The sequence below is a fragment of the Zalophus californianus genome, chromosome 3 (genome assembly GCF_009762305.2).
Source record: "Zalophus californianus isolate mZalCal1 chromosome 3, mZalCal1.pri.v2, whole genome shotgun sequence".
NCBI lineage: Eukaryota > Metazoa > Chordata > Mammalia > Carnivora > Otariidae > Zalophus > Zalophus californianus.
Window position 1 is genome coordinate 45,806,982 of NC_045597.1, and position 72,089 is coordinate 45,879,070.

Below are 72,089 nucleotides of genomic sequence, written 5' to 3' on the forward strand. Positions count from 1 at the left end.
TAGAGTCTTTATTTAAGAAATATATTACATAAGTTTATAGCTGCTGCAGATTCCTCTGATGGATCTGGGCAAAGTAAATTGAAAACCTTCTGGAAAGGACTCATCACTCTAGGTGCCATTAAGAGCATTTATGATTCATGGGAAGAGGTGAAAATATCAACATTCACAGGAGTTTGGAAGAAGTTGAATCCAACCCTCATGGATGACTGTGAGGGGGTTAAGATTTTAGTAGGGGAAATAACAGCAGATGTGGTACAAATAGCAAGAAAACTAGAATTAGAAAGAGAGCCTGAAGATGTGACTAAATTGTTATGATCTCATGATAAAACTTTGATAAGAAGTTTCTTCTTATGGAAGAGCAAAGATGGAATCTACTCCTGGTGAAGATGCTGTGAAGATTGTTGAAATGACAGCAGAGGGTTTTGAATATTACATAAAATTAGTTGATAAATCAGTGGCAGTGTTTGAGAGGATATACTCCAATTTTAAAGGGATTTCTATTGTGGGTAAAATGCTATCAAACAGCATTGTATGCTACAGAGAAATCATTTGTGAAAGGAAAAGTCAACTGATGAGGTAAACTTAGTTGTCTCATTTTGAAAAATTGCCACAGTCACCCTACCCTTCAGCAACCACCCTTTGACCATTCAGCAGCCATCAACATCAAGGCAAGACCTTTAGCCAGCAAAAACATTACAACTGCTGAAAGCTCAGATGATGGTTAGCATTTTTTAGCAATAAAGTATTTTTAAATTAAAGTATGTACATTGTTTTTTTAGACATACTGCTACTGCACACTTAATAGCATAAACATAACTTTAATATGCCTAGGAAACCAAAAAAGTAATTTGATTCACTTTATTGTGATATTTGCTTTATTGCAGCTGTCTAGAACTGAATCTGCAACATCTTCAAGGTGTGCCTGCATAAAGGAGCCTTTTAAGTCACCTGGGAAAGTAGGGAATAAACAGTTAAAGGCATAACTTAATTCTTTTAAAGAGGGAGAGACTTATTTGCTAAAGTACGTAGCAAGAAAAAAGTTGAAGATAGAGAAAAGGAAGGGAAAACCTTTGATGGAGCAAATTCTGAGGATTTGGAGAGAATGTGATCCTGCATGCATGTGGGGGGCTTAGCTTTAAGCAGCAGCAGAACTGCCTCTTCTAAAGTAGAAAAAAGAAAGCAAGGATCTAGGCACCTCTTCAGGTCAAATTGTAGGGGCAAGAGTTTGAGGTATTTCTTGCTCTATGGCTTTTATTTTCTCCATAAAATAGATGGTGCAGTTAGCTGAGAGTCAGGGTTGGAATGGGGCCTGATGGGAGCAGAGACAGTTTAAAAGAGTCTACCTGGATGTGAACATTTTTGAGTGGGATCTTGAGAAAGATGACTGCATACACTGGGAGCTTGGATGAGGGGGAGGTCATTAACTAGTAATTGTGCCATCTTGCATAGTGAGGAGAATTCTCTCTTGAGGTACATAATCACCAGGCCAGCTATATGAATGGAAAGGTAGGTGGTTGAAATGCTCTAATGTTGAGAGTTTTCCCAGCAGGTTCATCAGAGTGTCAAAGAACAGAAAATGACCCATTAAGATGCCTGTAATCTTATAGAATCTCATAAGATTCAAGGACAAGTGACTGTGTTAGGGAGGGGGAGTGTCTGCCCAGTTAACATTCTATCCTCTGTCTCTCATTCTTCCCTTCCCACCATTCACAAACCATTTGCTTGGCCATAGACTTTGCTTCCATTTGCTTAGTTCCTACAATCCTTTGTTTTAATATTGAATTCTGCTTCTAGCACCTTTCATAGTCCATGCCTCAGGACCCACCTGATACACAGAACTTCTGCCACCTGGAAATCCCTTGTGATGCTCAGCCAGCTCCATGGGAACAAATTCCTGCATATTGACTCCATTCCAGAGCAGGCAAGCATTCACTACACAACTTGTGCCCAGCGTTTGACCTATTGGATCCTTCCCGGAGGTGGTGTGTCTCCTCTACAGGTGGGTCATTCTCCTGCCCTCCATAGTCCACATGGTCAGGACATAATATTTTCATGGGAACTAGAAAAGAGAGGACCAGAAAGCATTATTCTCATTTTTATCTCACTAAATATGTCACCTGGGAATGGCAGAAAGAAGAAAAAACACTGTTGAAACATGTAGTCTCCTGCTCTTTGAGATTGAAAAAGATGATAGCAAATTATCAGGTAATAGTGAGTGGCTGACAAATGGTCATATATTCAAATGTTGGTCATGTATTCAAATTTTCTGGAATAATTCCAGGAAATGAGCCCATCCCTTCTCTACATCTTTACCATGTTTTACTGGACCTGAGAGGGTCAAAGCCAGAGCTAGCCTTGTACTTTATGGATGTCAACAGGCTGGTGGCTCTCTGCCTGGAGTGGTCTGCTCTCTGCTTTGTATGCAGGTCAAATCTGAGAGCCATTCTGTGAGGATGCTGCAGGGTTTCCATCTGTCTTGAGCTCAGCAGAACTTCAGGGATTGCAATAGGAGATTCACGTGCACTGACAGGATTTTTATTCCACCTGCTGTTGATGGTTGATAGAGAAGACAAAAGTGAAAATTCCATATAAAGTATTCTTCTTTTATTCAGTATTTGTCCAATAAATATTTATTGATCACCTACTAAGTGCCAGGTACTTACTCACTTTGGTGCTAAGAATACTTTAGAGAACCCAAATAGACATAATTCTTTATAGTCCAGGAGAAGTAGAAAGACAGAAATTAAACATTTTTTCCAAATAAATGCAGAATTTCAACTATAATGAATGCTATGAAGTCCATTTTGTTTTGAGAACATGTGAGAGGTAACCTGACTTATTATGTGGGGGTTAGTGAGGATTTCTTAGAGAAGGTGACAGTAGGGCTGAGATATGAATGATCAGTAGGAGCTAACCAGGTGCAGCAGAGTGGGAGGGATGGGCAAAGGACCTGAGCAGAAGGAAGCATTCCAGGAACTGAAGGATTGTTGTGGGCTTGAGTTCAGAGAGTGAGGTGGAGTGTGGGGTAAGAGGAGTTCCTCTGGTGACTCATGTGGTCTCTCACCCACAAGGAATAGGAAGGCATTGAACATTCTTTAAAAAGAAAAGGAATAATGTGATCAGCTTATATTTGTGAAATATCAGTCACTTTGGCCTTAGTACAAAGGATGGATTCAAAGTGGGAAAAATGAATATTGGGGAAAACAGTCAAGGGGCAACTGCAGTGGTCCAGCTAATTAATGATAGTAGGCTGGATTAGGGTTGTGTAAGTAAAGATGAACTCATGCTACATTTTGGAGATAGAACTAATAGAACTTATTGATTGATTAAGGTGAACTAGGGCAGAGAGAAAGTAAAGAGTAATGGATGATTTCTAAGCTCTTGCTTGGGTGACTACGTGGATGGTAGTGGCAGTTAGTGTTCAATCAGAAGACAGGGGAGAAGCAACTTTGGTTAGTTAGATCCTGAAATTAATATAATACAATAATATGAACCCCCCCATTTCATGTAAAATTTGGAACTCATAAATTATTACTATTAATTTTTAGAGATTGGAAACAAGCTATTTGTGAAAAGTGTACTTGTGGGTCATTTGACATCATCTTTGGAAATGCTTATAGTCAGAGACAAAATAACTCCATTTGATGCAAGAGACATAACATTTATAGAGAAATGTGTAGAACAAAAACAAAAAAAGGAAGTGGGAATTTAAGGCCTCCCACTAAGGAAGGGTGTGTGTGTGCATTTTTTTTTTTTCTGTGTGTAGGGGTATATGTGGGCAGATCATAGTAAATAGATGAGCTTATTTCTTTAGCTACTACATCCACAAATTTGCTATAGTCTTCCCCCACATTAGTGTGTCATAAATATAGTAGACCTTATCCTCCTGTGTAATGATAAATTGAGACCGATTTTCTCCTTATTGGTTTTATGGATATTTCTTCTCCCTAAAATCTGGAATAATGTTTTTTCTTTAAGATACTGTAAATAACCATTCAACTTCAATGCTGAGTATTTCAGCTCTTCTTTTCCCCCCCTAGTTCATTGCTATTGCTATTTCATGTTAGATGGGGCACTGGGTCCAATTATAGCTTTTCATTTAATTACAAACTTTGCCTATGTGTGCATTAATTAGAAGATTTTATTGCTTTATATTTTATGGCTGGAGGTTGTGAACTATAGCAATCCAATATACCACTTAAGGGGATCATATAAATTTAGAATAATAAAAAGAAATTTATAGTGATCATCTCAGGCATCCAAACTATTGTACAGAAAAATACTAAAGCATAAATACAATATACACAGGAGTCAAGCCCATTCTCCTTCTTTAATTAAGAGGTTTTATCTTGTAAAGAAGACGTTTATAAAAATCTGGCACAATATATATTTGACACTTATTTAGGCTAAGGATCTTAGTCTAAAAGTGGGACCTTAAAAGTATGTTTAAATGCGCCTGCCTTTTAGGAAGAAAGGGATCATGATGTTAAAACCCAAAGCTCTACATGCATTTGCATATGGATAAAATGGTCACAGGACTATGAGGAGGACTACGGGTTGCTTGAAAAAGACTTCAGAGTCAAGAATCCCACTGCTAGCAAAGAATAAACCTAAGTAACTTTGGAAAACAGTATTTTGATTGACTACTGTAAGACTAAATACAAAAATAGCTGTATACAAATGCTATACAAATGCTGTAATCTAGTTAATAAATGTGTTTCTCACAGGGGCATGGGGTAGAAATTCTGAAGTACTTTATGTCTACTAGAGTTGAACAAATGAGATCATAAATTTACTGATATAATAAATAATAAGGTAGATAATAACCCAAGTTTCTCACTATCGGAGAAAGACATTTCAGATAAGGAAAGGGGGAAGGCTAAAATAAAACCTGTGGTGTTGGGCTGGAATTAGAGCTATTAGTATAAATCATGGACTTTGATACATATATCAAACTATCATGTCAATTGCATTGCTTTAGGGTTTGGGACTTTTATTTACCTAAAACAATGCCTGGCACAAAATAAGTTTCTCCTGCTTCTCCCTCTCCCACTCCCCCTGCTTGTGTTCCCTCTCTTGCTGTGTCCCTCTCTGTCAAATAAATAAATAAAATCTTAAAACAACAACAACAAAAGAAATGATTAATTCCTGGGGTGGGGCAGGAAAATACAAGATTAAGCTGGATTATCTTATGATAGAGAAAAGTGCTCAAAAAAGGAAGGGCACTTATCGTAAGGACACGGGAGTCAACCTGAAGGAAATCTTTCTTATTGACCAAAGCTCGAACAATTTGAGCAAAAAAAAAAAAAGTACTGAAAACACTGGATTATAACTAGGTATCCTCAGAGAGTACCTAATAAGGGTCAGGCTTCATTGAGAGGAACTGATTCTAGAGACCATAAGGAATTCCAAAAAAGAGCTTGGGATTCAGGGAAGGGGCTTGGGCAGAAGTCGTCTCTGGTTGCCTGGGGAAAAGGGGACACAGGCAGCCCCTGAAGAAGCAGAATCTGAAAGGGGCAATGATGACAATGGCTAAGTGGGGTAAGAGACTCTTGAGCTCTGAGGAAAAGCCCAGCATTATGTAGGCAGAATGGGTTCAAATGGGAAGACTCTGGGTTATGTTGGGTCATAGTGGTTGTAGCAAGACTGTCCCGGTCTCAGGATTTGGGTTGGATAGGTCAAACGGTCCCCCTGCGTCTTCCCAAGGATAAAGAAAGGTTCTTTGGAAAGAGGTGGGAAGGGGTTTTGGCACTGGCATAAACTGAGTGCCTGATCTATACCTCTCCACAGTGAATATATTGGCTCTTCTCGGAGGGCAGGGCCTCCGGAAGGAGGCCTGAGAGACCTGATGTTCCCCTACCTTGGGGGTCTCAAGAACTCTGAGGGCAGAACATGAACAGGAATATTATGAATTATGCTGCAGAAGTCTGATGTTAATCAGAGGAATATGGTCACCTGCTGTCTTTCTTCAAGCTCTACGCAGGCTTCCCCGGGTGGGATAGTTTGAATAGCCAAACATCAGCCTAATGGCTTTCCTTAGTTCCTTTTATTGCTTCAACTAATTGCTTTAGATCATCCTGATTATTTCCAGGAAAAAAACCCTTCTTATTACTATGTCAACTTTAGGTAAATTGCTTCTTCAGAATTATAAGGGTAAATTATATAAAAATACAAATATCGGAAGAACAAGTATTAAATAAGCCATTGGGCTTATAGCATTGGTAACCTCCCTTAGATGCCAAATGATGATAGGATGGTTGGATGAGTGGATCTGTGATGACAAACTTCTAGAAGCCTGGTCCTTGGATCAACATTCTTAGCAAGAAGTCCTGAAACCAGTAATCACCTCTAAGATTCAGTATAACCAAGTCTCTGTCTTTTCAAAGTTACCCCAGGTCGGTATTAGTGACAGTGGTGGTGGGGAAGTGGGGTTGAGTGATGATGTTGGTTGCCTATTTAGCATTCACTTCCAAGCCCCCCATCTACTCTTAACATAAACTCAGTTTTTGCCCACCTTTCCCGCTGTAGCCATATGGGGAAGTGGATCTTACCTCTAGCTCCAAGGGCCTCATTGGTTCAAGGAGTATCACTTATTCAATTACTTAAAAATACTGAGAGAAACTTATTATGTGCCAGGCATTGTTTTAGGTAAATAAAAAAGTTCCAAATCCCTAATATAATGCAGATTACATTATAGTCTGTATGTAAAGAAAATGTACAAATAAAGCAAAACATATGGCAATTAAAGCTAAGGAGGAAAACAAGGCCTTGGTGAATTCAGAAGGGAATGCTGGAAGACAAGTGTCGGGAGCGGTTGTGATTTTAAAAGAGTGATCAAGGAAGGGCTTGATGAAGTGACATGTTCTGCTTCCTTGTCTTGCTTTAAAATTGGGTCAAGTCTGCTGATGAAACCAGAAGGGGAAGTCTACCAGGGAAATTGTAGGAAAACATTTCCTCAAACAAAGATAGAGGTACAGGAAGAGACAATCTCTCTTCTTCCTCCAGATGTAGTTATAATTGGATGTGATGCCAGGAAGAGCTGCAGACACCTTGCTACCAGCTTGATGATACCATAAAAGGCGGGGTGGAGGCGGGGGGGAGAGAGAGAGAGAGAATGAAATTGGGACATTGATTATTTTTCTGAGCCACAGAATTAATTAATCCTGAAGTTTGATCTCTGTCTATGCTCCTTATGATGTGAAATAGTAATTTTTCATACTGTGTGTGCCTGTTTAAATCAGAATTTCTTTTACTTGCAGCTGAAGGCATTCTAACTGATATAGAATGGGTCCCGGTAGCTTCAATCAACTACAATATACCAGTTTGCAAAATTCTAAGTGGATAGGTGTACACACTTGTGACATTGGCTATAACATAATCTTTTTCCTCTACTAAGTCCAGCCATCTCAGGCTTGAAGCAGTTGGGCTAGAAAAATGATGACTTGTTAGAACTCATTTGCCCAAGATAATGACATAAGGGATTCCCAACATCATTCTTGAAAACCTCATAGGCCCACAAACCCTAATTTACAACTGAGTAGGGAGAAGAGCTGTGAGATAGAAGGGTCCATAAATGTAGGTGGAGCCCACTCTGCCATAAGTAAGCATGGCAATTCCGGAGGATGCAGAAGCCCCAGACTGGCTATCATGGTGGTTGTGATGGGGAGCAGCCACCCTGAGAGCTGGCATTTGGCTTTTTAAAAAAAATTCTGTGTAACTGAGAGACACTAAGAACTCTGATTTTACTGCTGCAAGTTGCCACCTGTGGTAGGCAGAATAACCGGCCCCCTCCCCACAAGATGTCCACACCCTAAGCCCTGGAGCCTATAAATAGGCAATGCTATATGGCAAAATGGACTTTGCAGACATAGTAAAGGTTATGGACCTTGAGATGGGGAGATTATCCTAGATTATCAGAGCAGTCCCAATCTAATCACATGAACCCTTGAAGGCAGGAAACTTTTCCTAACTGGAGTCAGAGAAATGTGATAAATGAAGATGCAGGAGAGATTCTAAGTGTGGAAGGGACTTGGCCCACCTTTGCTGGCCTTGAAGACGGAAGAAGGGAACCACGAGCTGAGACATGTGGGTGGCTCTAGAAGTCGGCAATGGCCCTTAGCTGCCAGCCAGCAAGGAAACAGGGATATCAGTCCTCTAGCAACAACAAGGAACTGAATTCCACTAATCACATGAATGATCAAGGAAACAGATTATCCCCTAGAGGCACTAATAAAGGAACACCGCCCTGCTAGCATCCTGATTTTCCCTGGAGACGTGTGTCAAACTTCTGACCTACACACTTTGATATAATTAGTGTGTGTTGTTGTAAGCCACTAAGTTTGCGGTGATTTGTTATCCCAGTGACAGAAAATGAATACACCCGCCTAGTAGAGAATGGTGACCATAGTGGATGAAGGGCCTGATTGAGTTACTGGATGGTGTGGAGGGAGGAGAGCCTTGAAAAATGGAGTGCAGCGTTGAAGCAGGAGACAGGAGACAAAAGAGGTGGGTCTGAGCGTTGAGGTGGAGAAGACATGGCAGGTGGTTAGGAGGCATGTCTGTTGTATATAACAAACCACCCCCAAACTCAGTGGCTTACAACAACAGTTTTCTTGACTCAACAACTTAGACTGTTTCAGCTCATTGGTTCTGCTGAGCTCAATCGGGCTCTTGTGCAATTGTGGTCAGCTGCCAGTCAATGAGGCAGTCAGTTCTGGGGTTCACCTCACCCGTTGCTGTGATGAACTGACTGGTCATGTTTCTTACCATCCAGCAGATGAGTCCAGATTTGTCCACCAGGGGGCTCAAGAGCAGCAAGCGATACTTTTCAAGTTGCTGCTCGTGTCATAATTGCTATTGCCCCATTGGCCAAAGCAAATCACATGTTTGGCCCAGAGACACTGTAACTGTTTGGTAGGGCCACCCTAACAAGATACCACAGTCTGGGTGGCTTAAAGAATAGAAACTTATTTTCTCACAGTTCTGGAGGCTGGAAGTTCAAGATTAAGGAGATGGCAGGCCTGGTTTCTTCCGAGGCCTCTCCCCAGGGCTTGTAGAGGGCCTCCCTCTTGCCTCTTCAAATGGCTTTTTCTGTATGTGCATCCTTGGTGTCTCTTCCTCTTCTTACAAAGACAGCAGTCATATAAGATCAGGGCTCCACCCTAAAGGCCTTTTTTTTTTTTTTTTGTAGTCACCTCTTTAAAGGCCTTATCTCCAAATATGGAGATACATTCTGAGGTTAATTGGGACATTAACATATGAATTTTAGAGGGACACAATTCAGCCCATAACAATCATTATGACAGGAGACTACCCAAAGCTATGGACTGTGAAACACATGAACAAATGCGAGGGGGGGAGCATTACTAAGGATCTACCACAGAATGTTACCAAATGTGGGAAAGGAACTGAAAATTCACAGTATTTCCCAGGGTTAATTTTGCTTAAGACACAATGCCTTACAGAAGGAGTCTGCAACTATGGCTGTGGGCTAAATCTGGCCCCCAACCTATTTTTGTAAATAAAGTTTTATTAGAACCCAGACTCCCCATTTATTTGTGCACTGTTTGTAGCTGGCTTCCTACTCTAAGCGCAGAGTTAAATAGTTGTGGCAGAGACTATACGGTCTGCAAACTTTTAGCCTCTTCACTATTCACAGAAAAAAATGTACTGACCCAGGGTTAGAGAATTGTAAGAAGGGCGTGCATCGGGTAGAGAAAGGGAAAACAATCAGATAACCAACGACAGAAAACATATGATTCAGGGGAGGGAGGGAAGGTGGCAGGTGCAATTTTCCTTGCTTACTTGAGGTAAACAAATTACCAGATAAACAACAGCTCTGGAATTGTTACAAGGATGGGTCCTAAAGTGCTGCTTATGAAGTGCGCTGAAACTCTTAGAGCCTTGTTTTACACGCGCCTCGGCCACCCACCCGTCTGCTGCCCACACACCCTCACCCTTTCAAGTATTATCTAGAGATAGCCAGTTGTCTACGCGGAGGACAAAGCAAGAGTCTCAGCTTTGATAGGGATTCCCCCTCCTCTGATATTTCCTACTAAGCCTCATTCACACCCAATACGAAGGCAGTGCTGCTTTTAAAAAACCCATTTCACATTTTAAAACCAATTCTGTTAAGCATGACTTCAGCTGTCACTTCTTGTTATTTTTGGAGAAGCTTGATGCTCATAGGTTTGAAACATCCCATCCATTTGTTCAATGGGCTTCTGATAACTATCCCTGCCCATTGGGTATGAAGTCGACACCAATTATGCAGCTGACTGCCTTAACGATAGAGTATTTTAGAACAGGCCACAATGTCTTGTAGTTCTTACCATGTCTGGAAAAGCCTCTGGAACCAGTGCAATTTTACTCCTGCTGCAAGTGCAGGGTGCAGGGGACCTGGAGGAGTGGATGAAAGTTGATAGCAGGCTCACACCTGTCTGCATGGCAGATGTGTGTTCCAACCCCACTGGAAGCAAGAGAAGCAGGCATTTCAAACCCTTGTGTTATAAGCCTCGTTATCACCGAAACAGACCGCTAGAGATGGAAGTACTGAAGGAGGGCTGCTGATGACAGCTAACCAGGACCCAGCTCTCCAGTCAGGTACACTGATATGCATATTCACCCTCCTGGGGAAAAAAAAAAAAATCATCTCCTCTTCTACCCTGGGACACTACTTCTGCAGGCTCTGAATCTGCTATTTTATACCCACCCGCTGGTATACACTATAAGCAGCCGCAACAGGCATCAAGCGCTGGAAAGCTCTGAGGAGCACCATTAGAGTGTGAATTGCTTCCTTGCTCTGTACTGTTTGGTGATTGTAAGATGGATTGCCAGATTCGCACAGGCACACAGTGTTTGTGTAAGGAACAGGGAGGGTGATTTTTTTCCCTGCTTCTCCTACCAGCTATTTCTTACCAGTCCCACGGCTTCCTATAAAAAGCAAGGTATTTGTTAATGTCGTCTCTTAGCGGAAATCCAAAGGACCAGGATCACTGACTCAATCCCACAGTGAAACCACTCTGTTTCTTTTTGCCATCATACTGCCCAATAAGAGCTTCAGATGCTCCTGGGCCCAACAGGCCACTGGCCTGTACAACTGCTGGCTCATGAAAGCTTCCAGAATAGCAGTTTGCAGTCCTCCGATGTTTTATATCAGGAACTAAATAAACACAGCCACCTTTCCCGAATGCAGAAAGTTGTTTCCAAACACAAAAACAAGCTGATGAAGAAGGTAGAACTCCAGGCAGCCTGGAGGCTGCCTCCTCCTTTGGAAGACTTCTACAGTCCGTGTGGGTAATCTATGTTAACATCTCGTCTTTAAGACATTGACGTCACTTTGATTCAGATAGTCTAGAAAAGGATTCATTTCTTCTCCATTTCAGAGTTGTTTATCTGGCTCAGAAAATAGCTGCTTTAAACAGAAGCCTTTACACTTGTCTGGGTAAATTCTGTTCCAATTTTTGTTTTGGCCACAAGTCAAAGATAACAGCTGTGCGCTTGTGGGTTCACTGAACTCTACGTGCTTGTTGGCTGCATCACCAACCAGAGGGAATAACCAATAATTAGAACATTTCGGGTCATCTTGGGAAGAACAGAGTTTTCTCATGTTTGGAAAGGTGATGCGACCTCCCTCTGATTTTCCCAAATGCGGATCTGTCAGCGAGTATGTGTGGCGCCGAATAGACGAGCTTGGACTCATGGCCACCGTGTCCTCCCTCTCCCAAAATATCACCTGATACATGGAGGCTTAAAACTATATTTAATGTTTTCCCCTTCTCTCTGGCTCTGCAACAGGCCTGAACCATGATAACAAGCCAAAGTACTTGTGTATTCCTAGCACTTCAGCATTTCTGATCATAATGATTTGTGACTCAGACCTTGAAAGCTGTGGGGTTTCTTCCTAGTTGAATCAATACAAGTTTACATAAATATATGTTTCTGTTTTCCTTTTGTTCTTGCTTCAGCATTTATGTTTACTTGCTGGCAACAACAGACTATGGGAGGGTGGGGGAAAAGAGAAATGGAGCAGATAGAGAGATGATTCAGAAGAAATTAGTTGGGTGGATTCTAATTTTTTTTTCCTGATTATGACTTTTTTGTTTGTTGCCTTTATGAAAGGTAATGAGTTGGATTTTCATTTGGAAAGTATAAAATTTATTCTATGTATTTAAAGAATATAACCCTTCATATATTAAATTTGGTTATAAACTAAAGCCATTCCTATAAAGTATAACGAATATTACCACCCGTACATTACATTCGATTATAAACTATAGTCCTTCCTACACGAACTGCTCATGTATCAGGGTATTTGGTGTGCTAGAGCTTTTCATATCGGTGACCGGTATTCTAAAACATTATTAATCCGACAGTGAGGTGGAGGCTAGTTTGCTGCTGATGGAACGAGCCAAGTGAGCATTCCTTCTGCATTTAAAATCTCTCCCAGTCAAGGAGACAAGATTGGCAGGAGATATGGTGATTACTTTTTGCTTGATTTTATGCCATGGATGGGAAAACCTTTCACTTCTGCTTGAATAACCACAAGGATGAGGCAGAGGCCACATTTTTAAAGATTCACCTATAGGATAGTCCCTATTACGAAGCAATAGCCCACTACTGATTTCCTCACTCATTCTGCTGTGGGATGTGCCCTGAGCACATGAAGGGCTTTCCACAGCTGTGCTGTTCCCGGCTGAGGTCACAGGTAGGGTCTGAAAGTCAGAGCCCGCTTCTTCTTCTCAACCAACTGGGTCCACAGGGCTGTCTCTGCACATAGTCAGGGTGGGGATGTGTCCACATTTTCCTTTGACTCGTGGCATCTCTGAGCACGTTCATCATACATTCTGGTATTGGTTTGAACCCAAGACCCAGTCCTGATTTCCCTAGCTTTATTTTTATTTTATTTTATTTTTTTATTTCGCTAGCTTTAAATCCTATTCCAATAAGAAAGCAAATGAATGACTGTTATTATTATCTAATAGAGATAAATTTTCTATGTCTGGGTTCATTTAAGTCAAGTCCAGCTACATATAGATATTTGTGTAGACTATCCACATATTTCCCATCTATTTAAAAATACTTTCAATGGCATTTTATACTCCAGGGAAAAATTAGGACTAATTTGAAGGCTATGTGCAAATATTATACTCACTCTATGAACCAGCATGTGATTGTTGAGATAGATTCTTCAAGTGTAACCTAATCTAGGACTGATAGTCCTGGTTGGTAACAAGAAATCGTGCCTACAATACCATGATAGGAAAACATCAATAGCATATCCTGATCCTTGAAGATATATATTCAGGGCACAGAGCATCCCACCGAGCAGTTTATTGTCTTTGTGTCTCTAAGGGCTGTTTCCTAAAGTGGTCTTGAGAACAAAGGGCCAGGACTATTCAAAACTTTCCTCAGAGATGGAATGTGTGAGTTCAACTGCACGAGGCTGAGAAACACTTATCTTCCTGAAACAAGACACAAATGTGCTGCCACACTTCTGGGTCACATTTCCTGTCTGCTTGGAGCATCCCTCTAGGATTGAAGGAACAAAGGGAGGTGGTAGGGAAAATTTATTGAATCCCGGAGATGCCTGTGCTTGCAAATTATTTCTGTACAAAGATTTAGAATCTGGGGAAAGACAGGAAAGTGTGCAGCAGGGACTTTTTCCCCTCCTCAGCATTTCTAGCCATGGACTGATTGGTGTGAGAAATTATCTGTCCTGCGGAGGGTTAGGTGTAGCATCACAAACAGTACTTCAAGTCAGCCTTTGTTTCTGGTATTTTGGTCTTAAAATGGTGGGTCCTCTCTAGTGGTTTTCCTCAGTACCTTTGTCAAGTTGTCGCACAGGGGATGTAGTAAACAGACTGTGGGTCTCTCTCTACTAATATGCTTCAACTGATTAATTTTTATGCTAGTGCCTTTTCTCTTTCATTCCTCAAAGTGACTATTTCTTTCACTTCTGGCAACGCCACATAGGTGCTCATTTAATGATGACAAAGGCCCTCCAGAGCGACTCCTTCTGTTGTGTGAGCTTAAATGAATTTAATGACTACAGCAGAGCACATCTCTTCCTAACACGTAGGAATAAATGATGATTTAGTTTTCTAGGGACCAAAGGAGAAAAATATAGACATTTCCACTAAAGAAACAGAGGCCAATTTTCTTACATATCTGAAGTTAGATTTTATTAATGATCATTACTATTATTATCCTCATTTGAAGGCATTCTTTCTGACCTATCTACATTATGAAAAACAAGCATTTGGGGAAGGAATAAGTCCGTAGATATGGTATAGGCAGCAGTGTCTTAATGATAGAACCAATTCCCTGCTTCTCATGAGGCCTTTCACCTTAAATCATTGGTCCCTTAACAGGGTTTAATAAGTGCTGTCTTTAGCTTAAGGAAAGAAAAAAGGAAATAAATATTTTTTTTAATGACCTACTATGTCAGGCACTTTGCTGGATGATTATTTGTTACCTCATTTAATACTCAATGATTCTGTGAAATGGGTGGTGTTTTTATTTTATGCATGTGGGAACTGAGCAAAATTGAAGTGTGGATAGAAGAAAGGGGAACTGGAGTCTTAGTTGTTAATCATTTCGGCTCTGACTTTAACAAGCTTTCTGATCTTGGATAGGCAGTGGTCCTCATGTGGCATTTGGAAGTGGCAGAGAAGGGTTTTGTAGCAAAGTCAAGATCTGCTCCCACTGGGAAATCACAAGTACATCATTGGATCCTTCCAGAATGAATTATTTCTGAGCCCTAACAGGAGGATCTGCTGGTGTAGGCACAGATGTGGGTGCAGGCCATGGCCCAGACTTCCACTTTGGGCATATGATGACACAGCTCCACCCAACTCAAGGGCTCTCAAATACTGTATAAATAATAACTGAGCACATCCTCTGGGCCGGATGCTATCCTCATGGCTTAACAGGTATCAGTTCATTTAACCCTCAGAGCCCTATAATGTAGATGCTAACATTATTCCCATTTTACAGAAGAGAAATCTGAGGTAGCAGTTGAGTAGCATAGAGGTTAAGCCACTTGTCAAAGGCCACAAAAACCAGTGAGTAGTAGAATTGGGTTTGGTCGGTCCAAGGCAGGCTGGCTTCAGAGTCACGGCTGTTTACCACTTTGGTTGATTATCTTTCACCCAGGCCCTTTAGAGTTGTCCTTTGGGAAGCTGACTTGTAGGGGTGCAGTTCCTGTCCCCATGACGCTTTTCTTTTTCACCTCCTCTTCCAAGTCACTTCCTTCTACTGACTTTCATTCTGAGGGAATCCTTCCTCCTCCCTTAGAGGGACTTAACTGTCATGAAACCCTGTTTTCCTTTTTTTTCTTACAGAGTGTATGGCCTATTATTAGGCTCAGCACCCTTAGAACCCAAATTGTTAGCCACTGATAAGCTAGTTTCCCTTTCTTAGAGGGCGGGGAGGTCTCAACCTTGAAATTATCTAGGAGGTGAGTTAAAATGTTTGCATTCCATCCTTTGAATGTACAGAGAAAGAAAGGGATAACAAAACAGTTGAATTTAGACAAGTCACTTCAGATCCTGCTATAGAGATAATCAAAGAGTAGCCCACACAACTATAGGAAAAGCTTAGGTTCTGGTATCTGCCTGGATTCACATCTCTACTCCTCTGCATAACTAGCTGGTTGAATATATAACCACTCTTAATCCTGGACTCACCAACTATAAAACAGGTTTAATTTCTAGCTCATTGCGTGGTTGTGAGAATCAATGAATACGTGTGTAAAGTGCCCGTCACAGCACCTGGCAGTGGTAAGCTTTTAACAAAAGACATTTTCATTAATTATGATTGTTAAGGTCCTGGATGACTAAAAAGTTGGTTAAGGCTTTTGAGTTTTAACTCTACAGATGCCTTGAACACACACACTGTGATCTGGAATATTTGAAATTGATACTTCCTATGCTCTGACAGCCGCTCTCATATTCAACACTTGGCTGCATGGGAAGCACCAGGCGGAGTGCTTATCACACACTTTCTAATCTTTGTGAGCTTCCCATGGGACATGCATCTCTCTAGCTTCATTTCACTCAGTGGTTAAATACTTTTTCCAAAGTGCCAAAGCTGGGATGGAGCAGAGGTGGAATTTGAATCCAGCCTTCAGATCTTGACCATTATATTTCACTTACGGCCAGAAAGAGAACCAAGATGGCTCCGTCACTGGGATCCAGGTTTTGGATGCAGACAGTTTAGATTCCAATTCCTGATAGCTAAGTGAGCTTAACTCCTCTGAACCCTTCCGAGTCTCAGTTTCTTCAGGTATAAGATGGTGATAAGATGACCAATCCTATAGGGCTTTTTTCAAGAAACAAATGAAGTAACAAACAGAGTCTGGCATGGATGTTCAATGGGTCTAGGGTAGAACAAGACTCATTTCCCAGAGTATAAAGCACTTGAAGTCAGAATCGGTTGGGGTATTTGCTGTCATCCTGCATCAGGGGAAATGAGCAATGGGTTTACTTGGTATAATGAAGCTACTTTAGGAAAAAGTGATCTGCTTGAAAAATAGTAGGGCAGGCAGTATATTTCCACAAAACCCACCTTTTAAATTATGGAAGATGACTAAGAGAATATTCTAAATATGGCAGACAATGATCAATGACCAATTACCTTCTTCAAGGGGGTAAACCTGCTTCTTCTACGATGTGAAACCATTAGTTACTTCTAGCTCAGCAGTTAGAATAATGTGGCCATGAAACTAAGCACGGGCTAGATCCTGAAGGCATGAGACGAGGCTTAAAAGAAGTCAGTTTATGGGGCGCCTGGGTGGCTCAGTCGTTAAGTGTCTGCCTTCAGCTCAGGTCATGATCCCAGATCCTGGGATCAAGCCCCGCATTGGGCTCCCTCGCGGGAAGCCTGTTTCTCCCTCTCCCTCTCCCACTCCCCCGGCTTGTGTTCCCTCTCTGGCTGTGTCTCTCTCTGTCAAGTAAATAAATAAAAAAAATAAATAAAATCTTAAAAAAAAAAGTCAGTTTAGGGCAAGTGAAAACTTGGATAAATTTGTAAAATGTTGCCCAAAGACCCTGCATTTTCTACTTGTTCAGCCTTTTGATGCCATTAAATGTATCATTTTGACAACAGACATAAAAGGGTGCGTTGAGTAGGTGAAAATTTTGCTTCCTTGCAAGGAATTTTACTGGTTTGATTTCAAATATGTAGGGAAGGCTTATTCATGTAATATTTAAAATTTTAAATGTGACTAAGGTAGTAAACGAAAAGAAAAAAAATCACAATTCTTTAAATGTCACTTCATTCAGCAGCACACACTGTCTGTGTTTCTCCTCAGCAAGTGGGGAAATGAAAAATGTCATGTACAAGCAAGGTTGACAAATTGATTTTTCTTTGTGAGTACACATCTTTGCGTTAAGAATCAGAAAAAAAAATTTGTACTTTGTAGGTTTAAATGCTGAGTTTATACCATTTGGCCCACATAAAAATTGCTAAGAAGAGCATAGAAGTAAAACATCAATATTTCTGTGATGTTTTGATATTTACCGGTGATGCTTTCTTAAGTATCACCTGCTCCACTGAAGCTGAATTCAGAAGGTACATCATAATTTTCAGGTATTATTTATTTTCAGCATTTCTAGGTAGAAAACATAAAATGTTAAAAAATACCTCAAAAATGACTTGATATGTAATTTTTTGCTCTTTCAAAAATGGCTTGTTATGTAATTTTTGTTCTTCACTCAGACTTCCTAGGTCCACATATGATTTCTGCTCTAAACTCTGCTCCTGTGAAAGCCCAACAGCCCTCAGACTAAATATAAAATATGTAATTTTTCCCTGAGGCCATCCGTACGATGATTTCCCGAAAGAACAAAAAAATTGCTTTTAAACAAAGGATAAACATGGGGTTTGGGAAAGTCTGATTAAACTTCTTTGAAAGTTTTAAGCCAAGGCAAAAGGGGACAAAATTCTGTAATAGAATTCATCTTGCCAGAAGCATCATATAGCATTTGCTCTCCCGAACACTAACTTCAGCTGTGATTTATTAGGGGACCAAGTTCATGTCATTGCGCCTGATCTTCAGAGACCTGGCTTCAAATCCTGATTTTACTCACAACTGAAAATGAGGCTGGTGGTCAGGTCCTAGCCCTGCTTGACATGATTGTCAGCCTGCACTCCAGAGAACGGCTGTCTGGAAAAACAGAGAGTGTTAACTTGCAGGTCAGGGACTCAAGTGCCTATCAGTGGAGTTTTTATCTACAATGAGACTTGGGGGGGGGGGCTGTGGCTGCTGACCTTCTCAGTGGGACACTTATTAAGCTGCCTGACAAAGGAGCCTAATATGATCCTAACGTCCTCCTAGGAAGCTTTTGCTTTTTTTTTTTTCCCTTGGTCACAGCTGAAGAAAGTGACTAATTATTAAAATTTTGAACAAGAAATAGCTCTGGGACTTGGAATGTCTGTGTAAAATCTTAAAGGCAGCCAGTTTTGCTTCCTGGCATTTACTTGGCCTGTGCAGCTTATAAATAGTTTCCATGCCGCTGCTGCCTTCATACAGACCCCTGATAAGAGGATGGGGAAATTAGTTTTGTAGAAGTCTGTCAGTCCAGGGGTAATGTGTATGCCTAAATGTAACTTTCATTTTTATTTTTTAATAAATAGCCTAGAGAGGGAGGTTGTTTGCTAACTTTTGTGGAGAACAATAGGAAAAACAAGAGATTTATAAAATACTGGTTTTATAATTGGAGATAAGACAAAGCCAATCAATGTAATTAAATTCAATGCTGAATTTAAGAGAAAGACATATAAAAGAATATGACTAGACAATCAGAGAAAGACAATTATCATATGGTTTCACTCATATGTGGAATTTAAGAAACAAAACAGGATCATAGGGGAAGGGAGGGAAAAATAAAATAAGATGAAATCAGAGAGGGAGACAAACCATAAGAGACTCTTAACTCTAGGAAACAAACTGAGGGTTGCTGGAGGAGGGGTAGGGTGGGGAAATGGGGTAACTGTGTGATGGGCATTAAGGAGGGCACATGATGTAATGAGCGCTGGGTGTTATACGCAATGGATGAATCACTGAACTCTACATCTGAAACTAATGATACACTATATGTTAAATAATTAAATTTAAATAAGTTTTTTAAAAAAGGATATGACTAGAGTTTAATGCTAATTTGTTATCAGATCTTGGGATCTCTATTCCCTTAATATGGGACTGCCTCTAACTTCTGGTTGAATTTTAAAGAAGAGGGGAGATGATGAACCCCACCATAGCAAGAGTCTCTTGGGAAAATGTATCCCATTCATTATGCCAGAACTAGGGGAGAGGGGGCCATGGAGCTATTTTATTTGAATATAATCTGAGTGGAACTTTTTTGATAGAGTGGGAGGCTGCTTGGGACAGATGGTCCATTTCCCTCATGGAAAGGTCATCTCATCCATTGAAAAAGCAGATGTGATCTGGAAAAAATTATGGTTCAGCTACCTACACTTGATCTTAGCCAAAAGGCCGAGAAGAGATATGGTTCAGCTACCTTATCCTGATAGACATTAAATGAGGGTCATGATACTGACTTTTATTTAACATAACCCTTTCAAAGCACTTTCTAAGGGCCAAGCGCTATCCTTAAGACTATACACAATTCAACTCATTGACTTCTCATAAAAATCCTATGAAGTAGGTAGTGTTTTTTATTATCCCCATTTCCCAGATGAGGAAACTCAAACAGAGAGATTGAGCCTAAGGTCAAATATCTAGTAAACAGGAGAGCCAGGATTTAAACCCAGGCAGTCCAGCTCTAGAGTCTTGCTCATTCTAAGCTGCTTGGTGGTGATGCACCCCCTAACTAGCTTTTCCCAGTAAACCAACCACAGACTGCCTACCACATACTGGCTACATGAGAACTTTCTCCAGTGCTGCAGGGGTCACCCTTGCTGAATTTGGCATGTGGTACTGGGATAACTCATTTTGTACACGACCATGACTTTAAACTTGTTAGTCGAGCTCTCAGAGCTGGTTAACCCTGCCTGAGCATCTACACTACCCAAAACCTCCATCAGAATGGACTTCTAAGAACAACTAACTTTTGGAGGGATTTCCCCTCCAATTGGTCAGGAAAAGCTGCCCCTGTTATATTAATAAACATGTATTACAAGTACCCTTTCCTTGATTGTCTTTCTCGTAATATGTAAGTTGTGTGAGTCAGGGTTCATGCCTTATTTATCTTCTTCTAGCCTCTGCCCAGCAAACCCCCTGATCTGTAGTAGGTACCAGAGCAGTTTGTTGACCACATCAGACCAGTTGCACTTCACTGCCTGGTCTCTGTGCACTTGGCTGTGCCAATGAACAAAGACCGTCTCCTCTCTACCTCAGGGGATAGAGCTTGTGTCTGATTCTACAAAGTTAGGAAATAGCTTTAACTTGAGGCATTCCTTGTCAAACAGAATTTATTGATTATTAGAGATCTCGAAACAGAAATGGGGCAAATGGAATTTTTATTTGGAGAAACACCCCAAAAGCTATTAAACACCGATTTCACAGAAGTTAACTAATAGGACTTCTAATTGCCTCTGGACACATTTTGCCAAGTCTAAGGAGCCTTAAAAAAAATTAAAATAGTACCAAATAAGAGGTTATTGTGAAAGTAGAAGTCATTTAAGAGGAGAAAAGCTTCCCTCATATCTGAACTATTTGTGATTTATGATATCTAAATTATAGGACATGGCATAGTAACAAACCTCCCTTGACCTAAAGTCCAACATTTCCCAAATAATCTAAGTATTCTAACCTCTTAGCCCTCACCCGACGTGCCTACTCACTCTAATCATCTCTGCTCCCTGCAGTCTTCCAAGTCCTGTCTCCTTTACTGTCATCTGAGGTAATTTTCAATTTTTATGTGGTTGCCTGTCTCCCTCCTACATAACTGCCCATGGGTGCTTGCGCAGAGAGAGAGAGAGAGGGAGGGAGATTTTATCTTCTTTTAGCTCTTTCTCTCCTCTCTGCAGTTTCATAGTAAAGATCAGAAGATAGCAGGGCTGTTTTGTGGATGTGTGGAAGGAGGAGATAATTGAGGATTAAAATTGTCTTCTCCTCACCTTCTAGATGTGTGGCATTTTCTTATCTGCTCGTAGGAGATGGTTAAGGTTCACTCAGCTAGTAAGGAGTTATTTTCAGGAGTCCAGAGGATTTTCCAACAGGAGTGGGTTGGACTGTTTCCCGAAGCAGTGGAGATTACAAGCAACCCAGGGAAGGCCTTTTAGTGCTGACCTCCAAGCCGGGATGCGCATGTTAGCTATGGCCTTGCGCTAAAGGTTTCTAAAGCTAAGCCATTTCTACATCTGGTGGGTACATCACTGTTTAAAAAATAAGCTAAAAATTTGAGAATAACCGCATCCTTGACAAGATGGATCCTTTTCTAAGGAGAAATGCTGCAGCTGTCTAACAAAGAATTGCAACACTCCACAGCTGTCTGGGCAGGAAATGAAGAAAATGATCCTGGGTATCTCAAAATGAGTGTTTGGGGGATGGAGGAGGGTATAAGAGTTGCCATAGACTATTCTGGAATTAGGGCTCTGAGCCTGCCTGATTAATTTTATCTCATATTACAGGGTCCTTGGCTATCAGATTTCAAGTAGCATTAAAAATTTTGAACCATCTAAAATCAGGCAGCATGGTTACATAGATTTCAGATCAAGAATTCAAGTGAAAAATACATCTATTTTTTTTTGCAGCAACAACCAGGTTTCCCTTCTTCATCTCCTCATTCAATGAATAAGTTATATTAAAAAAATTAATATCTGAGTTACCTCTAAGTCAAATGTGATAAAATTCTGGCTGCTGGAATATCATTTAATAATCATCATTCCAGAAGACAACTGTTCATCTTTTTGCAAAGAATGTGGTCATTGAAAAGCTGTTTATTGAATGGCCATTTTGTGGGCTCCCCATGCTGCTTTACAAAGGTGCATTTCCCAAGCACAGCTAAGGTCAGATTACTCCCCTCTCCTAGAAACCTTCAGTGGCTCCTCATTGTCTTCAGCGGTCTTTCTCAAAACTTAATGCATCTACAAATCACCCAGCGATCAGATAAAAATGCAGATTGTGATGCTGTTGGCCTAGGGCGGGGTCTGGGCTTCTGCATGTCCAACAAGTTTCCAGGTGTTCCTGAGGCCGCTTTACTTTGACCACAGTCTGAGTACCATCGGTCTACAGGATGGGCCTAACAACGGCTGCAGTGCGCCCTTAGCTTCCAACCATCTTCCCGGGCCAACTGCCCTGTGTTCTCTTGACTCTCCAGAGTCACTCTACTCTCTGGCCTCCTTGGGCTATTATTATTTTTCCAGATACATACACACCTTCTTCTATGCTTTTGAGATGTTAGTCCCTATCTATGTCTTACTTGCCTTTACTAATCCAAAGAGTCCACATTTTCCACAAGCCCTTTTCAGACTTTCCCTGTCTGCTCTTTCCCTGTCCTGCTCTCCTCTTGATTTTGGTTGAAAATTGATTTTGCAACATACTACTATCTGCCAGACTACATGTATGGGGTGTATACCTGTCTCTCCCAAAGAACTCTGAACCCGCGGTGGACAGCAATCTCCTCCTGTACATCTCTGTCCCTTCGGCAGCATTTTGCACAATTCCTGCATAGAACAGGTGTCAATAAAAGTTTGCTGGCATGGGATAAAATTCATAAATTGTGTAAAATCACTTACCTAGATGGCTTTCTCTTGAACAGCTGAACCTTACCGGCATTCAGATAAACCTCTTCAGGGTTCTTTCCTGAGAAGATATGTCTTACTCCTTGGTAGTTAGGGATCACTCCTGGGTGTTTTTTGAAAAGGTTTTGATTTAGAGGATCTATGAATGTGACTATGTGGGCTAAGCTTCTTAAAGGGGCAACCCAGCTGAGACTCACAAAAGAAAGCCGAGGCTGCTTCCTTTGCTGACCATAAAGCTGTTTTTTTTATTGCTGCTAATGAGAGGCACTTGTGTTGACTGTCTAACAGGAAGTATCTTAATCCTTTCTCATTAGACTTCTAAAATTAGCCTTATTTTGCCCTGCCTGAAGAATCATGAGATGTGCCACCTTTCCCGTTTTAGTTGGGATGACTGGAGATTTGAAGATCCAAGCCTACAGTCTGGAAGGACATTCCTAGCTGGGCATATTAATGTAGAAGCTTTCAGAGGGACCTGGGCTCTAATTTTTGTACTGCAATATGTCAGTCAGCTTTGTTATCTTGAACACATTAGCCAATATGAGCCTCAGTTTTCTCATCTTATACTGGGGTAAATCATACTCACCTGAAGAACTGATATCAAATGGAAGAACATGGATCAATTGCTATGTACGTAGACGTGCAATAAATCGTGGTGGGTGTTATAATTAGCTTTCTGACATACATCAGCGCTTAAAGTCCTTCATCCATGTTTACCAAACATATCTCAACTATTAAAAGTTGGGGATAAGACAGGGGCTCCTGTCTTAAGCATTCAAGTTCTTCTTTTTATAGATCTGTGGCCACTGTGTTGTGCACTATCACTGGCCCTTTCTCATTGCAGAAGTAATATGTCATAGGTGACTTGATTACATTCCAAGTCCATTGAAATTGGGACTTTTTAATCTCCTCTGGATCATGGATTCATTTCAAAATCTCATGAAAGCTATTAACCTTCTCCTAAGAAAAAAATGCATGTATTCATGCAATTTTGCTTTTATCTTCTTGGGGTTGATGAGTTCCAGGATGAAAACCACTGGTTCCTAGATCTGCTTATAAACTTCTGGTTCCTCATGAGGCATAAAGCCAAGAATAACAAAACAAAGTTGAATTGGCACAAGAGAAGACCCAGGAAGTTTGGGGGAAAATCACCCAATCATCCCCCAATTCATTTTCCCTGCTCAGGAAAACCTAGAACAAATATGGCTACTTGAAGTGGGGAAGAGGGTGGTCTGATAAACATTTTTTACTATCTCTTATGTTGAGAATTATTGTCAAACATATCTGGGTTTCTGATATAAAAAGGTTTATGATAGGGGACCTGGGTGGCTCAGTTAAGCATCTGCCTTTGGCTCAGGTCCTGATTCCAGGGTCCTGGGACTGAGGCCCCTGTCGGGATTCCTGATCAGTGGAGAGCCTGCTTCTCCCTCTCCCTCTGCCACCCCCCCCAACTCATGCGTACATGTTCTCTCTCTCTCTAGCTATCTCAAATAAATAAAATCTTTTTTAAAAAAGGTTTATGATATAAAATGATGATCTCAATAAGGTTTGCCACGAAAGTGAATAATAACCCAAGTTAGAAGATGTCTTCTGTTTTAGATGTGGAAGGGAAGTTGCCCAAGCAGCAAGGTATACTGTTCACCATTTATCTTGGTCCAGGTGGTAGATCTGTGTGCAGGCTAACTTGCATTAATAAACATTAACACAGTGGATGTGGAAACATGTCCAGGCTTTGCTCATCAGTTCCCATTTTCATACTTCCTGAGTAGGTTGGGAAACGTGGAAGGACAGCATGAATTCAATTTAACAGTCCAGTAAGTGCCAAAGAAATGATCACATCTCTGAAACTAAGTGTTTCAAACAAGATTTTTCAGATGGTAAAGAAAAGACAAATCCCTTGTTTAGTAAACAGCAAACATTTTATACATTAATCATCCACCAGACATTAAGTATAATCAAAGGTTCCATTTTAGTTCAAATACAACTTATGTTCCCTAATTAATTACTTACAGGACTATGTGGTTTGCATTTTTAAGTGAATTTTCTGCTTCCCAGATGTCTTTTAACAGGGTTGCTGTGACCCTTCATAGAGAGGCTTGTTCTCTTATCACAGTGTTTTCAAGGCCTCTTGGGGTGTAAAAAAATACAGTTTAAGTACCACCTGCCATGTTGGATCCAATAAGGAATTTGTGAAGTTGGAATGCAGTTCCTACACTTAAGTAGGTTATATTCTTGGCAAAGAAGCTGTGAGTTGAGATGATGTAATTCAAATTTGATTTTTTCCAGAGAAACATTATTATAATGGAGTTATCTTCCTGACCAAGTGTCAAGTCTTAGTGGAGTCACAGAAATGAGGATATCATACTAGTAGGGAACCTCAAAGATAATCTGGGTCAGTTCTCTTTCTTGAGTCAGAAAAGTGTTATTCTCACACTTCAGATGAGACAAGTGAAATTTATTTAGAAGCTCAGAGTTCTGCTAATATGCCAACTAGGGGTGGGGCTTTGGAGGGTGATGGGAGGATCTGGAATAGTCCTGTCCAATAGAACTTTCTGCAATCATCAAAAATGATCTGTATCTGTGCTGCTCAATTCAGTAGCCACTAGCCACATGTGGCTATTGAGTTCTTGAAACATAGCTAGTGTGCCTGGGAAAGTGAATTTTCAATTTTATATAATTTTAATTAACTTAAGTATAAATATAAGTAGCATGTGTGGATAACACAGGTAAATTAACCTGGATTTTAGGTCTTGTGAGAGGCAAGGGCTAGGTAACAAACTGAAAGGTATAGCCAAGGGAATAAAACCTGAGAAGATAACTACCTCTCTGACTGAATTCGTTATTTTATAATGAAGTTTAAGGATCATCAATCTGCTGGTCAATACCAAGGAATTTTAATAGTTTATAGCATGATAAAGTCTCAGAGCTATTTAACACATTTTATAGTACAGGGAAGAAAAGATACACGACGAATCCTCAGGGCATGGTCAAGTACCAAATCAAACATTTAGACTTAGGACAAGAAACAAATCCTATATCTCATGATAGAGTTAGGAGCACCTTAAAGAAAAATTTCCTAAGGATAATGGAGGAAGTTACCGTGAAAAATTGTGGAATATATTTTGAAAAACAAAACCAAAAATGGTTTTGACTGTGGATAGCCATAGGTCTAGAAGCAAAAACTATGCTTCTTGTAATTCTTTTTACTAATTTGATTTCACTTTCAATTTAATATATCTACTTTAAAAAAAATCATAGTAAGAAACATGAGACCAGTCTGACGAATTTGTAAGTGTACATTACAATATTGGTAACTGTAAGCACAAAGGTCACTAGAATACTTTCATCTTACATGATAAACTTTATACCCATTCAACAGCAACTCTCCATTTTCCTCTCCTTCCAGCCCCTGGCAATCACCATTCTACTTTCTGCTTTGATGAGTCTGACTACTTAGATACCTCATATAAATGGAATCACGATGCAGTATTTATCCTTCTGGAACTTGCTTATTTTAATCTGCATAATGTCCTCAAGGTTCATCCATGTTGTAGCATATGACAGTATTTCCTTCCTTTTTAAAGCCTGAATAATGTTCCATTGTATGTATAAATCACATTACTCATTCATCAGTCAATGAATACTGAGGTTGCTTCCATGTCTCAGGTATTGCAGACAGTGTTGTAATAAATATGAGAGTACATATATCTCTTGGAGATCCTGATTTCAATTTTTTTGATAAATACTCAGAAGTGGGATCGTTGGATCATACAGTAGGTCTATTTTTAATTTTTTAAAGAACCTCCATACTGTTCTCCATAGTGGCTATGCCGTTTTGCACTCCTACTCATAATGTTAGAGTTCCAATCTTTCCACATCCTCACCAACACTTGTTATTTTGTTTATTTATTTTTATATGGCCATTCTAATAGGTATAAGGTGATAGCTCATTGTGGGTTTGATTTGCATTTCTCTTATGATTAGTGATGTTGAACTTCTTTTCATGTACCTGTTGGCCATCTGTAGGTCTTCTTTGGGGAAATGTCTATTTCAGGCTTTTGCCCATTTTTAAGTTAGATTATTTGTTTTCTACCATTAAATTGTGGGAGTTCTTTGAATATTTTGGATATTAAACCCTTATGATATATACACTTTGCAATTATTTTCTCCCATTCCATAAGTTGCCTTTTTACTCTGTCAATTGTTTTCCTCACTGTGTACAGAGATTTTTCATTTGAGATAGTCCCACTTATTTATTTTTGCTTATGTTGCCTATGCTTTTGGTGTCATATCCAATAAATCTTTGCCAAGATCAATGTCACAAAGTTTTTCCCCTAAGCTTTCTTCTAGGAGTTTTACAGTTTCAGGCCTTGCAGTTAAGTCTTTAATTCATTTTTAGTTGATTTTTGTGTATGGTAAAAGGGTTCAATTTCATTCTTTTGCATGTGGATATACAATTTTCTCAACACACTTGTTGACAAGATTATGCATTCCCTTTTTTTAAATTACTTTTAATTTAAATTCAATTTATGCATTCTCTATTGTATATTCTTGGCACTCTTATTGAAGATCAGTTAACCATATGGGTAGGGGTTTGTTTCTGGGCTTTTTATTCTGTTCCATTGGTCTATATATCTGTCTTTATGCTATTGCCATAGTGTTTTAATTAATTTTACTGTAGCTTTACAATATGTTTAGAAATGAGAAAGTGTGAGCCTTTAGCTCTGTTCTTTCTCAAGATTGTTTTGGCTATTTGGAGGCCTTTGTGGTTCCATGTGAATTTTAGGATTGTTTTTATTTTTTCTATTTCTGCAAAAAAAAATACCATTGGGATTTTGATAGAGACTGCATTGAATCTGTAGATCACACTGGGTAGTATGGACATTTTAATAATATTAAGTTTTTCAATCTACAACTATGGAATATCTTCACATTTATTTGTGTCTTATTTAATTTCTTTCAACAATGTTTTATAGATTTTAGTGAACAGGTCTTTCACCTGCTTGGTTAAGTTTAATCCTAAGAATTTCTTCCTTTGATGCTATTGTAAATGGAATTGCCTTCTTAATTTTTCTTTTGGATTGTTCACTGTTACTGTATAAAACACAACTGATTTTTATTTGTTAATTTTGTAGCTTACAACTTTGCTGTTCATTTATCGGTTCTACCTTTCTGTGCGTGCAATCTTTAGGTTTTTGTTGTTGTTTTTGTTTTGTTTTGTTTTTTACATATAGGATCATGTCATCTGCAAACAGAGATAATTTTACTTCTTTCTTTCTGATTTGGATGACAGTTGTTTTCTTGACTCACTGCTCTGGCTAGAACTTTCAGTACTTTAAAATTGAATAAAAGCAGTGAGAGTGGGCATCCTTGTCTTATTCCTGATCTCAGAGGAAAAACTTTCAGTTTTTCACTGTTGGGTAGGATGTTAGCTGTGCACTTTTCATATATGGCCTTTATTATGTTGAGGTACATTCCCTCTATTCCTAGTTTATTGAATGCTTTTATGGTGAAAAGGTGCTCAATTTTACCAGATGTTTTTCTGCATCTATTAACATGTGAATTTTTATTCTTTGATTTTATGTGATTTTTATTCTTTGTTCTCTAAATATGATGTATCTCATTAATTGATTTTCTTCTGTTGAACCATATTTGCATCCCAGGGATAAATCCTATTTAGTCATGGTGTATGATTTTTTTAAAGGTGTGTTGAATTTGGTTTGTTAGTATTTTGTTGAGGATTAATATATATATATATATTTATATATATATTTATATATAGGTTAATATAGGTTAATATATATGATATATATATCATATATATCATATATATATATTGACCTATATTCATCAGGGATATTGGCCTGTAGTTTTCTTAGAAGTGTTTTCTTTCTGGCTTTGTTATCAGGGTAATGCTGGTCTTATAAAATGAGTTCTCAGTTTTATGGAAGAGTTTGAAAAGAACTGGCATTAATTCTTTAACTGTTTGGTAAAATTTACCAGTGAAGTAATCTGGTCTTGGACTTTTCTTTTTGGGGAGGGTTTTGATTATTGATTCAATCTCCTTACTAGTTATGGGTCTGGTTAGACTTTCTATTTCTGCCTGAGTCAGTCTTTGTAAGTTGTATGTTTCTAGGAATTTATCCATTTTTTCAAAGTTATCCAATTTGTTGGTTTATAATTGGTTATAGTTGTCTCATGATCCTTTTTATTTCTGTGGCATTAGTTGTTAATGTTTTTAATTAATTTAATTTTGTTTATTTATTTATTATTAAATAAATATTATTTATTCTCTTTTTCTCAGTTAGTTTAGCTAAAGGTTTGTCAATTTTGTTGATTTTCTTAAAAAAACTAAAATAACTAATTTTGTTGATTTTTTAAAATTATATTTCTGTTCTCTATTTCTGCTCTAATCTTTAGTATTACCTTCCTTCTGCTAACTTTGGGTTTAGTTTGTTCTTTTTTTAATTCTTTGAGTTGTAAAGTTAGGTTGTTTACCTGAGATCTTTTTTCTTTTTTAACATGGGCCTTTGTCACTATACAATTCTCTTTTAGTACTGCTTCTGCAGCATCCCATACATGCTGGTATACTATATTTTGGTTTTCATTTGTCTCAAGATTTGTTCTAACTTCCCTTTTGATTTCTTCGTCTTATTGGTTGTGCAAGAGTGTGTTGTTTAATTTCCACATATTGTGAATTTTTCAGCTTTCCTTCTGTTATTAATTTTTAGTTTTATTCCATTGTGGCAGGAAAAGATGCTCGGTATGATTTCAGCCACCTTAAGTTTGTTAAGACTTATTTTGTGTGTTGTGATCTAAGATGTGACCTATCCTGGAAATGTTCCATGTGTGCTTAGAGAAGGTATATTCTGTTGCTGTTGGGTGAAATGTCTTCTATATGTCTATAAGGTCCACTTAGCCTTTAGTGTTGTCCAAGGCCTCTGCTTACTTTTTGATCTTCTATTTGGATATTCTATCCATTATTGAAAGTGAAGTATTGAAATCTCCTACTGTTATTGTATTGCTGTTTATTTCTCTCTTCAATTCTGTCAATGTTTGCTTTATGTATTTAGTTATATATACCTCTGATGTTGGGTGTATATATAATTGTTATATACTTGCGAATTGATCCTTTTTGTTATTATATAATAATATAAACTTTGTTATATATATATAATATAAACTTTTGACAGTTTTTGTCAAAAATAAGACAGAAATTCTTTTTTTTTCTGATGTAAGTATGGCCATTCTTGCTCTCTTTTGGTTACCACTAACACAGAATATGTTTTTCCATCCTTTCATTATCAGCCTATGTGTGTCCTTAAATCTAGAATGAGTCCTAGTAGACACTACATAATTATATTTTTAAAAAAAAATTCATTCAGCCATTCTACGTCTTTTGATTATGGAATTTAATCCATTTATACTTAAAGTCATTGTTGATATGGAAGGACTTACTATTGCCATTTTGTTAATTGTTTTCTGTCTATCCTATAGTTTTTTTGTCCCTTGTCTCAGTTTGTTTAGGCTGTTATAACAAAATATCATTGACTGGGTGGCTTATAAACAACCAGAATTTATTTCTCACAGTTTTTTAAGCAGCTGCCTCATAAACCCCCCTGAGGGGGCTGGCAAGTCTGAAGCAGCTGGGCAGGCTGGTATACTGGAAACTCAGGTAAGAATTGATTTTGCCATTTTGAGTCCAAAAGTAGTAGGGTAGGTTGGAAGTCTGGAAACTCAGGCAGGGTTTCTATGTTACAGTCTCAAGGCAAAATTACTTTTCGCCTATGGAACTACAGTTTTTCTTTTAAGGCCTTCAACTGAATGAATAAGACCCACTCACATTATTGAGGATAATCTTTATTTGAAGTCAACTGATTAATATTAATGACATCTAAAAAATATCTTCACTGTATCCTCTAGTTTTAATCAAACAATTGGACACCATAGCCCAGCCAAGATGACACATAAAATTGACCAGCACAATACTCTACATTACATAAATTGACTGACCTACGGTCACAGAAAATCAACGATTATCAGGGCAGAAAAGGACACAGAAGACCATTTGGTTAAGGTCTTCATTTCGTAGGTGAGGAAACTAAGGAACAATAAGGTGGAGGGACTTATTGGACACAATGTGAATTAGTATATAGAGGACTTTGGAGACAGAAAGATATAAATATGAGGCTCAGGTTCATCTTTTATCAGTTGTGTATCTTTTGACAAAATATTTACCTCTCTTTGCCTCAGTTTCAACATCTGTAAGGTGGGAATTATCTATCATCCTTAACAGTAACATTTTGTAAGAACAGTCTGTAGTAGAGAGTAATTACTCAATGATTGGAAATTAATTATTATCATTATTGACAACATCATGGGGACTTAAAATGTAGCTTTTAACTTGCTTAAGAACTCAGCTAAGATGTGAGAAAGAGTGTCACCATTCAAGTTCTTTGTTCCTTATCACAACGGTGCTTTCAATAATAATGTGAACTTATGCTAACTGTGCTAGACTAGCCAATCAACTGCATATACTTTTAAGTCCATGTATTCCTCACTTATCCATACTGAAAAAACATCAGGCAATGTTCTGTCAGTTGCAGATTCATATCAGGGTTGGGAGATTCAGGAAGGTATTCCCAGGCAGAGTTCGAAAAGTATGTTGAGGACTGTTCTAGTGGGGAGGCCTGAGTCCATGTTGGATGGATTTCTGAGATTTTGATCCAGGGCTGTTTGTTTTGTGGCTCTCATTTTCTCATCATGAATGTACTTTTGTAAGCATGGGCCTTAGAGATCATGGTACTGTCCTCTCTCTTGGAATCAGAATGTCTGCTTTTGCTACGTCGAGCCATTGGCTCACCAACTTAGGAGCTTCCCCGTGCTCGTGGATGTTATGTAAAGAAAACCTGTGTTGGCAGAGGCTGACTTAGCTCTTACTTGTGGAGAAATCTCCATCTTTTGATCCTTTACCATGTTGTTGCTTTACAATGTCAAGAGCCTAAAAGCTTTGGTTTGAATGGTGGCCAAATGCCTAGACATTCAGGACTGAGTTTGATCCTAAATCCACAAAATCAAAGATTCCTCTCTCAGCCACAGGTCCTGCTTGTTGCCTTATAAAATTGGATTACTACTGTCACTAGAGCACTGCCTTTTCCTTTTATTAGTCATTCTAAAAGCTTGACTATAGGTGTGCCAATAAAATAACGAGACAGTCCCCACTCTCCACAAACATACCAGAAAAAGAGCCAACTGAATTTGTCTTTGAAAGTCATTTTTCTTCAAACATTTTTGAAACTGTTTAGAACTGTTTTAAAAATGTCTTGTAGTGACAGTTCTAACAAAAGAAAAAGAATTAGTGTTATTTTGTTATAGTCATAGGACATCCTTCTAGGCTCTACTGTATTTTTTCTCTTTCATTTTTTTCCTCTCTTTCTTCCATTTCTTCTTGGAGGATGTGAAGTGGAAGAAAGAATGGGAGTCAAGGTTAAGGAGTCAAAGAGAAGCTGGGGGACATGGATGGGGAGCATTTCAGAAGGACTACAGAGAGTAATGCTTTTCAAACTTTAATGTGCATTGAGATCTTTGGGGATCATGTCAAAATTCAGATTCTGATTCAGTAGGTTAGGGTGCAGACTGAGGGTCTATATTTCTAACATGTTTCTGGGGATATCACTTTTACTGGTCCATGTTCAGTATCCTGAGTAAAGGACACAGGGAGAAAGGGAAGCCACAGTATAAGGACCACTCTCAATGAGACATCTTACACGTTCACTCAGGTACTCCTCACAACAGCCCTCTAAAGTTACTTTTCCCTCATTACAAATAAGGTTGTAGACTCAGAGAGGTTAGGTAATGAACAAAGCAGAATACAAATGTGGTTTTGGGTGACATCAAGGGTCCCAGTTGGCCTCTCAGTGCTGCCTCTCATTGTTAATATGTGTGCTGCCCTCCTTGCTACTGATGTTCAGTCCCCAGCAGGGTGCCTACATTCTGCTCCAAAGAGATTTGTCACGGCCTTTTCTACCCTCACTTGTCCAGGGGCTTTGGTTTGGTTGCAGCCCCCTTCCCTGCCCCCAGTCTCTTTTTTTCCTCCCAACACGTTATACACTACTGCCAGAGTGATTTTTATTTTTTTTTTATTTATTTTTTAAAAAGATTTACTTATTTGGGGAGGGCAGGGGGATAGGGAGAGAGAATCCCAAGCAGACTCCATGCTCAGCATGGAGCCCAAGGCGGGGTTCAATCTCAGGACCCTGAGATCAGCACCTGAGCTGAAACCAAGAGTTGGACCCTCAGCCAACTACACCACCTAGGCGCCCCTAGAATGGATTTTTAATGAGCAACTCTCATCAACTTCTCCCCTCTTTGAAAATGTTTGGCATATACGGCACGCTCTTTGGCTTAACATTCAAGTCTTTTTATGATATCCCTGCTTCCCAGGTCTCTCCTAGCATATCTGCTAGTTTGCAACCAAATGGGCTACTCCTGTTTGCTTGAATAGACCCTGAATTTCCCTGCCTCCCGACATTTGCTTATTTGATCTTTCTCCTGCAATCCTCAACCCTCCATCTCAGCATGTTAGGATCCTTTCCATGCCTTGTCTATCTAACTCAGCCATATACCAACGCTCCCTTCTTTGGAAATTTGCAGAGCCCTTTCCTGACAGACTCTTATTCCATCTCAGGTAGTATCAACCCCATTCTAAAGCAGGATGTACGGCAGTCTTCATGGACATTGCCATCATTTAGTACTTGTGTAATCCCCTCTCCTTCTGGGTATCAGGGGTCCAGAGAGCAGAGCAAGCACTAAACAATATTTCGTGAATGAAGTTGTGTGATACTGTAAGATTGAGAATCGTGAATGAGATTAGATGGTGAGTACATTGTAAGTTAAGTACTCTTGGAATAGTTTTTTGGGTTTTGTGTTGGTTTTTTTTTTTTTTTTGAGTTTTTAATGAGCTAATTAAAGTTCAGAATAAAATTTATGTATTAAAACAGTATGTAAAGTGTCCAGTGCTCATTCTCATCATCATCTGTAACATGCAACAAAGAAATCCTCTGTTCCCAGGATGGCAGAGGGATTCTCTGAATGTGCAGACATAGAACACCTAGAACAGCACCTGGCATGTAGGAGAGGCTCACCAAATGTTGCTTTCCATCACTTTGCTCTCTAATTTAATTGTATAGGACTGCTGAAGGGATTTCTTTGATCTAGAAAGCTTGCACAGCAGTGACAAGGAAGCATTTGGTTTTCAGCTTTTTTTTTTTTTTTTTAACTGCCAGGTGTAGAAATATCTTGTGAAATAGAAAGTGGGAAGCCACATCTCCCTGGAAACCTTCTGATATTCTTAGACAAATCAGAAGAGCAATGAATAGCCACTGGTAATAACAATAACTCACTAGGCACCATGTTCCTTTGTCTTGGCAGAATGTTTTGGAAAAATTGCCAGTCTTTGTAGTCCTTCCATAAAGCAATCCTCCTGCTATGATTCAGTTTAAGGGAAGACTACCACTTCTTCACCTATGGTGGAGGCTAAAGAAGGAAGATGAAATGCAGTACAGATGCCAACTTAATAAGAAAATTATTCAAATCATCAGCCCTCTGTGCTACTAGAACTGACCTTCATGTCACTAGCACTGATGTCAAGAGAGAAAAGATTGTTTCCTATGTGTATTGACAACAGTGACCCTTAAAGTGTGCATAAGACTTATCTGGGAAGCTTGTTTAAAATGGAAATCTCTGAGAAATTCTGATTCAGTAGTTATAGAGTAGGACTTAAGAATCTAATGTAAGTGGTTCTTGGACTACTTTACAGTTTTCATATACAGTTGAGGAAACTGAGGGTCAGATTATTAACCAGGAAAATAAAAAAGGAAATGCCAACTGATTTTCCAAAGTTCACATGGATAGAAATATAGAGGAGCCAGGATTCCAACCTAAGTTTTTTTATGCCAATCTCCAGTTATTTCCTCTAACTCACAGTTGCCTCCAATTATCTAGGGATGTGGGTCTCAAAATTAATGTTACATCCACATCAGCTGGAAAACTTGTCAGACTGTAGACTCAGATACAGTAGGTCTGAGGAGGGGCCAGAGAGTCTGCATTTCTAACAGGCTCCTGTGTGCTGCCACTGCTGTTCTGTGCATCACACTCTGAGTTGCCAAAATGTAGGAAATCTCTGGGTCTGGACTGAAACATTTAAGGAAATGAGAGATGGCCATGAGCTAAAATAAATTGGCCCTTTCTGACTCTGTAGCCTCTATTGTAGATAACACAGGCCTGAGAATATAGAAGGCTACTAGATAAATAAGAATACAATTTAGTTGCTGAAAGGACCGGGGAAATCAGGTGGTGGCCCTAAGTAAATCTTGCCTTTTTCCCTCTTTGGTGTAGTTTTCATGGTGATCTGTTTCCCTGGGATGAAAGCAGCTGATTGTTCCTAGAAATATGAGTGAAGTAACAGGAAATGAAGAAGATGCATGAGAAGAAATAGAACAGAAAGCATGGTGGAGTTAATGTGAATTTTTTTAGATTATGAAATGACCTAAAAACAAAAATGAAATGAAAAACATTTATGTGTGTTCATAAGTATATTTAATAGGGTTTCAAAAAATACCATAAAGTTAGGTTATGGAGTTGAGATTATCAACCAGGTAAATAAAAATGAACACATAAAATTACCTGCTTCTTTTTTTAAGTCTTTGAGACTAGTTATTTTATACCTTTTCAGAAAAGGGAAAAGAAATAAAAATTGAAGTAGAATTACTTCTGCATTGAAGGAGAAGTATTTCATTTGGCATAACAGAAATTCAGAGTCTCTAAAGTCTGAAAATAGTACATTTGGGGGAGGATATAGACACAACATTTTTAGAAATTTTTAGAAAGCAATGTTTCTTCTCTGAAGAACTTTAATCAATTAAGATTTGAGTTCCCATTATGTGCCAGACACTAGGCTGGGTGCAGGAATACTGCAATGATATGATACAGTACCTCCCATGAGGCAGGAAACAGATGTGCAAATAGATAACTATAATGTGATGGAATGCCTGCAATAGTGCAATTGTGACCCAAAGGTGGGAAGTCAGAAAAAGAACTAATTTTGTCCAGTTGAGTTAGGGGAGTCTTCAAAGAAGACATAATATTTAATATAAGCTTTGAGGGACAGTAAGAGATGGCCTGCAGAAGTTTGTTAATATTCACTTCAGCAAGTATTATTTATTATTATATAAAATGGGTAATAAAAGACTCCCTATGAAAGCTGACCGTCCTGAGTTCAAATCCCAGATTGTATAGCCTTGGGCATATTATGGAATCTCTCTGAATGAGGATTTTCTCTTTTGAATAGCAATATGGTATGTCCCATGAGGAAATAAATAAGATAAATGAGAAGACACTAAGTGTATGACTTCCAGTCTTCTAGATATACCTGTATTCCAGTGTCAAGAGATTAAGGTCCAAACTAAATTCCTGAACACACAATTCTTTGGAGTGAGGTTGTTCCTTTTATAAGTGCCATATTTGCTGGTGAAATTCTCTGTTCTAAGATTTCCGTTCAAGGGGCGCCTGGGTGGCTCAGTCGGTTAAGATTTCCGTTCATTTCCCGATCTAGATTTTCCCTCGTGATATTTGTACCGGCTTTTATAGCGTTTCCTACAAAATTCATATCCATGCAGAACCTCAGAATATGACTTTGTTTAGAAACAAGGTCTTTGCAGACATAATTAGTTACATTACAGTGGGGTCATAATAAAATAGGATGGACCCTAAATCCAATACAACTGGTGCTCCTATGGGAAAAGGAAAAGGCACGAGGAAGAAGGCCATGCAGGGACAGAGGCAGAGACTGGAGTTATGCTGCCACTAGCCAAGGGACACTGAGGGTTACTGGCAACCACCAGAAACTAGAAAGCCAGGAAGGATTCTTCCCTAGGCTCCAAAGGGCCTTGGGAAGAAGCATGGCTCTGACAATACTTTGATTTTGGATTACTAGCCTCTAGTATTAGGAGAGAATAAATGTCTGTTGTTTTAAGCTATCCAGTTTGTGACACTTCGTTACAGCAATCCTAAGAAATTAACAGGACACCCGTATGTCATCTGCCTTCCACTTAGAGTCATGAGGTTAGTTCTGAAGGCACATGGTGGCTTTGCAACCTGTTGACTTGACTAGGCTGGGCTGCATTCCCTACAATTCTCTTCCTTATATTCTTTTGTTTAAGGTGGGCCGCAAGAGACATTTTTGCGCAAGCTTTGGGGATCGCCACTGTAACAACAGCAACCACATTGTTTCTGTGCTCAGAAACTTAGGCCAGGGTCACCTGGTGCTTTTGTAGCTCATACACACTGGTGTGGGGCAGCAGCTGGGCCCACAGCTGTGCTACCTTCCCCCTGTACTCTCCTTCAGCTTCTATTCCTCCTAGGCCAGGTATGCTTATCCCTGTGAGGAAGGATCCATTTTCTCTTGCAGGAGACCATGAGAGACTCTGCGTGGGTTCTAGTTTGTCCTCTCTCTCCCCACTTAACATCCATCTTCCCTTCCCAGCTGCATGGCCCGCAGACATCAAGTTCCTGGATCAGATGTAAAGACAACAGCCTCGCAGAAACCATTGCCCAGCAACCTCAACTTTGTAAGGTCAAGTCCCTATAACAAATTACTTTTGTGATTGGGTCCTCACAGGTACAGGTACCCGGCGCCCCAATGTTTAGTCCAAAGGTTTCAGATAAGGTAATCTCTCCCCTCTACAGATGAGATGGTTATATTTTAAAAAAATCGGTGCACCTGAGGTTCTTGAACATACCAGGTGAAATGCCAGTGTTTTATGTGAACTTACCTTTTGGAGTTCTCAGCCTCCAGGAAATTTAGTGGCTCAGAATAAAGATCTCCCATTTCCTCTCCCTCGTGTTTGTGACTTTTTTTTTTTCCCCCTCCTTGCTTTGCTACCAGAGAAAAAGAAAATTATAGTCAGCTCCTACTGTTCTCTGCTTCTACTCCTGCGGGGAGCAGTAGGCTCCAGGGTTCATATTCTGTTTTATAATGGCTTTTTCAGCCATCATTCGGGAAGACCTTGCTTGGCTCGACTGTCAGTATGGAGTGTGGCTGTCTACAGCTGGAGCCTCAGAGGAGAGCCCCTGACTCTGTAGCGACAACCCCTTCCCTTCAACCTTGTCCTAGATCTCTTCCCTGAAAGCCAGACAATGTAATCAGAGACGTCCTGATGCTGATGGGAAGATGAATCACGATAATGGGTGTTGCATTTTTTAAGTTCCCATTCACTTTGTGCATAAAAGCTGGCCATGACATTTGCAGCTGGCTCTACCAAGCAGTTCTTTTTGTGCCAGCACTGAGTACAGTCTCATAATATGGCCCGCAATGAAAGCTTCATGCAATTATAATGAAGATCTTCTAGCCAGAATGAATGACTCCATTCACAGCAAACATAGAACTTGCTATGGATGTTCAATTACTTTTGATGCCTCCTGGATAGAGTGGAGGGGGAGGTGAATGGTGATGTCATCTTGGGAGAAAATGGGTTGGAATAAGTAAAAGGAGCCTTGCTGTTCTCAATTCTAGTCAGCATGCCAGTAGAATGATGTCTGCAACCTGGCACTCTACACTTAATAGGTTATTGATAACAGTCTTTACTCGTTTTTTTTTTTTTTCTTAGAGAATCCTTTCATAGGTTCCCTTGGCCCATAGGGCTAAGCCTCAATTCATTAACTTAGCATAAAGGGCCCCTCCCAACCTAGCCTCCACTTAGTGTGTCCAAACCACTGACCATTTTTTTAGAATACCATTTGCCTGAATATTTCTGTGCCTTATTTACCTTAATTTTTCTGTTAGGAATTTTTCTTGCCTCTTTTTCTACATTGGGAACTCTTACTTAGGTTTTAAGAACTATCTCAAACATTGCTACCTTTGATATCCTCAGACAAAATTAAGAATTCTTTCTACTGTGTTCTCTGCAGCATCGTTTATAAACTTCTATTATAATCCACAGTACAAATCATGTAATTATTGATTTTTTATCTAACTTTTTAATTTTGTGTTTTTTTGGTGGAATTGATGGATTCATCAGAACCTAGAATAGTTCCTGGAACTAATGTGGAATTAATAGCTTTTCTTTTTGAAGATAATTGAGTAGCATTGGGAAGAGAACAACTAATTTGGCCAAAAATCTTTAAATTATGAGTTAGGCATCTGGGTTCTAATCTCCATATGACCTTAAAATATCTTTAATGGCTGGTCAGAGCTGAGGACCCTGACAAGTATGGAAAGTCTCAATTTCTTCTCGCCTTGATTTCTTCATTTGCTAATCGCTGAATGTGATATCTACTGTTGGTAACTCATAGATATGTCTTGTGAATCAAATGAAATAAGAAATATAAAAATGACAACACTCCCCACTTCACTACCCATAGAGCAATGCTGGTTATTTGCAATAACACTTTCCTCGTATCTTTAGCGTTTGGTAACTCTCTGACACTGGGCTGTTAGAACAGGCTGATCCAGACTGAGGGTTTGTTCCTCTGACACCCATGACTGGGTGGGGAGGAGGTCCAGTGAAGGCCAGTGGCTTTGGAAACTTAGGAGAATGAACTTTGGTGTGTGGTTTGTTTGTTGTGGGCTTCTCCTGTTCAATCCCCAGGTTTGTGCCACACACTTGGTCAAGCTAGTGGTGATCAGGAGGAAGACAGGAGTTTGAAATTCCAAGTCAGTTAACGGACTGCGCTCCCTAAGAATAGTTGTGCAATCAATAAACATTTCTTGGGAGGCTCTGGAGGTTGCTGAGAGACAGTGGGGCTCTTCTCAGGTGTTTATGAGGGAAGAGATTCTTATTGGTCCAGGATGGCCCAGCACTCCTCTTAGTTGAGGCTGGCTGTTTCTACCTCTTCTTCAGATATGAGCTGGCATAACCATTTTCTTTGGCAATTAGGTTCATGATAACCCAGGCAAAACCTTAAAAAAAAAAAAAAAAACAGATAAAAATGGTCTCTGGCATCTTCACATCTCAAGTACTTTCTCCAACATTCCTATAGGCTTTTACCCTTACCTTGTAGCATGCAGGGGCCTCATTTTGCCCCTTAGCTGTCCAAATATCACTCCTTCCTTTCACCTTTCCCCAAACAGTAGAAAAAGAATTAGTAGCTTATTGTTCTAATTATGAAAGCTGATCACTGCTTTATAGATTAAAGTATCTTTATTTTCTGTGTCTCCAGGCTTTTATGGGGGTAATATAGCATAATTTCAAAGCAGACTATAGTGATATAAACCACAGAAGAATGTTTTTCTCTGATAATTTCAATACATTTGCTCATTAATATTTGCAGACATCTGCACATTAGATTATGATGTGTACTATCAGAGTTTCGGTGATTTCTCTTGTGTCTATAGAGAAAAGGTGAACTTCAAACACTCTCAAAATGGATATTCTTAAAATCAGGAAACAGTTCCTGCCTCTTGGGCAAGTCAAAATAAGATGATTATTGGATTGGGGAGGTGGGGCAGTGGCAGACATAAGATAAAAGGAACAGATTTTGTTTTGCTTTTGTATTAACACAGATGGTCACACTACTGAAGACAATCACATCTTAATAAATTATAGTTACACTGGTAGTCATGAAGAAACTAAAAATGAATACAAAGAGAAGGCATCATGCTTTCTCATGAAGTTTAGTAATAGGACTTGCCATTAACATGATGCATTTTCAACTGGTCAGGTAAAAATCAAATTTTCTAATGAGATATGACAACCTTAAATAAGGCACATGGAGAGAATTCACATATTAGATACAGAAAAAAATGAGTCTTCAAGTTATAAACACAAGATATTTGTATCTCCTTAGCAAAAACTAAGCTTACCCATAGGTTAAATCAGTGACATCAAGAGTGTCTTAATTGTCATAATTCTGTAGACGTGCCTTCTATGGATGTTAGCAAAATAGACTAAAAATATCCCCCCTGTGAAAATGAACGATTTATTGCTATTCCCTGGAGGGGGATGGTTTCATTTAAAGTAGTAATAAACACCTGGCATTTGCTCATCTCTGCTTTTTCTTTTGGTCCAGCTTCTCTATCCAGTTCATAAGCTCTTGGTTGGAAAGGAATAGTAAAAGGGTCACCTTGTTCGTCCACCCATCTGATGCTTGGATCTTTTCCAAAGAAGAACAAACAGAAGGGCTTGAACTGCCCTGGCAATTGACCTCCTGAGGTCCCCCATTCTGCCTTTTGATGCCCCTGACGGCTTGGGGCCTTGCTTTCCTGCACCTCCTTCTCACTGGCCCTGGCTCTGCTCACTGGCGCTTCACAACATAGTGCCAACCCCTCATGAAAACAGTAGCCCTCCAAGTATCCCTCAGGTCATGTGGGGCTTTTTTCTTCCCCCTCCGGCTAAACATTCGGTGCCCTTCTCTTGCATGTCCTAAGACAAAGTTGAGTCTCTTCCCTACCCAGGCCACTTTCTTTTGTCCACATGCTTCTTAAATGTAGGTGTCAAAACAGGAATGCACCACCCTGAATGTGGTCTAACAAAGCAGAACAGGACTATAATTTTCCTTAGTCTATTTAGAATGAACACATACTAATGCTGCTTGAACTCAAATTAGCCCTTTCAAAGTCATATGAGGCTTGATTGGAATCAGTGATTTTTTAAATCATATAGTTGCTAAACAATGTCTTCATTCCATCCTGTTCTCGTACAGTTGTTTATATGGACCCACATGTTAGACCTTTCATTTATTCCTAATAAGCTTAATTTTAGGCTTGATTCATTATTCTCACCTATCACAGGTAAAACAAAATATGTTAAGACATTGAGAGATCTAGTCCAATCCCAGCTGAAATTGTAAAGTTGTTGACTATAAGAAGTGACAGGGTCAGAGCTCCTGATGCTTCATTGCACCCTCTTCGCTTTCGTGGTCCTTCAGTGCTTTTAACAACCTCTCCTCTCAGCAATATTGCCTTTTCCCTTCGGGTTGTCAAATGATTGATTTTAAAAGTCCACTGACTTTAGCTTGGACAACTGTGATAGAGCACTATTATGAAAGATGCTTTCTCTTTTCCTTTATAGAAGAAGTCTTTTTTTTTTAAGATTTTATTTATTTATTTTAGAGAGAGAGTGTGTGTGAGCAGGGGGAGGAGCAGAGTGAGAGAGAGAATCTTAAGCAGACTCTGTGCTGAACATGGAGCCCTATGTGGGGCTTGATCCCACGACCCTGACATCTATTCCCTAACATCCAGTCTACTCTTGACCATTTGGGAGACAAAGTTAATGATCATGCCAATTGGTCACCACTTACCTCAAATTACAGTCGCCTTTATAATAATAACAATAAAAAGATGAACCTTTTTAGAGTGTTGAGATTCAAGAAATATTAGTTCCAACCCTGGCAGCATCTCCTTGGACAAGTGAGATGATCTCTCTAGGCCTCAGTTGCTAAAACAAAAAGAGAGTAGGTTTCTTGGCCTCATGGTCAGTGCTTTGGCTATTTATAGAAATGCCAGGGCGCCTGGGTGGCTCAGTTGGTTAAGCAACTGCCTTCAGCTCAGGTTATGATCCTGGCGTCCCAGGATCAAGTCCCCCATCGGGCGCCCTGCTTAGCAGGGAAGTCTGCTTCTCCCTCTAACCCTCTTCCCTCTTGTGCTCTCTGTCTCTCATTCTCTCTCTCAAATAAATAAATAAAATCTTTAAAAAAAAAAGAAATGCCATAATTTCCTTATTAGGGAAACATGTTTAAAATTTCATCATTAAGGGGCGCCTGGGTGGCTCAGTTGGTTAAGCGACTGCCTTCGGCTCAGGTCATGATCCTGGAGTCCCGGGATCGAGTCCCACATTGGGCTCCCTGCTCGGCAGGGAGTCTGCTTCTCCCTCTGACCCTCTTCCCTCTTGTGCTCTCTATCTCTCATTCTCTCTCTCTCAAATAAATAAAATCTTTAAAAAATAAATAAATAAAATTTAATCATTAAGAATTAAGTCCTCTATGCTAAGGCAAGAGTTCTCCATTCAAAACCAAATACTCCATGGGAGAGTTAATACATTTAAATTAGCGGCTAATACTTTAGAGTACAGCTTTTTGGAAGGTTGCCAATTAAATAACTGAAGAAGCTTTGAATTGGATGAGAGTCATAATAAGAAAGTATAGGTAGGAGATAGTGCAGAAGTCCCACACTGGGGAATTGCCTGGAATCAGAAGGTGTAATATGCTATATGGGAGTATCTCACCAGCTAGAGCTGGAAGTAGAAGCTGTGAGCCCCAGTGTGGAAGGATAATGACAAACTGCTGTAGGGACTAGAAGGGAATTAGGAAAGCAGCCAATTCAATTCCCTCATTTTACGGATGAGGAAACTGAGCCTGAAGTGCCTTGCCCAAGGTCATACAGCTGGTTAGCGGTGGGGTCAGGTCCCTGATTCCTGCACGGTGCCTTTCCTCTATATCATGAAGACAAACTACACAATTTTGCTTAAAATGGCCCTGCTCTCAGGTTCCAGCCCCATGCAAAGTGAGCGAGATTGGTGAGGTGGTTGAAGCAGTCTATTTGGGAGTAGAAAATGCCTCTCCCTGAGGCCTCCCATTCTGTTGGTAATGTTTGGGTAAATGCATCAGTGTGGTCTGTCTCTGTAGAGATTGGCAGAGAACACACAATATTCACATGCTTAATATTGTTTTTCGGTGGAAGCAGATCTTACTGATTAATTGGACTCCAAGTCCTCCTGGTTGAGGACATTCACAGAACGATTTTGCTGCCAAACATGTAGTCCCAGATGAAGACAAATACTGCCAGTCAAATGGATGCTAGATGAGTAGAGAATGTTCATGGAATGGTGTGTGGAAGCCATCACCTGTGGAGTCTTTAGGGAGGTGACCAGCCACATCATCTTTGCTCTCTCCTAGGGCAGATGCTGAGTACTTTTGTAATTGGCATTTTTAGAATTTGTTTCTGAAGCATTGCCTTTTTAGAGTTTCTCTTGAAGCATCAAGCTTCCTCATTGTGGCTGAATAATCATTGGTCATCTGCTTCTACGTGCCTTGCTCTCACTTTAAAGGAAGGCTTTCAAGAACAACCCCCACACAGACCTAGCTCTGCGGAACTTGGAGCCAAGGATAGTCTTGTTTCTTGAACAGCCATCTAGAGAGGTGCTTCTCAAACACAAAGGTGCATATGAACCACCTGGGCATCTTGTTATAATGTAGATTCTAATTCAGTATGTCTGGGATGGGGCTCGAGATTGCACCTTTCAGACAAGCTCTCAGAAGATGCCAACGCTGCTGATCTGTAGACCACACTTTGAGTAGCAAGGTTCTGGCTTAGCTTCGGCCTGACTTGGGGAGACGCTTATGAGGTCTGCTTCGGCAGGCTTTTCCCCACTCCATTCCTAGAAGAGTGTTTAACCAGGACCTTCCTGGGCCCAGAGGGAAAATTGTTGAGCTTATTATGCACTAGCAGTGAACATGGATCTTTGCACCTAAGCCTTCTTAATCAAATCTGCAATATTTGTGGGTGGGACTGTTTGCTTGCACAAACACCCTACACTTGCCCACAGTAATTAGGTAATTGAATTGCAAACAGTAATTAGCTGCCTAACTGCCTGCTTGTTCATGCAGGTATCCAATTTGCTTTTGAAATGTGGGCTTATATTGGTGAGAATGGAAGGTGCCGTTAAAGACTGCAGACACAATTAAGAAGGCCCATTGAAAACCTGGCTCTGAGTGAGCCGGCTGTTGTGTACTTCTCCCTTACTACTTTTTTTTCCCTCCCTATTTCAGTTACTCGGATTACATTTTTTCTCTGTGACTTGGAGAATCTCAGTTCCATTGTGTTACTTAAGGAAAATGAGAGGTGGTATTGGATGCCGGTTTTCATGTCTTCGGGATAAAATGAAAAACTCAGTGTTGTGTAATAGAGTGACAGCTGGTCTGCTGCTTTCTAGGGGAACTGACAAGCTTGTTTACTTCCTGGCCGCTGGTCTCTCTGCACAGCCCATCGTGAAAACAGGTGAGGGCTCCTGATGCCGTCTCTCCCACACAAGTGGGATATGTGCTCCAAACCATGGCCCCCAAAATACAGTTCTCTTTTAACCCATGTTCATTTTCATAACAAAGAAGAAACCAGAAATCAGAAACATCTGCCTCTCTGATGAAGCAAATTCGTGTCCAGCCTTCCCAAGAAGCTTCGCTGAGGTTGTTAGGCGATTTCCCTCCAGCCATTTGGAGCTGTTAATTCTTTTAAAACATGTCTCCCAATCCACTCTACCCACTTACCTCTAATGTCTGAGATTTGGACTCTCCTGTGTCCTGAGCTGTGTGGGTCATCAGTGCGCCAAGCTCTGCTGAGGGCAGTGCGGTGATCCGATTCACATCATGCCCTGGCGCTCTTCTGTGGCGGCTTCAGAAGGGTGACCTTGAAACTGCTGACCTCCAAAACCCTGTTCAGCTGAGCGGGCCCATCCTTTCTAACAGGTGAAATCTTCGGAACACGCAATTATTCCTAATGTAGAACAACGGAGAGTTTTTGTTAGCATAGCGCAATCTTTGCAAGTTATATTATGGTAGTATTCATTTACTAATACCGCATGCTGAGTCATGGGTCTTTTCGGTTCTTTCATGTAATAATAGTTTTGACTCAACTCGAGCACACAGGCTAAGTTTTTAGAAGAAAATATCTTGCAAAATCTCCTCTTCCTTTTCTTTTTTTTTTAAATAATTGGCACGAAGACCATTGTGTGGTCCCCAGCTTTAAAAGATGTCTATAAAAGAGGACTTAGAAACATTTAAACTTGTTTAAATAGATTGTTGAAATCCATTTAGTTTTAATTTCATTATGAAGTCTACTAAAGGGCCAGTGGTCAAGGCTGTTACTGGAGCTTTCAGAGGTGGAAATCTGAGGCATCATTAGGAAAAAAATTAAAGGGAATAAAAACCAAGGGCATTTTTATATTCAGTGCAAAAGAAAACACTCAGATACAGAAAACTATGACTATTAAAAATAATAAGAAGGCAACTTAGATGTTAAGCTGAGAAATTAGAACATTAATGATGGTTGCTCCCATTAGATAAAGAAGTGAAGTGTGTAGTAATTTTAAGATCCCTCCTCCCTTCTCACAATAGTCTTCAACAAGCACACTAAAAGTCTCCTTAATATTGTTTCTTATCTATTAGGGACTGCAAATTCCCAAGGATTCCTCAGAGAGTTTCCTTTTGAATTGATTTTTTTTGAAGAGCTAGCTTTCCTGGTGAAGAAGTCTGACCACAAAATTGAACCTGGTCCCTCCTCTTCAGCCCTCCTGGAGTGGCCTTCGTATGGCCTTCATCATTTTTCTGCTGGACCATGACAATCTCACTGAATTAGCCATGCCCTCATCTTTTATTTTCTCTTCTCACGTACACTGTCCACACTGTCACCAGAATTATTTCTTTAAATCAAAAATCAGCATGTTACTTGAATGGTTCCCTGATGCTCAGAGATAAAATCCTTATTGTAGCATGGAAGGCCGCTCACAGCCTGGCTCCTATATTTTTAGGCTGCTCTCTCTCTTGGCAGCCCCTTATCCAGCCATGCACCCCGCACCCTGGGCATATTAAACCTCTGAACAGTCCCTGAATGTCATGGGTTCTTGTTACACTCTGTCACTTGGTCCAGTGGACAGGGAATCAGACTGGGATAAAACAGGGACCAGTTGTAGGGTATGGTCAAAACTCATAGGAAGGGGAGAACTTATGGGCAGATAATTGGGAGTGATTGTACTTTAATCCTTTCAAAGGTTTATTGAGTAGAAAGAACACTTGTCTAAATAAGCTCAGTGCATAACAGTTACCCATATCACATTGCTTTATAACCAACATTCAAGGAATTATATTAGCCTCTTGGCTACAGAGCATATGGAAGTCCAGATGGGTGTAGGTTTTTTTCCCTTTTCATTTTGTTTAACTTGTGCTGACGGTATCAGATTTTCCATCTCCAGAGTCATAGCTTATACTTGTAAACATAGTGAGTTCAGTGGCAGAGGAGAGGGAAAGGCAAAAAAAGTGTTTTATGAGGAGAGGACAGCATTTACCTTACTTCTTCATGTCTAGTAATACACAGGTATCCATGAAGATCAGCTCTCTAGAAGGAAAAATTCAAGGTTTGGTGCTCTTTAGGAAAGAGACAGTTTATAACATCTGCAGTTTCATAGAGCTGAACAAATTTTTTGATTGAGTTAAATTTTTCTTTTAGATAATCCATAACCTGGGAACGAGAGTGGAACTTTTGGAAACAGCCTCTAATCTTTCATTTTGCTGCTCATTCTGCCTTCTCTTCCCTGCTACCATGCAGGTCCGGGGCCCTTGGTCTCCTAGCAAAGAGAAATGACCTTCATTTCTAAGAAGCTGGAGAGGAGAAGAAGTCAGGGATCAGTGCTGATGGCGGGATCCTTCTTACAGTTGGGAGATGTCTCTAACGCTTGTTTGGTGCTTCTTTTTTGGGAATGTAGACAAACAAGGGGAGTAGAGGAGTCCTCCCACTAGGAAGTAGGACCCTGCATGGGTCATACTTTGCATTTGCATAGACCACAATAAAAATGCACATAGACACAGTCTCCTTAGAGTCACCCAGTATAAGTGAGCACATTTTGCCTACCCATTAGGAGGGTACTTTGGGTCACTTTTGCTGAGAAATTTATTAAAATGGGTCATGTCAGATATTTAATTAGAAGAAACAAAAATTACCTGTGCTATGTAAAATATAAAAAACACAAGTACCCTTACTGCTGGCTGCCCTCTTGTGAGAACCCTGCCATGATTGGGATTCAGACTACTCAAAACCAGCAAATTCACTCAACAAGAGTCAATCATGTTCAGAGTTGTCTCCTCTAGCTAGATAAGAGTGTTGCAACTAGACTGTATAGAGCAATGGGGGGGGGGGAGTGAAAGAGCCATGATTTCTGACAAAATCAAACCGCCTTTCTTCCAGCTAGAATGTGCAGAAAACCTGACTCTGATTACTCAGGAAAGTCAAAGGCAGTGATTTTGGAAGCACACAACTTGCCTCACCTATAACTGCTAGTTCTAGAGCAGCCTCTAAAGGAGAGGGAGGATTCACTCATTTGGTGGATTCCAAGTGATTGCTATGTATCCACTACCATGCCAGGAACTGGGAAAAGCTAATGAATGTGCTAAATCTCTGTTCTTATTGGGGTCGATGTCTGGTGAGAAATAGAAACAAGATGGAGCGTGATGGTGGCCAGTCTACTTGGAGATACACTACTCAGGTAGCTCCTAACTGTACCAAACACTGTGCTAGTCAGGGCTTTGAAATCCACCAGTAGATCCCATATTCTAGTTTGAGATTTCTAAAGCTTTGACTTCCATAACCCCCACTGCATTGATTTATATAGTCATTTCATCTTTATTTTAAGAGCAGAAGGGGGATGCTGGCAACCTTCAAGTTCTGAAGACAGTAACGCTGCCTTCGTAGGCCGTTTTGCTAATTCTTCCTTCATTCAGGCAGATCATAGAGTTGCAGCTTGTAGAGTTGAATACGATGCCATCTACATTCATCCTTCCAGCAGGAAGAATGTGAAAACTTAATCAACAGGGGAGTCGTGATCACTGAGACTAACAAGTGACCCCCACCTGCTTGCTGTTATGGCAGAATGATTCCCCCTACCACCATAATTCATATGTCAAAGTCCTAACCCCCAGGATCTCAGAATGTGACTGTATTTGGAGAAAGGGACTTTAAGGTGGTAATTAAGTTAAAATGAGGCTGTTAGGGTGGGCCCTATTCAGTCTAGCTGGCGTCCTTATAAAAAGAAGAGATTAGAACACACAGAGAGAGAGACCTCAGGAGTGTGTGTGCACAAAGACCATGTGAAGACACAGTAAGAAGGTGGCCATCTGCAGCCAAGGGGAGAGGCTTGGAACAGCTTGTTCTCTTGTTCTCTTTCCTCTGTTCTCAGAGGAAACCAATCCTGCTGGCACCATGATCTTGGACTTCCAGCCTCCAGAACTGTGAGAAAATAAATTTCTCTTGTTTAAGTCACTCAGTGTGTGGTATTTTGTTATGGCAGTTCTAACGAGCTCATATACTTGCCTTTGTATCTTTTGAATATGCTGTGGTTCGGTAACTTGATGGACTAACCTTTCAAAAGAAAAGAACCATACCTCTCCTTAGTTCCCATTCAGACAAGGAAAGGTGCTTGAATTATTTTCTAACATCTCTCATGGTCACTAAACTGGACACATCTTGAACGCTGTATTTACTTTTTGGCAATCTCCCAAATCCAGGGGGCACTATTAACTTTGTCTCCCATGGAGTGAGTTCTTGAAGAGTAGAACCTGAGACGTCTCCCAATGTTTGATATTTTAATATTGACATGCTTGAAGAGAGGGCTCAGAAATAAATGACCACTTCAGATCTGTTCTGGCTCAGTGACCCACAAGTATATATACCTTGAAAGAACTTTGATCTCCTCCAAGCCTTTATATAAATTCAAAGTAGTTAGTATTTTTAAAATATATTCTGCCATTAAAATCATTTTTTCTATTGGATGCGGTTGAAAATCACATAGGTAATATTTAATAATCAGGAGATTGACATGTAAATCACCATTGTTTGAAAAAGCTCACTGATGCAAAGATGTAATTTTCTCTCTCCTCCCCAAACCAGGAAGAAAGCAAATAACAACCTTCTCGTAGTCCTGTGGTTAATAGATTGAAGATTTGTGTTGGGGGAGGGGGTATAAAAATGCTTTGTTCCTGGTGCTTTCTGGTTGATAAAGCCTTTCCCAGACTTCTTACCGAAATTCATTTCCTCCGCTTCATGACTAATTGTGGCATCATAGACATGGCTTCAAAATCCATGTCTTTTCTATTTTGCATTTTGCATTTTTTCCTTCTGATTCCTAGATTTAAAATTCCAGTTGTGCTAGAAATCATGATATGTCTAACACTTTTTGAAAATTATATAGATCAAAAGAGAAAGCGTGTTCATAAAAAGCTTTGATAGTCTCCTTCTAATAAACCCCTCTTTTAGACATTTTTAATTTATACAGAAAAGCAGTGTTCAGTTGGGAAATGCTCAGATATTGTGCTTTAAAGTCTTAATTTATGTGATCAGCTTGATCCACATGGTGCACATTATCCCTAACTTGTTGGCAGAGGGAAAAATTTAGCTTGATAATATTTTCTACCCTTTGTGAAAAGAAAATATGCTTATTAAGGAACCCGGGAGGCAATGTTGGGCTGCTACTAGCACAGGGACCAGCCCAATGTGGGCAGAGTTGCTGTGGGGCTGCTAAGGAGACCTGTGCCTGTTCAATTTTCTGCTGCTCTGGTCCCTGAGAGATCACTAATTCCTTTTTTATGCGATAGCCAAATCCAATAGCAATGAAGACAACAACTATGTTCCATAGGTATATTTTTGCCAGCTTACATTAAATAATTCATTATAAATTTTTGAAGGACTGAAATTAGCCTTTATTAAATATAGAAGTAGGCATCATCAGCAGTCCCTGATGAAAGCAATCAACCCCTTTAATGATTCTTCTCTCCAAGTGGTATTGTCAGGACTGTTAATTTTTTTAGAGCATTTCTTATTGGTTATAGGTTATGAATCATGTCCCCCCACCAAAAAAAAAAAAAAAAAAAAGATGTTGCAGTCCTAAGCCCCAGTACCTGTAAATGTGATCTTATTTGGAAATAGGATCTTTATAATGATCAAGTTAAGATGAGGCCATTTGTGTGGGCCCTCATCCAATATGACTGGTGTCCTTGTGAAAAGGGGAAATTTGGACATAGAGACAGACATGCACGAGAGAAGATGACATGAAGACACAGGGAGAACGCTACAAGCTGAGGAACTCTTGAGGTTACCAGAAGCAAGGTGAGAGGCACAGAACAGATTCTTTCTCCTAGCCTTCAGAGGGTATCATCCCTGTAGACACCTTGATTTCAGATTTCCTAGCCTACAGAGGCATAAGACATTACATTTCTGTTTTTAAAGGCACCCGGTTTGTGGTACTTTGTTATAGCAGCCCCAAGAAACTAACACACCAACTAAGTCTACCCTACCATGGTCAGGATATTTCCACACATTTGAAGTCTTTGCATGGATGCCATGTGCTCACATTAAATAATCACTTCATTTAAAATGGCACCACCAGACATTTATCTCTATTTAATTTTTCTCCACAGCAGTTACTGTTTAATGCACAATATATAATACTTATTTATCCTTTTTGTCATCTTTCCCCTCACTAGAATGTGAGCTCCACGAGGGCAGTGAGTGTTGATGATTTTGCTTTCCCCAGAGTGCACAAAGCTGATACTCAGATAATTGTAAGATGCGTGATGGAAACAATTAATTGCTTCCTCATCTCACTCCATTCCAAGTCAACTTCACCACCTATCTCACTCTGAACACTACCACTCCACAAAGACCATTGCAAGGGAAACAAAAAGGAAGAATGAAAGGGTGTTGCCTATTTTCATGTATGATTTTTTTTTAAGATTTTATTCATTTATTTGAGAGAGAGAGCACACAAGTAGGGGGAGCAGCAGACTCCCCACTGAGAGGGGAGCCCAATGCGGTGCTCAATCCCAGGATGCCAGGATCACGACCTGAGCCAAACGCTGACACTTAACCAACTGAGACACCCAGGAGCCCCTGTTGGCTACATAGTTCACTGATATGTTTGTACCTTGTTTTTTGCTTTCTTTATAGAATCTTTTTATTCTTTGGATTTTTTTTTATTATTAACATATAATGTATTATTTGTTTCAGGGGTGCAGGTCTGTGATTCATCAGTCTTACACAACACACAGCACTCACCATAGTACATACCCTCCCCAGTGTCCATCACCCAGGCACCCCATCCCCCAACCCCCTCCCCTCCAGCAACCCTCAGTTTGTTCATGTATGATTTTTTTTGTTTGATGTGTATGTAATTTGTTGGCAAAACATCAGATTCAATAAATGAGATTATTTTTGCAAGATTAAAAAAAAGGATGTTACATAGGAGATGCTGGGAAATTTGCCTAATCTAGGATGTAGTTCATTTGAAGTTACGAGTAGTAGGAGAGTAAGACAGATGTTTTTATCTTTCATTTCTATTTATCCCTATACCTTGGTGTCAGCCCCTTTCAAGTCTATGAGATTTCAGTAATTTTTGAATAAGTAACATTTCCGAAAGGATAGCACAGCAATTTTGAATGTTCTTGTTTTATCTGAAATCTCTGGTTTTAGATTAACTGCTCAAAGGGAAAAGTCAAAGATTTATAATCTGCTTGGGTTCAGATTTTCATCCAGGACACTTCGGTAGCCACTATGTCTGAGTAGATGAGTGATTGTTTTTCATGACTGTGACCTTATGGTCTCGTGGGAGAGTGAGCAATGCTCCATAATACTGGTCCCTGCAGGCAGGGTATTCTATTATTTGGATAAGGTTATGGTATCCCAGGCTGAGCCCCTTCTTCAATCTCTTCTAACCTAGAATAGTATGGTCTGGGCTGTCCCAGGGTTTTGTTTAATTTCTGTCAGGGTTGGTTCAATATAGTTATGCCTAACTGATCACCATATTTTCATGATGCTTAAAGTATAATTTTTAATTCTCTTGTGAGTTATATTTCCAATCCTAGAACACAGAAAAGCAGTGGTCTGGGATCAGAAAGTCTTACCATTCATACCTATGGCCTTGGGCAAATTATTTAGTCTTTTGAAGCCTATGAAAAGGAATAACAATTGCTAACCCTACAGGATTATTATTTAGAGAAAAAAAATGTATATAAGGTTCTGGGACATGGTAGGTGTTCTGCAAATGACAGAGATTGCTATTTTCCCTGTAGGCTGGCAAATTCAACAATGTATTTACTTAACCTACAGGCTCTAGGCTGCTCAGATTTCAGCAGAAATATTAACAGGGGAGCCTTTCCTCACAGGTTCAGGCAGCGAGGTTATGCCTCCGATCCAATTTGCCTCTTCCATATTACAGATATGGATGTGATTCTGTGCAGGGAAATTTGGGTTGCAGGTGCCAAGAGGAGAAGAAAGTATATGTGTAAATGCTCAGAAAGACTGGAGAACTCTCTGATAGAGTCTTTCATAAAATCCCACTTGGACAACACCCCAGTGACCAAACAAACAAAACCCCAAACACCCCAAAACCTCTTGCTTTGACAGTTGCTGAGACTGTCCCAAGCCCACGGGGGATTTGTGAGTCCACATCTGTATTGTTTGGGCAGAAACACTTAGTGTGTCCTTGAGCTACAAGCTCCCCTGTTTTGCTCAAACAGTACTAACTCCCAATTCCACTGAGGTGGGTGGATGTTCATTAAAAGCATTTCACTAGCATACAGACAAAAAGGAAATCAACTTGAAAGATAATTTATGAGCAACCTTTTTTAGTGTTTGAAAATATGCCAGCACATCTAGCAGCAGCCACTCAGGTTTTTATGGATTTTTTTGTTGTTGTTGTTTGTCATTTTGGTACGATAACTACCTGTAGTCATTAGCTCTCACCATTTCTAGCACAGGGTCTCAAACATCTGCCACTGCCACCAAAATGCCCCTCAACGAACTTCAACTTTATGTCCCTGAATTGGGAATTTCATCTCCCATCAGTGGAATTAGGCATATGTCTTCTTTAGCGGGCAGCCTGGTGATTCTCATCTGCAGTTCTGCCTTCCTAAGGCTGTTTGTGCCCACGCCCCTCCTTGTATCTGTGCTTTTGCTTCTCTGTAGTCCCATAAGTATCTTCTCTCTCCTGCTGGACTGCAGGAGCACCGGGGGCAAATAGGAAACTTCCTGCAGTTTTATTCTCGTTCTGCACCAGCAAAGTGGGGGCTCAGTAAATCCTTATTGAATATATTTTGCATATAGTTCTGTAGACGTAACAATACTGCACAATATCAGACAGGGGAGGAAAGAGAGGGAAGAAACTGAAAGAAATCGCCTTGGTTGTTTCTTTCCATGAAATGATTTTATATAGTCATATGTTGGTCAAGGTCCTACATTTTCACAACTGTTGGAATTATCCACACTTACAATAAAGGATGAAAACTCTATGTTTATATATAAGAGGTTGGTTTTTTTTTTTTCCACCCTAAACATAAGTTCTCAAAATAAAGGATGCTAGATTGGATTTTCCCTGCAAATGGTTTATCCTGGAAATCTTTTCTTTCCTAAGCACAATGCTGGGTATTTACAGCAGCTACAGCTCATCAGTCTCACCCCAGTAAATTATCCTGAAAGATCACAATATTGCATCTCAGAGGTTTTAAAGATATTAACATTCTGGTATGATGCTTTTTCTTCCTTTCTTTTCTTTCTTTCTTTCTTTCTTTTTTTCTTACTGGAAAGAAACTGATGTAATTTGACCTTAAAATATGAAAATGCGATCCTCCATTCAGACCAAACAGAGGCTCTGTATCTCATGGACAACATTTCCTGTAAATACCCTATGTGTGTTCTAAAGGATGTGTTTTTCATGGTCCCTAAGTGAAACTCAAATCATGTGTGCTCAGAAATGTTGCCTTTCCAGAATATCCTGAAGGCTTAAAAAATATTTACAAGTATGAACCTCATTATGAATGTAATTTACCATCTAGGTGGCTGATATTCTGACTAAAGAACAAATGTTTTTTATTTTCTTTAGATACAGATATATTATTTTTATAAAGGATGACTATTATACTTGTGCGTTTATAATACCAAGAAATGTAGAAAATTAGGCAAAAAGGCAATGGTATAATTAAGTCCACATATAGCTCTGTGGGATTCCCTGTCAGGCTGCAGTCACTGTCCTGGTGTGCACACTGCTTTTGTCCAGGCTTAACACAGGCAATTTCTAAACGGGAAACCAGATGAAGCTGGGGAAACCAAAATTTATTGGTTTCTCTTAATTTAAGACATAAGTGATCAGGACATCATCAGTAGTCGCCAAGGGCAATGCTGCCCAAGGCCCCTTTTTAGGCCTTTCAAGATTGCCCTCCTGACACACTTACTGAGCTCAGAAAAGATCCAAATTAATCTGGAGAATGAGAAGTGTTTCTAATGTCAGGTCGTTAGCAATGGAAGGTAAAGGAGATTTTCACCATTCCTTTGCTGCAGGCTCAGGATTCCTGACCACGTCCAGTCTGTTCAGAGAGCAGGAAATCAAGAATGTAAAGAAATCTTAGTGAGCATTGCCTTTTCGAGCTCATTTGCCTTATGATTGAGGCCAGGAGATGAATGTGAGTATTTATGCGAGTGTGTATCAACGTATGTGTTGTGAATGTGTGTGGTATATATGCATGTGGTATATTTGTGTGTATACATATGTGTGACGCTGGTATGTGAGTGTGTGCTATGTTTGAGTATATATGTATGCATGTATGTGGCGTGTGTGTGTGTGTGTGGAGTATGATGCGTGTGATATATGTGTGAATATGTGTACGTGTGTGGTGGTGGGGTGCATGTATTCGTGTGTGTTTGCGGTATGTGATGTATGGGTGCTTATGTGCTGTGTATACGTGTAAGTTCCGTATGTGATATGTAAGCGTGTGGAGGGTTATTGGTAAATATGTTTTTACTGAAAGAAAAGTACCTCCAGTTGTTATCCCCTCCAATCCATGCTCCTCTCTGCTCCAGGTTTATCTTTCTAAAGCACAAAGCTGAGTTTAGAGTATCCCTGCTCAAAAAAAAAAAAAAAAAAAAAAAAAAAAAAAAAAAAGAGGTAGAAAAGAAAGGGACTCCCCAAAGTCTAGAGAAGGCAATTGAGGGCCCTTCTCAGCCTGGCCCCAAGCTCCTTTTCCAGCCTTCACTGTCAGGCACCCATCACCTGGTCCCACCCTAGCCCTCTGCATTTCACCTGCAGCCTCTAGGGAGACGGGCAAGTGGTGGCTCAGAGCCAGACTGCCTGAGACTTTGGGCAGTTTTTGCCATAGAGGAGCTGCTTGATTTTGGGCAAGTTACTTGATCTCTCTGTTTCCTCCCTTATACAGTGGGAATGATGATAATACCTCTTCTTATTGGAGAATGAAGATGTCTTTGTGAGGATGAAAAAGGTAATACGTAGAAAGTACTTAGAATAGTGTCGGGCACCAAGTAAGTGCTGTGAAAACACTTGGCTATTATTTATATTGTCCCAGGACTCATGCACTGGCCTCCATATTCCTTTGGGATGCTTTTCCCCTTCATGTACATGTTAAAAAATCTTTTCTGGTCCACCTTAAATATCATCATCAGAGCCAGCTATAAAGCTGAACTAATGAAGTATTGTAGGCCAGTGGTTTAGTGCTTGGGTAGGGATCAGAGAGATCTGGGGTCAAATCCATTCTCTATTCTATATCAACAACTCCTTTTTAAAGTGTAGTTTTCTCATAAGTGAACCGGAGGTACCACTAGGCCCTCCCTTTTTGGGTATTGCCATTGTTAAATGAGCTAATGTATGGGAAACGTGTCATGAAATCATCATACCCTTGGCATTTCTTTTTCTTCTGGACACATACACACAATTATCCACCTTGTGTTTTACTCGCCTGGCACAGGTCTGGATTATATCAATTATTTTGCTTTCCCTCCATTGCTTAGTCCAGTGCTATGTTCATGATACACCATCAGAAAACATTTGTGGAAAAAACAAATAATGAGAATGAAAGAGGAATCAGAAAGTGAATCATGAACTTTGAGGGTCAGCCTAAAAGCCATTACTGTAAGAATATATAACGATATTGATAAAACATTCAAAGAGCTGCCTTTAAAAGTTTCATAGCCCAAAGATACCCTGAAATCTTTGGAAGGCAAAAGACTTTTAAGAATCTACTTTAATTTGTTTTCATCCCCCATTTCTTTTGTTGTCATGTGGTGAGGAAGGCTGATTCTCAGGGTCATTGCAAATTGATTTTGTGCTGTGCACTTAAAAGAACTGAAGTAGGTTCTTAGAGTTTTGTTCACTATTATTGCTCCTAAGGATTCTCATTCTGATCATTGATTTAATTTTTTTTCTTTTGGTTATAGCTTTTTGAACTACAAAAAAAAAATATTTTAGCAAAAGTATTAGCCCTGTGGATAATTGCTCTGGGATTTTTTTGGTGTTGTAAATATATGTGTAGATACATTGTAATTCATATGATCCTCAAAAATCAAATTTGTTGAGTACAACAAATATGATATCTTTCTGCTGCTTATGTTTTAAAATGTCTTTAAAGATCTTTGTACAATTTGTTATAGAAATTTTCATAATCTGTGGTAGTAGTCAAAGTGTGGAAGGTAAGAGGGAATGTGTATAAAATACTATATTTTATCATTTTATTACTTATATACTTACAGAAAGTGTGTTAAAAACTGGTACTTTGTTCTTAATTTTTCTCATTATACTTGAAAAGGGCTTTCAGTTTGCCTGTTCTAACAGTTTATAGCAAAACCCAATGATCGCCTTTGTAAATATCAGAACTGGTACATAAACTCCAGAGGGACCCAATCTTTAGCAGCCCAAGTTGGTCACTGGGAGATTGATTTTATGAATTGGTATTCAAAGTGTTTCTTGCCCTGATAAAATGTAGCCTCTTCCTCCACCTGAATAGGGTTCTATAATCCACCATTTTCTCAGATTCTTTAGCTGTTTTTTCAGATTAATATTTTGCTGGGAGGCTGTGTCCAGACATCCTATGAAACAGTAATAAATGGACTGTTTGCCCTTTGCTGTGGTTTTAGTCAGCACCTTGGAGAGTAGAAGTTAAACCTTAAAAAAGGAAGTGATGGAAAATAAAAAGGGAAATCTCACAAAGTGATAAAAAAAATCATTCAAATTATAAGTGGGAGATGTACACAAATGCTCCATTGATGAAATGGCTTTCCTTACTGTGTGAAAATTAAAGAATCCCTGGACCCAAACCCCTTTAATACCCACAAACAAGACTCCTGCCACGGCAGGAAGTCAATTATCTCCATGGCAACCAAAACAAATAGTGAATATTGCCTTAGCAGACAAGATGGATAAAAGGTGCATCTAAAATTAATTTATGTCTTGGGATCAGACACTTGAGATGAGAGAACTGGTCCATAAAGTACCCAAGAGGAGCTATTAAAAGAGAAACAAAATAAGTCCCTTGTTGAGTTCCCAAGGGAGCTGTGGTTGGAGCATATAAATCCTTTTTGCTCTGCCTTTAAGGGGAAAAGTTGTCAATATGTCCCCATTTACATGGCAGCTTTGATGATGGCCCCCTGTAAATCTCAGGCCTGCCAAAGAATGTTTATTAAGAAGTGCCTTCAAAAGTGATCTCTTAATCCATCCTCTTGTACATTTGGGGATTTATTATTATTATTATTATTATTGTTATTATTGTATAACTCAATTCTGAGATGCAGAGATGCCCTCAAAGATTAAAGTTCAGAAAATTTTGAGACTATAGAAATCTTGCATTAAAAATAACAGGAAGAGGAAAAAAGAGAGAACACCACCACCAGCACACAGAATTCTTGGAAGCAACCATGGGGCTGTAAATTTTTCATTAAGTGCAAAAATTAAAAACACTAATTAAACCACTGTTTGGAAAATAACTCCAAATATTTAAAGGAGATTTTCAGGAGAGACAAAGTGTGTCTGCTCTTCTGTGCCTAGAGATGTGGCTTTTTTTTTTTTTTAAGATTTTATTTATTCACTTGAGACACAGAGATAGAGAGAGAGAGAGAGAGCAGGAGCAGGGAGAGAGGCAGAGGGAGAGGGAGAAGCAGGCTTCCCGCTGAGCCAGGAGCCTGATGTGGGGCTCGATCCCAGGACCCTGGGATCATGACCTGAGCCGAAGGCAGTCGCTCTACCAACTGAGCCACCCAGGCGCCCGTGGGTAGTCCATTTCTTACCCTGAGTAGGAGGATGGTAGGACAAGAAGGCTGAGCAGGATGCAGATCCCAACCATTCCCAGTGAGGGCAGAGCTCTTCTCCCCAGGCTGGAATCACATTTAAGACTTAAGCTGATTCAGGTTTCCCCTTTCTAGTAGATCCATCCCACACCCTTTCTCCAAGGTCACAGTTCCCTCCGTCAGATGCAACATTTAGTCAGTCCCACAGAAGCTGTCTCTTTCTTTCTGGGGTCTCTTGTTAGTTTCCCTTCCTTTCTATCCACCCTTATAATTGCACAGCTGGATGATTATTACAGTTCCCTAACTTACCTAGCTACCTTCTTGCTCTCACTTGTATTTTTCCTATGCACTTGGATTCATTTTTCCAGATCATTTTATTTTTCATTCCTTTACTAAAAACACGATGACGAAACAAAACAAAACAAAACAAATGACTTCCTGTTGCTTGTAGCATAAAACCCAAATTCCTCTGTGTGACATTTATGGTTCTCCACCAACTGACCTTAACTTGTACACCAACATATCTCCCCACCAATTGATTCCACAAATCCATCATTCTAGTCATTATCACTTACCACAAATGCCTTATACTTTCCCATGTGTCCTTACTCCTGCAATTCTTGTTACTTACTGGAATAGCCTCCCCTATGGGCTTTATTTCTTTCTCCCCAACACAAAGAGCACCTCTTATACATCTCTTAAAAGCCAACTCATATTTTACATTTCTGAACACTTCCTAACCTCCCAGCCCTCATGATCTCATTTTCCTCTGAATCCAGTGGTACTTCATATCTGTGGTAGGCAGAATAACCTCAAGTCACTGGAATCTGTGATGTGTTACCTTATAGGGCAATAGGGACTTGGCAGGTGCAATTACAGTTACAGACCTTAAAATAGGGAGGTTGGGTAGATGGTCTCAATCTAGTGACACAGGCTGAGCCCTTAAAAGCAGAGATGGCTGCAGTCAGAGAAATGTGATAGAAGGGAAAGGTAGAGAGATTCTTAAGTGTGTGGAGGATTTGAGGTGCTGTTGCTGGCTTTGGGATATAGGGGCCTACATGAGAGAAATGGAGAATGTTCTCCTAAGAAGTTAGGAGCTAAAGGTGGTCCAGAGGTGACAGCCAACGACAGAATGGGAGCTCAGTCCTTCAGCTTCAAGGAACCGGATTCTGCCAACAATCAGGATGTAATAGGAAGGTTCTTCCCAGAACTTCTCAATAAAAGCCCAGTCTTGATTTTAGCTTTGTGAAATCTGGGGCAGAGGAACCAACTAAGCCAACCCCAACTTCTGAGATAAGAAATTTGTGTTGGTTTAAGCCATTGAGTTTGTGGTAATGTGTTATGAGAGCAATAGAAAATTAGTACAATGTCCTTACTGTGCATTTCACAAAGTGGGGTGTTCAAGAGACTGGGGTTTAGAATTGGACGTTTGGGCCAGAATTCTGCTTCAATATGCACAGATTGCATGACCTTAAGGCAAGTTACTGAATCTTTTAGGTTCTACAGTTTCATCATCTATAGTAAGGAAACCCATCATCCCTTATGATAATTCATAGGATTACAATGAGAATCAAGTTAGATATGACATATAAAGGCATTAGAAACAGGCCTCCCACAAACTAACATTCAATAACGCTATGCCTTGTGGCTATTTATATTAATGATGAGTTTCTACAAGTAGATTCTAAGTTCCTGAGATATGGACAAGCAATGGATTAAAAATGATCACAAACTCTTCACAGTTCTTCCCAGGAAGTGACGAAGCTGCTTTTTCTCCATCACTTGCATCTGGGCTGGTCCTTTTGACTTCTGTTGCCCAAAAGAATATGATGGAATTGATGTCGCGAGAGCCTCAAGAGGCCTTGCAACTTTTGCTTCTTTGCAATGCTCTGCCATCACGTGAAGAGGCCTGGGGTAAAAGACAGGCAGGAGAGAGGCCTGGCCATCTCTGTCACTTCAGACATCTCCACTAACCATCCTCCTAACCAACCATCAGAGCATCTAGCACCAGCCAAGCCCCCAGCTCACTGCAGCTGCAGAAACCAGCACAAGAACTGCCCAGTCTGCCCACAAGATCCCGAAATATAATAAATTGCTGTTTTAACCTGCTCAGTTTCACTTTTGCTTGGACAGCAATGCATAGCTGATACTGGAGATTATCTTAACCTTCTTTGCATTTTCTCCAGTAGTATCCTTAGAACTTAGCTCAGAGGCTTGTACTTTATCAATACTCAAGTGTTTATTAATATAATTATTACCTACTCTCTTTCCTTGATTTTTTTATATTCAATTTATTTATTAAATTAAAATTTTAACTTAATCTGGTTATAAAGAAACCTAAACATGTATTTGCAAACGAGTTTCATCATTTGGGTAAAAACACACTTATCCTTAAACTGCGTAGTCAGGATAAGGCAAGTAAGAAAGGTGTCACTGACTATAACTGGATAAATGTGTGAGTAATATATCTTTGACTTATGCTGATTCTGTGCAAGTCATGTAGCCTGTATGGGCCTTGGTTAGCTCATCTGTAAGTTGAGAGGCTCGTATTAGAAGCTCTACAGTCTTGGGGCGCCTGGGTGGCTCAGTCATTAAGCGTCTGCCTTCAGCTCAGGTCATGATCCCAGGGTCCTGGGATAGAGCCCCACATCGGGCTCCTTGCTCAGTGGGAAGCCTGCTTCTCCCTCTCCCACTCCCCCTGCTTGTGTTCATTCTCTTGCTGTCTCTCTCTCTGTCAAATAAATAAATACAATCTTAAAAAAAAATAGAAGCTCTACAGTCTTTTACAAACCCCACATTCCACCATGGAACCCTCTGTCTATAATCTGGCATAGACAGCTGTGTCAAGAGGGCAGAAGTGCTGAGTTCATTCCAAGTTTAAAGCAGTTGTCAGAGAGGAGAGACTAGCCTTTGTGGTACAAGCCAAGACCCAGTGGTCACTGGTTTAAGCAATTCTGCTTCATGATAAATTTTGTCATTTGTTGGGAAGGAAATTAATTGGTGATCTTTGTCTAGCTTCCTCTGTCCATATCATAAAGTACATCACAATTGGCAGGTGGCTGGCAGCCTCAGCAGGGAGAAGAGAACATGGAATCATTTTAAAAATGAATGGGCCTCTTATACCTTGCCTCATGGCACTTTCTTTCACATTTGTGTTGCAATAAACACATGTTGCAGGAATACTAAAAGATGCTAAGACTTGTTCTATGTTTGGGCAGTAAGGGGAAGGAAGAAGATAATTTTCTTAATCTAAACTAATCTAAATAATGTCTTATGCCTCTAGGGAGATAGTTTATGAATACAAATTATTTTTTGTTACATGATTACCTTGCTCTCCTAGTAAGTGCCTGCTACTGATCATAACAGAATGAAAATGATCCCTCCCTCTGGACAAAGTATCTAAGAGCCTCCTAATGGAGAGTCACCGAGGTGTTCCATCCACTCCCAGGTCTGAGGATATACAGAGCTGCTGCCTCTGGCTTCCTGCTCTCTACTCCAGACCTTCTTCTTCTTTTTTTTTTTTTTTTTTTTAAGATTTATTCATTTGAGAGAGAGCACAAGCAGGGGGAGAGGCAGAGGGAGAGGGAGAAGCAGACTCCCCACTGAGCTGGGAGCCCGACATGGGGCTCAGTCCCAGGACCTGGAGATCATGACCTGAGCCGAAGGCAGATGCCCAACCATCTGAGCTACAGAGGCGCCCTGCTCTAGACCTTCTAACTGTGGCTGGCTTCTCTGGTCTCCATCCCATAGCCGTGAATGTGACCCTTCTTTCTTCCTCTTCATCATTCCCACCCCCTCTTCTAATTCTATACTAGTGACCTACAGTTTGAGAGCCACTGACCTTCCACCTCTGACATGAGTCCAGGCTTCTGGAACAAATACCTTATCCCTGGACTGGGAAATAAAGATAAAACATTTTTTTAAAGATTTTTTAAATTTTTTTATTTGAGAGAGAGAGAGAGAGCAGGAGCAGCTAGGGGCAGAGCAAGAGGGAGAAAAAGTCTGAAGCAGACTCCACACTAAGCGCAGAGCCCAATGGGGGGCTCTATCCCACAACCGTAAGATCATGACCTGAGCCAAAACCAAGAGTCGGACATTTAACGGACTGAGTCACCAAGGCACCCCAAGATAAAACATCTTTTAAAGTTCATGTAGCAATAGAGAAAAGTAAACTAAATCTCTTAAAAGTTTTCCATATCTCTAGCATGGCACACACAAACAGAATATACTTCGACAAATCATTGGAATGGAAACAATTTCAGAACCCAGCAATTTTCAGTATTTTTCATCATGAATTATTACAGACAGCCATGTGACACACACTTGCACAACTGTATGTAACTTCAGCTCAGCGTACTTCCCATGGCAGTCTTACAAGTAATTACCAAATATTTTTAGACTTAAAAAAATCAGTGTGATCAAATAAATGGTCACCAGGCCATCAGCCAAATGTTAATAGAGATTTAAAATTATAATACTTTTAGAAAAATTTTGATGACCCTCTTCCAAAACAGTATAATTGAGGTAGACTAAGGAGTTGCCATGGTCACTGAACTTTAAAAATGCAAACACTAGAGATAAAAATATACTTCAAAACTCTTGTGAGTACTTATGCTTCCAGCAATAATGGACACAGGGACCGTCATTACCCTTAAACAACTAGAAGACTGGATCAAAGATGTATGAAACAACCATGTTCAACCATTGGACCATATGTAGAACGTGAGAGTGGTTCCTGAGAGAAGGAAAACAAATGAGGTGTTTTCTATAATTGCCCCAGTTTACGGACTGGAAAGAGTTTTCTGGCTACAGAGCAGGGAGGGAGAACCAAAACAGAGCCTGCGGGTCCCACTGACTTCAGGATACACAGCTCCGAATTTAGGAAGGATAGAATCAGGGCCAGGACAAGGGTGAGGAAAGTAAGCACCTGCCTTAAGCACAAAATTTAGAACAATGCCCAAAACTGAGTAATCATAAGATAAATAATATTTTAATCCAATATTTTAAAAATCAAAATTAATGTTAAAAATCACAATGGACAAAATATCCAACTTTTAAATAAAGACAAAATCTGACTCTGAACTTGCATGCTTTGGCTTTGCTTGCCTCACCCTAACCCTGGCCCTGTCAGAGTTTTTAATTTTGATGAAGTCCAATGTATCAGATTTTTTTTTTTTAAGTAGGCTCCACGTGGAGCTGGCGTGGGGCCCAATGTGGGGCTTGAACTCATGACCCTAAGATCAAGACCTGAGCTGAGATCAAGAGTAGGACGCTTAACTGACTGAGCCACCCAGGTGCCCCTATCAATTTTTTTTTTTTTTATGCTTAGTACTTTGCTAATCAAGTTTACAAAGATTTTCTTCTATGTGTTCTTCTAGGAGCTTTATTGTTTTCACTTTGAAATTTAGGTAGGATTGCTATCAAATTATTCTTGTTTACAGTGTGAGATGGGGTCAAGATTCGTTTTTTTTCATACCGATATCTAGTGGTTGAGGACTCATGAGAAAGCCCATCTCAACATTTTGGAGCCCTCATTCTGTGCCACTACCACCTCTGGGGTTCTAGCCCTGTAGAATTCAGTGGCTTCAGCTGCCCCAAGTCTGATCTCTGCCTTCCCAGCTCAGATCAACTTCCATGATCTGCTTAGACTCCAGCTTACTGCACTATAGTCAGAAATTTGTCCCCCGTCAGACAGCTCTGTAATAAAAAGACACACATCATGAGTTCTTTTTCTCAGGGATCCCAGCCTCACACTGCTTGTGGTCCAATGCCTGAACACATATATTTGTCTCAGTGTTATGCTTGGTTATGATGGGAGTGCTACTTTGGTACCAATTACTCCCCTATTGTCAGAAATCATCTTTTTTTAAAGAATTATTTATTTATTTGTCAGAGAGAGAGAGAAAACAGGGAGGGGGAATGGCAGGCAGAGGGAAAGGCAGGCTCCCTGCTGAGCAGGGAGCCCGATGTGGGACTCGATCCCAGGACCCTGGGATCACGACCTGAGCCAAAGGCAGAGGCTTAACCCACTGAACCACCCAGGTATCTCAGAAATCATCTTTATACAATATTAATGAAGGAGCTCTTTTATAGTTATTTGATACAGTATTTTTTTAAAAGATTTTATTTATTTATTTGACAGAGAGAGAGAGCACAAGTAGGCAGAGAGGCAGGCAGAGGGAGAGGGAGAGGGAGAAGCAGGCTCCCCGCTGAGCGAGGAGCCCGACGTGGGGCTTGATGCCAGGACCCTGGGATCATGACCTGAGCCGAAGGCAGCCGCTTAACCAACTGAGCCACCCAGGCGCCCCTTGATATAGTATTTTTAATCATACTGATCATGCATCATATATGATGGTCATATATCACTCCTTTGCATACATGACAAACAAAATATAAGTGAAGTTGGATAAGGTATTCCTGGAATTTCAAGCTCTTTTGAATTAGTTTAATTCAAGTTGTTGGTGCTTGTATTTTTCCATGCAATAGTGCTCTCTATGTCACTGCGATCACTGGCAATGCAGCATTCCTCAAAAGACTGATCTATTGATTCTGTGTTTCTCTTCTAAGTTTCTGTCACTTCTGAATTCTGATGTTGGTACTTTTAAGGAGGGTCAACGCACAGGCACTGCCACCATGTTATGACTGCCACCTGGTCCATTGTAATTATTAGATGTCATGGACAGTAAGAAGGCATCCAGATTTCAAAGATATTAAAATGTAAAAAAAGAGTGCATATTAGAATTAGTGTGATACACCATTTGATGTTCAAACTATATGCGTCTGAATAGTGAGAAAAGTAGAAACCAACTATTAAAAACATAAAAATATTTTTCTTATATCATGGGGACTATAGTTAGCATAACTCTAGAATTGATTGCCAATCTTTACTGTTGCAACAAACACTTATTCCACTGGTAATTTTTATTACTGTGGCTAAATAGAGAGTAAAAATTATTTTGAATGTCAGTGTGAAAAAGAAATGTGTAAGAGAAAAAAATAATAGCTACATAAAAGAATCGTCTCCTGGGCGCCTGGGTGGCTCAGTTGATTGAGCCTTCGGCTCAGGTCATGATCCTGGAGTCCCCGGATCAAGTCCCGCATCGGGCTCCCTGCTGGGCAGGGAGTCTGCTTCTCCCTCTGACCCTCTTCCCTCTCGTGCTATCTCTCATTCTCTCTCTCTCTCAAATAAATAAATAAAATCTTTAAAAAAAAAATCATCTCCTGACAAGAAGTCAGAAAAAATGAATTCTAAACTTTTATATTAATAGCTAACATGTGCTGCCACTGTTTGGTGAGCTTTCAGTAGGAGCTTCCTTAACCACCTGCATTTAAATATTTATTTATTTATTAGAGAGAGAGGAGGGAGGGAGCACACATGAGCAGGGGGAGGGGCAGAGGGGGAGAGAGACAGAGAATATCAAGCAGACTCCCCTCTGAGCCTGGAGCCTGATGCAGCTCAATCTCACAACCCTGAGATCACGACCTGAGCCGAAATCAAGAGTCAGACGCATAACCGACTGAGCCACCCAGGTGCCCCAACTTGGGTAAAAGACAACTTGGCTTTCTGCATTCCATCCATAAAGCACACTGACATACTTATTGCACATCAACAGTTCCAGGTGGGCCTGTCTCCCAGAAGCTGATCACCAATGCTCCCTCAAGTCGAGGTGTATGTTATCAAGAATCAGAGGTGTTTGGACCCAAATCTGATTATAACAGTTGCACCTGTTAATGCAATTGCCTATTTTATTGAATGTAACACAATTCAGTGAAATAAGAATCCCAATAGAAAAAAAGGTTATTTTTATAAAATCTAAGTTGAATGCACTGGAAAGATTCAATCAATATGATGTGTCCTAAAAAGTGCTGTTGAATTAGGTACAGGTGAGATGACCATTACAGATTTGGAAACTGTAAAAAGCTAAAAGAATCCTGTGCTTAGATTGACTCATGAATGTCTTTAAAATTTTTGCTCTCCTTTAAAGGAAGGAAACTTTATGGATGACTAGAAACCCAATCAGAGGGTCCATACTCAGAGAAAAGACCTTGGCCCTACATGAAATATAATTGAATACACACTTAGATGTACACATACATAAAATATATATAATATATTTTATATTTATATAATATGTATTATAAGAGTATATTATATATTAAAATATATAAAACATACTATACAACTGTTAATAAAAATATAATAATCTTGTTAATATAATATATATTAGGTTTGTATGCATGTGTTAGATTAAATATATACAGATACATATAATAGGTTAAAATACATAATTTAGTGTTTGTATTTATAGTGTATCACTGCTTATACTGTAATTTTGATATACTCTCTTTATCACATTGGATAAGAGGGCTTCTACACTGCTATTATTGTCAGTTTTACAGATGAAGAAAGAGATTGAAACCAAAACCAAGAACATGATTTGGTCATGACCACCAAGTGATGAAGATAGGATGCCCACCAAGCAGTACAATTCCAGAGCCCTTCACCCTCAAGCTTCACAGCCTCCCACTGACTTGCTATGTACACTTAGAAAACATATCAGCTTCTCCAAACTTGAGTTTTTTTTTATCTGTAAAATAAGAAAGTTAAGAAAGTTTTATCAGATATCTTAGGTATCTTCTATGACATAATTCTAAAAAATTAATTTCTATGACCTAATTCTCTACCACATAAGTATGGCTCTGATGCTTATGTTCTTCATGACTACTTTTACCAGATAGGTCCCTACAAAGAACAGGTGAGGAAGAACACCTTCAGTCTCTACTTGAGTTATCACTACCTCATACTGATAACAGCATGGCTACATTAAAACAATCCTACTAAGAGATTCTGAGCTTTTCTTTGATGATTTTTCACTTATTCCAAGTTTCAAAAACTTTTTTTTAAGAGCTCAAAAGTCAGGACAGTGATGGGGTAAATGAGCTGGAGTCCTACCATTGATGGGTTTGAGATACGAATCTCTGACACAGAAAAAAATGACTCCTACCCAGGATGGCCAGTATTAATCTTTGGCCTCTCCTTAGGATCTTTCTCATATTAAAGCTTGCTTTAAAATTCCCCTTGTCAGATGTCCTATAACTAACGCCATTCAACTTTTTGGTGCCTGAATTCAAATATCTTTTTTGAGTAATGGTCACACACTATTCCTTTTGTGGCCTTATTAATCTTTTCTGACTTTGAATAATGAATGTCCTTTGGTGGATGTCTAAGACCACAGTCTGGTAGCACAGCACTTGTTACTGAATCTTCCAGCAATATCTCTGTGTTGGTCAATACGTATTAGACACCCTCGTTCACTTTAATCATAACTAAAAAATTCACCATTATTTAATTTCTTCAAAGATTTAACATTGTCAGCCTCTATTGGGCAGCATATAAAGATGAAATTTTTCCATAAAACTGTGCATGTTTGGAATCCTAAGTGTCCTTATAAGTAAAATTGGACTAAACATGTATATAAAATAAATGATGTTGATCAGTATAGAATATCATTAAAAATGTATATAATACTACATAATAAAACAGATTATCACCAGGAAAGTACAATTTTTCAGTGTATGAAAAAAATTCTATTTTCACATAATTTATCATTTGATTTAGGTCAGAGAATTTTCTAATTAATTCCCAATCAATTTTTGGCAAAGTTTGTTGCTTCTACTTCCAGAAGATAAAGGGCATAGCAAGAATAAGCTATTTCTGAATTTTTTTCATGTTCTTGTATTCTATTACCTTAGCCCTGCATTTATCTCTAGGTGTTCATGTACAATGACCTAAATGAAATTTTTGAGATGAATATTAGTTTTTCACAACACACCAACATCTGTTCCCAGTCGAAGTAATAGGGTTATAGTCAACGGGATATAAACAACTCATGGAAACATTCATGTTGAGAAAGAACCTTCTGGGAAAATTGAAAGGTAGATTTGTAGTTTCCTAGGTGAGTGCCTTCCATTCCAGACTGCGGAAGCATTGCTCCTGGAAGGCAACGCAGAGTAAGGCTGATACGAAGATAAATCTCGGGCACAATCTAAGATCAGCCATCCACAGAGCTTTGTTTATTTTTAAAATGGATTGTTCAGATATGGTGTTCCTTATGCGGAAAAATGCAGTAAATGAAAAGACAGAGAGAGAAAGGTGACTATTCTCAGATAAGCCTGAAAAATTTATTAAACATTGTTTTATCTTAAATATTTCACTGGGAGAGTATATGTATAACATAGACTTAATATCAGGATAGGGACTGAGGAAACTAAACAAGCATATACTAGAATATTTATCTTTAAATGAATTTTAATTATTTTAAAAAGGAGACTTTGTTTTGATCCATGTAGAGGTCATAGGTTTGAGGAACAATATGGGCTAAGTTACCAGCAAAGGGAACTGAAATAATTATATACCGTCTTAGCTTTTTATATTTGTTAAGTTTGTTTAATTCCAATTTAAAGTGCTCTTGTGTCCAATGGCATATTGCTTATTATTTTCAATGTAAAACCCAAGTAAGGGTGAGGCAATGTGTTCCTGGATGCTCTGGTCTCAGAGACATTGTTTTCTTCTGTCCTGAGACAAACACCATAGGAATGTTTGCTGCATCCCTTTTACCACAACTCCTCACTCTCTGACAGAGATCACAAACTACGCCTGAGGATATTATAAGGACTGTTACCCCCTTTACCCGAGGGGGTTACATTACAAGACCCCCCCCGCAGTGGATGTATGAAACCGCCGATAGTACTCACCCCTACATAGACTGTGTTTTTTCCTGTACACACACGCCAATGATAAAATTTAATTTATAAATTAGGCCCAGAAGAGATGAACAACAATAACTAATAAGAAAACAGAACAATTATAAAAATGACTGTACTAAAAGCTCTGTGAATATGGCCTCTCTATCAAAATATCTTAGCGTACTGCACTCACCCTTCTTCTTGTGATGATGTGAGATGATAAAGTGCCCACATGATGCGACGAGGTGAGGGGAATGGTGCGGGCACCGTGACGGAGCGTTAGGCTACTATTGACCTTCTGACGCTAAAGAGAGGGAAGATCATCTGCTTCCGGGTCAAGGTCCACGCTCTTCCTTTGTCACAGCTCTTCCAACAGTGTGACTGGCTCGATTTCCTCATTATATGAAAGGAAAAAAATGTTTAGTCTATGTCCCTTGGAGCATGCATAGCCTCTGGAACTATTTTTGAGTAAGTACCATTTTCTCTCAGATGACTGTTTTCCCTTTAGCTCTTTGTCATTCTAGGAGATTGATATCCCAGGAACTTGGCTTTGAGGCTTTTCTCTGCCAAGAATGTGAACAGTGCCACCCAATTTCAGTAATAGGGATAACTACTGCTTTCTCAGGGTAAGTTCCTTGGTCACTTATTGAGATCAACTAACCTAGGCACTGCTGAGGATTTCTCCTCCAGTTTAAACATATGCAAATCTGTGGAAAATAAAGCCTCCTTTCTTCTGCCTTTAGCCATTTCTGTCTATACCTATCCTAAATGGAAATAATCTATAGGTTCTGACACAGCACCTCCTGGGCTGTTCACCTTTCCATTCCTCTCTCTGCCTCAAACCAGAAAGCCCCTTTTGAAGCTGGGATTGTTTTTAACCAGAAACCTCAAAAGTGAACTCTAGAAAGGAAATTGTGTATGTGTGCGTGCCTGTTCAGGGATAGAAGAAGAATACCTTTTAAGAATTTCTTACAATAAACTGTTAATTAGAAAATTTCAGAGTTCACCTAGGTCCTAGGGGAAGTACATGGACAAAAGCAGGCCCAAAATAGTTGGCTTCTTCTAGGACCGAAATTATTCTTAGGGTTTTATCAAATGGCTTCAACCCTTAATTATATGAACAGTTTTTGAACATGGGGTAAGTCCTGTGAGGCACCACTTAGTTCATTGTAGTAGTAATTTCAAAAACGGCACCCAGGTGACTTGACAGATTTTATGCCATTTTTAAAAGTGCCAAGTTTATACTCAGACACAGGAAAAATCTGGAATGTTATCTGCATATACCTTAAACAGCTCCTTCCTCTCAAAGAGACGACAATTACGAGTGCACTACAAAACCAGGGTTTCTGAAGGTGTTGTCAATGCCTTTTCACTGAGCTCTCAGGAGCAGTGACCTTGGATCACCTTGCAAGTATGATGCCTTTGCTGTGTGTTTTACAAGGGTTTCACCTCCACGACTTGCTTTCACTGCCCAGCTCTTAACTCAGTGGAGAGAGTCCATGCCAGTGCCCCCTTGACATTTCAAGAGGGTAAAGGAAAGAACTCTCAGCTCGGGTCAGAGGCGTCAGGATTCAGAGACCTTAACACCCAGGCTCAAGGCCTGAAATCTGGTTCGAACAGGACAAGTCAAGAGGAAATGGCCCAGCGTTGTCATACCTTTGCCTACCAAGTCACTGTTATTCAGAAAGCCATGTAGAGAACACATTGGCATAACACGGAACGGGAGGGTGTCGAGTCGAAGGACAAAGTATAGAGAGGGTAACTGGCATTTTCAGAGCTGTTGGTGTGAATTTAAATAACTTAAAGATTTTGAACTCTAATCCTACCTTCAAAGCTTTCTTATTCCTTACAGTTTTGTTTCCCCATTTATTGTAATATCCTCCTTCTGGGATTATATGAGAAAAAATAGAAATGTATTTAAATGATTTTTTTTCCTCTGAAACAAAAATATTGCTATTTAAACATGAAATAAGAGTTTCTGGTTTCATAATTTATTTTTTTCCATCTAAGGTTGGAGATTGTTGGACACTGGACCTATCAACCCAATGAAGATCTTCCTGAATCACCTTCGCTGTTCAGCCTGGGTTGCAAGAAGTGTTTCCAGAATGCTCAGCAGATACTCAGTAGAATTACTCATGCTTCAAATTCTGTAACACCTGGCTAGTGATTAATTTTTTTAAAGTAACTAAAAAATATATCAATTATAGTAGATTTTTTCCCCCTTACATGGTATGTTCATAGCAGATCTTTTGTAGATTTCTAGAGAGAATGAGCTGGGCACTTAATTGTGTGCATGGGAATGGAACACATGCAGAATCAATTTCAGCCCTCAGTATTACAGATGCATCATGTATTCCTCACGCATTCATTCCCCAACTCCCATTACCACATTATACACAATAAATGTGTTTTGGAGACTTGACTTTCTTCCCTCCACCCCAATAAAAAAGAGAGCATAAATTTTGTAGAGTTATTACCATGCACTTCTATTTATGGGACTTTTTGGTTATGGGACCACCTCCCTCCAAGTCCCTGTGGCCAAGAGCTTGATGATTAAATCTCTGAGGGAAACCATTTTCGGCTGGGGCTTTGTCACAGGGCTGTAGGACTCTTTGGGAGTCTAGGTATTCATGAGACCTAAGTATTTGGTGGTTCATACCAACCAGACCTGTCTTCTTCCCTGGGAAAACAGACTGCCCTTGTTTAGGATGGTATCTGAGTATTAGGTTTCCTCTTGAGCAGGAGAATTCTTCCTTGTGGGAGACTTGTCCTGTGCCTTGCAGAACATCTAGCAGCATTCCTGGCCACTCTCCTGTAGATGCCA

At 39.7% G+C, this 72,089-nt stretch overlaps 1 long non-coding RNA gene across 1 annotated transcript; it reads left to right on the top strand.

The window, feature by feature from the left end:
* Positions 1-1,935: 1,935 nt before the first annotated feature.
* Positions 1,936-60,444, top strand: LOC113920907. The gene is made up of 4 exons (XR_003519424.2): positions 1,936-1,999; positions 54,791-54,912; positions 55,663-55,725; positions 60,262-60,444. It is a non-coding gene; the product is annotated as an uncharacterized LOC113920907 (long non-coding RNA).
* The last annotated feature ends 11,645 nt before the right edge of the window (positions 60,445-72,089 follow it).